General features: G+C 36.7%; 3 protein-coding genes and 1 pseudogene across 17 annotated transcripts; all 4 read left to right on the forward strand.

Moving 5' to 3' along the window:
* Positions 1-5,636: 5,636 nt before the first annotated feature.
* Positions 5,637-19,022, forward strand: LOC142547801 (phospholipase D zeta 1-like). Of its 8 annotated transcripts, XR_012820733.1 has the most exons (9): positions 5,637-7,146; positions 7,712-7,813; positions 10,745-10,863; positions 10,949-11,146; positions 11,746-11,844; positions 12,386-12,517; positions 12,652-12,704; positions 16,613-17,574; positions 18,782-19,022. XR_012820733.1 is itself a non-coding variant. In XM_075656260.1 (8 exons), the coding sequence occupies exons 1-7, from the start codon at positions 7,080-7,082 to the stop codon at positions 12,654-12,656; spliced, it is 753 nt and encodes a 250-aa protein (XP_075512375.1). In that variant the 5' UTR covers positions 5,637-7,079; the 3' UTR covers positions 12,657-12,704; positions 16,613-19,022. The 8 variants fall into 8 exon arrangements, 3 of the variants coding, with proteins under 3 accessions (XP_075512375.1, XP_075512374.1, XP_075512376.1); XR_012820737.1 differs by having other exon boundaries at positions 12,386-12,548; positions 12,652-13,116; positions 16,613-19,022; XR_012820736.1 differs by having other exon boundaries at positions 12,652-13,116; positions 16,613-19,022.
* Positions 19,023-22,994: 3,972 nt separating this feature from the next.
* On the forward strand, positions 22,995-26,630 carry LOC142547806 (fumarate hydratase 1, mitochondrial-like; annotated as a pseudogene).
* Positions 26,631-26,733: 103 nt separating this feature from the next.
* Positions 26,734-29,727, forward strand: LOC142547803 (uncharacterized). Of its 7 annotated transcripts, none has more exons than XM_075656265.1 (6): positions 26,738-26,893; positions 27,676-28,235; positions 28,794-28,894; positions 29,205-29,288; positions 29,366-29,476; positions 29,560-29,727. In XM_075656265.1, the coding sequence occupies exons 1-6, from the start codon at positions 26,805-26,807 to the stop codon at positions 29,599-29,601; spliced, it is 987 nt and encodes a 328-aa protein (XP_075512380.1). In that variant the 5' UTR covers positions 26,738-26,804; the 3' UTR covers positions 29,602-29,727. The 7 variants fall into 7 exon arrangements, with proteins under 7 accessions (XP_075512384.1, XP_075512380.1, XP_075512381.1 ...); XM_075656266.1 differs by having other exon boundaries at positions 29,590-29,727; XM_075656269.1 differs by having other exon boundaries at positions 26,734-26,893; positions 27,676-28,097; positions 29,366-29,727.
* Positions 29,728-30,076: 349 nt separating this feature from the next.
* LOC142547805 (uncharacterized) lies at positions 30,077-55,865 on the forward strand. 2 transcript variants are annotated; one of them, XM_075656272.1, is made up of 5 exons: positions 30,077-32,192; positions 33,076-33,160; positions 43,866-43,937; positions 52,942-53,383; positions 55,630-55,865. In XM_075656272.1, the coding sequence occupies exons 2-5, from the start codon at positions 33,132-33,134 to the stop codon at positions 55,804-55,806; spliced, it is 720 nt and encodes a 239-aa protein (XP_075512387.1). In that variant the 5' UTR covers positions 30,077-32,192; positions 33,076-33,131; the 3' UTR covers positions 55,807-55,865. The 2 variants fall into 2 exon arrangements, with proteins under 2 accessions (XP_075512387.1, XP_075512386.1); XM_075656271.1 differs by having other exon boundaries at positions 30,077-32,188; positions 33,074-33,160; positions 55,630-55,862.
* The last annotated feature ends 15,426 nt before the right edge of the window (positions 55,866-71,291 follow it).

Below are 71,291 nucleotides of genomic sequence, written 5' to 3' on the forward strand. Positions count from 1 at the left end.
AGTTCATAATCAATAATCTCATATTAATATAATCAAAATCTCGGGCATTACAGCAACCTTCCCTCCCAAAATCCTACAAATTTGAGGAACCCTACACCCGAAGCCAGGAATTGGTAGAGGGTCAAAAATGTTCCTCCAACACCCTCATTTCAGAGGAAAATTTAATAACTTATGGATTGAGTGCCCGGGTAGAGGACCCGATCGACCGGGTAATAGATGAAGTTGCTGGCTCGGGCGCTCAACCCGGTAACTTTCTCTTCCTTAACTTCCTTTTTTATTACTTGTCTTAATTTTGTAATTATCTTGACCATCTTTCCTTCTTTTTTGTGTAGATGCTTCAGAGATGCAGGAGGCCTTTGCAAGGAAGTGGGCGTCTGAGAAGGCAGCCCGGGAGTAAAAGCCCAGAGTTCCCTGGTTGTGGCTGAATAAAATAAGGAGCAACTGCAGGTTTCCTTCCTCCTCTCTCCTGAATTCAAGGCGGCCGTAGAAGATCGGGCATATCCCTTTTCAAGACCGGATTTAATAAATGCCAGGAACAACTTGAAGAGGCCGAGCTCCTGCCTAAGGATAGGGATTTTCCTGACTTCAGACGAGCCATAGCATCCCTCCCCAAATATGGAGAAGAAGAGAAAGAGGACCCTGCAGAGGAAGAGCAGCCTAGGGTCTGAACAAATAGATTTAGAATAGGCTTGTAATTTTTTCCTTCTTGCTTTTATTTTTGTAACCTTTAGCCTTCGGGCTTTATTAATGAACTTTTCTTCATTTTAACTTCTGTTCTTTTAATGATTACTTTACTAATTCATAAATGCTCGGCATCTAGAAGCAATCAAGAACTGCTTCTAAATCTGCTTGTAAATAATGAATCACGAAAATTTCCAAGTATTGTAAATTATCCGGGCACCTCAATGAGTAACCGGTATGTTGAACATTGACCTTGAATAAAAATCCTTAATAATCGCTCGAGGTGTAGACCCGTTAAGTCTAGGTACAGAGCCATGGATTGTTTCAATAACCAGATTGCGGAACCCTGGGCCGGGGATCATGTCCCGAGACTTGTGAATGGTCGAGATGTGGTGCCCCGAGCCAGGGTGTAGAGACATGGGCTTATTAATAACCAAGGTACGGAGCCTTGGGCCAGAGATCATGTCCCAGGACTTGTGAATGGTCAAGGTGTGGTGCCCCGAGCCAGGGTATAGAGCCCTAGGCTTATTATTAACCAAGGTACGTAGCCTTGGGCCAGGGATCATGTCTCGGGACTTGTGAATGGTCGAGGTGTGGTGCCCCAAGCCATGGTGTAGAGCCCTGAGCTTATTAATAACCAAGGTACGGAGCCCTGGGCCGGGGACCATGTCCCTGGACTTGTGAATGATTGAGGTGTGGTGCCCCGAGCCAGGGTATAGAGCTCTGGGCTTATAGATTAACCGAGGCTTTGTACTTCCCAGTTTTTAGATATAACATTCACATTCACACTTTCTGAGAAGAACAGAGCTTTCATTATCTTTTCAAACAAATAATTTACATCTTTCAAGCAAAATACTTCTTTAAATGAAATATATTCCATGATCACTTGAGAGAGCGTCCTAGAGCATCTTCTAGATAATAAGCTCTCGAGCTAACCTTCCGGGTTATTTTAAAAGGTCCTTCCCAACGAGCCTCCAATTTTCCAACATCTCCAGCTGGATTAACTTTCTTCACGACCAGATCTCCTACTTGAAAGTCTCGGATTCAGACTCCCTTGTTATATGATTTCATAACCCGCCTCGGTAAGCATCCATTCGAATCAGAGCCTGCTCTATCTTTCTCTTCCGAGCTTTGTTTCACTTCAAAAAGACTAAATGCAGTCTTTTTGTATTTCTTACTGCTACTAAAATGGTGCAAAAACACTTTCTGAAAGTCCTAAAAAAAGGATACTCTGAAGGACCAATCCCTCAAACCACCTCTGCGCCGAGTCAACCAGAGTGGTCAAAAACATTTTGCACTTGATTCTGTCAGCATAACAGTGCAACATGACCATATTCTTGAACCTGGCCAGTTGTTCCTCGGGGTCTGCATTGCCATCATAATTTTTAACTTTGGCATACTTAAAGTTCCCGGGAAGAGGTTCCCGAACAATAGCCTCAGAAAACGGGCATCCCTTAACGACTACCCGAGAATGACTTCTACCCTCCATCTGTCCCTCCAACACCCTCATCTTCTGTATCAACTCTTGCAACTCCTCTTGTAATGCCTGAAGTAAATATTACAAGTTGTTGATTTAGTAACGTGAGATTACTAAATAATTAATTAATTTTAAAGAGGGAAATATGACATATGTTGGTCATTGGAAGTTCAAATGATTTGAGATTTGGATATAACGTAGAAAACTCAAAAAGATGTAGAAGTTTCATGTTTTGAGTTTTGAAAAATTTGATCGTTTGACTGGTCCAAAGAGATATACCGGTGTTAAAATGTTAAATATTATATATTATATTATATTATTTAATTAATATAATATTTAAAAAATAAAAATAATAAAAAAAGAGAAAATTTGAAAACTTTTAACGGTGAATTGAAGAATCTCTCATTGACAGAGAGCAACGTAGATGTGAGAGAGAAGAAATAGAATAAGGTTTTCGATTTTTTTCTTTTCGATCTTGCGATTTATCGATTTATCCAATCGACGAACCGACTTCAGTTCTGAGATCGTTGACACGAGGTCTTCGATTTGAGGTATAAATTTTGTAGTTTTGGTGATGTTTGAAATTCGTCGATTTCTAGAATAAATCCGATAAATTGTTAAATCATACTGAAATTGAAGATTGTTGAATAGTGTATGATTTTAACGAAGTAGAGAAGATTATAGTGGTGTTATTTTGAATTATTCCTAATTTGTTTTAATTAGGGATTTTTAATCGTTGGACTGAGATTGGAGAGTTGTTTATCAGTTGTTATTAATTCTGATTATATATTCGGAGTCTACGAAGTATAGGCTACACGTTGATATAAAGTTTTCGTAAATTGACGGATGTTGTAAAATAGCCTATTATTTAAAGTTAATTAATTAGGGTGTATTTGATTGTAGTATTGTGAATTAAAAACACCATAATATTAAATTGTTGAACAATACGAATTTAAAATCGAGTTTTATATTTTGTTGAATTAATTGTTGTTGGGCTATTTGATGTTATATATTGAGGCTGTTATAACTGTGTTGATACGGTGACAATGATCTGAAATTGTCGTTGAATTATTTAGATACATCACAAGCCTCGGGATCAAAGAAATTGCCAGATTTTATATATACTCGATTATCAGGTACGTGTTGACGTACGAGCATATGTTGTTATTGTTTAGTATTGATGAATACTATTGCGTTGAACGATGATAAATCACCGGAATTGGGTGATTTGATATTATATTTGTTGTTGTTCATTATTGTTGATTTTGTTGACTATCGTTGTTGGGAGACGTCTCGTTGATGTTGTCACGTTGATGTTGTTCGTTCAACGATATTGCTGTCGTCGGAGTTGGGGTGCGACGTATCGTAGATGTTGTTATTCGTTCGACGATATTGATGTCGCCGGTGTTGGGGTGCGACGTATCGTCGATGTTGTTGTTCGTTCGACGATATTGCTGTCGCCGGTGTTGGGGTGCGACGTATCGTCGATGTTGTTGTTCGTTCGACGATATTGCTGTCGCCGGTGTTGGGGTGCGACGTATCGTCGATGTTGTTGCATTGTGATGTTGTTGAGATTGTTGTTGGCTGATTGTCCAGAAACGGCAAATGAGGTATTTCTGTTATGATTTCAGTTATATTTTATGTCGTTAATATAACTGTTATGTATTACGATGATAATTGTTGTATATGCTCACCCTTTGGGGGCTGTTTCTGTTGGGCAAGTTACAGGACTATGCGTGAAACAGGATAGTGGTGAAGGACTAGGTGTGTCTAGTCAAGCAGTCCTGTAGTTAATAGTAAATAGAAACAATATGGTTCATTGTCTTATTTGAGTTGTATGTGTGTATTTATTAAACTGTTTCTGCTACACTGACGTAGATAGTATGGTGATGTCATTATTTTGTCGTATATGCATTATATTATTACGTTGTCGAAAAAAAATTTTTATGCATATGACGTCACATGTTGTATGATTACGTGGCGAGGTTTGGGGCGCCACACCTCTACCACAGTCGGGGACTTGGACCCAGCACTTGATTCTCTCTTCCATCCTCGCTTCCTCCTCTCCTGCCTCCTGCTCTCTCTCCTGCTCCCCTCCTGCACGTGTAGCTTGATGAGAAAGTTCCCTCCGGGCTACAGATTTCTCCACCGCCTCGGATATAGTCATGCCACGGATCCCGACACAAACCCTTACACGAGGTCCATGTCCTTTTAAAAAATTAAATTTTTTTTAGGGATTGTTTTGGGGTTTTGATGTCATGATTTAGTACGATGATTAAACGAGGTCGAGTCCCGAGAGATTTAGAATGTCATAAGGAAATGTCATTTTTGGGTGTGAGCATGACTATACGTCTAAGTTGTGCAAGGTAGGTATTCGAACTCATGTTAGTATGTGCAGCAGTGGACCCAAGCGAGATCCAACTAGTCCCTCAACGCCATGTGAGTATGCTCGACGTGCAAAAGAAAATATTTTATGTTTTTGAGGTATGCTAAATGTCTTGTGACCAAATTATGAACGGGTTTGGAAGTCGGTGAACGTGTCCGAGGACCTCTCCACCCCGGTAAAGCATGACTGGGTTTAGATCAGGATTGGAAAGCGATAAAGCATGACCAGGGACCAATCCACCCGGTAAAGCATGACCGGGAATCTCATGTATGTGGCAGTGGATTTTCCCTGTCAGCCCAGTATTGTGGTTTAGTTTGATCAGGCGCATTTATGTATGGGTCACTTGCTTTGAAACACATCTCTACGCAAAATGATGAAGTTTATGTATGTTCAAGTTTGTATGAAGCAAGCATGTTTATGAAAAGTTTTATGATGATGGCATGTCTATGTTTATGCTATTACGTTCAAGTTTCAAGTATGTTTATGCTATTACGTTCAAGTTTCAAGTATGTTTATGCTATTACGTTCAAGTTTCAAGTATGTACGCTCTACTTTAAAGATGCACGTGGTTTTATTACGTATTACTTGTTATATCCAGTTTATGCATGTTGAGTCTTTAGACTCACTAGACTTGATCGATGCAGGTGATGATGAATTTGAGGAGACGAGGGATGGGGACCAATGAGCCGACTTGGACTGAGAAGGAGGCTAAACCCGAGGACCGCCCATGTTTTTAAGAAATTTTTCAATGTTTCAAATACTCTGATTTCACGTTATTGTTTACGATTATTTAAACAAGTGTTTTTAGCAAACTTTATTTGTGATTTTTTAGTTGCAAATATTTTGAATGATCAGTTTATTGTTATCGAAATTTGAAGATTTCTATTTAATTAAGAAAAAATTTTTTTTCCGCAAATTTTAAAGTAGTTTAAAAGTACGGTACGTTACAATGAAAGCCCGGGCTCTTGATTGCCAGGGGAGAAAATATCCCGAGCATCTCCTTACCCGGCTGCTGAAGAAAACACTCTGCATATTGACTCTGATTTAGATTGTCCATTTAATTTTCCGGGTCATATGAGTGTATCATTCAGGTAGCAATGTCTTCATTTCTTACAATTCCTCAATCACCAAGGCATTTTTCTTATTACATTACTGTAAATAAATATATGATAAGATGAAGATAAATATAAGATAATATTTAAGATAATATTTGTGGTGTTTAAACCATGTCCACCGAGTCGTCTTTGTCCAGCGATTCCACAACCGTCACAAATATCTGGGCGTCAACTCTCTGTCCGGAGGTGACATCTCTTCAATTCAGATCTCTAATCATCGTCTCAATGGTCGCAATTACCTCCAGTTAAATTAGGGTTCATCACTGGCGAGCTTTCTGCCCTAGCCAAAACTGACGCAACGTACAATACTTGGCTTACAGAAAATTCCATTGTCCTCGCATGGGTGGTGTACTCGATGGAACCTTCAATCAGTTGCCAATACTTGTGGTTCACAACGGCAAAATAGGTCTGGATGCGGCTCGGAAGATGAACTCTGATCTTGGCAATGCCTCTCATATGTTCGAAATTCGGTCAAAATTGAAAGACATGAAACAAGGCTCACATTCTGTCACTCAGTACTTCAGTGAGCTCCAGGATTTATGGCAAGTGCTGGACTTGTTCTTTCACATTTGGGAGTGATTCTTCTCTCTAAAGAAAGGTCGACCGAAGCTCAGATTAGGAACACCTCTCCTCGAACAGCTCTTATAAAGTGCCAAGGTCTCTCGAGCCTCCTGCCACTGTTCTACCATCTCGGCTTTTCAGTCAGGAATAGTGGAAAGGGAACCCGGTTGGGCGAGGCGCTTTATGTTAGACTATTAATATATAATATTAATGTTAGGCTTTTCCCTCTTTCTGGATGACCATCTTCCTACCGGACTGATCTTATTCCGTTCCACCATTTCCCACGTTATACATAACTCTTTTCTTATTCCTTAGATCGAGAAATCTACACGGAACAGCTACAAGGGTTCGATGGATTGAATCTGTAGCGGATTTACCCTTCCCCCACAAAATTGGAGTTCACTTATTTCTCCTTACCTGGAAGCGGCTAGGAGACTATCTAGCTTGGTTTGGAGATCACTTGTTTAACGTAAAGTAATGATTGTTGCCCGGGATCCCTTCCCATCCCCAGATGGTGCATTTGCAAAAGTCCGCCACGAAGATATGAGGTGCAAAGTGATGCTACAGCCTGAGTTTCCTATTACTATCTCAGCTCCTGAAACTTTTGCCTTGGCTTCGGGCAATCTATCCAGTCTGGGACAGCGGCTTGGCAAAAGGCCTTGGTGTGATCATTGCCATCGCCCACAGGCCATATGAAAGACAAATGCTGGAAAATTGTGGGTAAACCAATTTGCCAAGGGAGAAGCACGATGGTCGAAGTTTCCAGATGCAATCTATTCAAGAGCAGCCCATCAACTCTAGCATTTCGGCTCCCTTCACTAAGGACCAAATATAGAAGATTGAGCAATATTGCAAGCTTATGCGTGAAACAGCTCTCATTCCGTCTTCAAGTTCCCCAGTCCGGTCATTCTACTTGACCCAATCTGGTACACTTGATCATTCTTTAATTCTTGCATTACACCATCTTCGATTGTAGATTTTAGAGCTTCTGATCACATGACTGGGACTCCAAACTTTTCTGCTCTTATACTCAACGTCCTAACCAGATTTCTGTCAAGATTGCTGATGGTTCCCTCACTCGAGTTGCTGGATATGGCGATATTCAAGTTTACGGGAGAATTGTCTTAAAAATGCTTTTCATGTTTCATCCTTGCGCTGTAACCTAATCTCTATTAGTAAACTCACTCGTGACAGTGTGTTGCTAACTTCTTACCTGTTTCGTGTCAATTTGGACCCACTATCGGGGAGGATGATTGGATGTGCTAGGCTTCACGATGGCCTTTATTTTCTTGGGCATGCTTCGTCTTCAAGTCAACAGTCTCTAGTTTCTAGTGTTAAGTCTAGCCATGTTTCAAACTTTCAAGAAATTATGTTACAATACTTTAGATTAGGTCACCCCAGTTTTTCTTATTTAGCTTAGTTGTTTCCTTCATTATTTCAGAATATTAAAGATTTGAGTTTACTTCGATGTGAATTTTGTGAACTTTCCAGGCATACTCGTGTCACTTTTGCACCTAAGCAATATACAACATCTGCCCCATTTTCTCTCGTTCAGTGATATTTGGAGATCATCACAAATTCCCAATCGCACTGGTAAAAAATAGTTTCTCACTTTCATTGACGATCACATAAGAGTTACTTTTACCTACTCTAGCATAAATCTGATATAACAATTTTAAAAAGTTTTCACAACATGATTTAAGACTCAATTTCATACCCATATACATGCTCTTAAAACCGACAATGGTAAAGAATAATATTTCAATATTATTCTTGGTTCCTATCTACAGCACCAATTGATTGTTCACCAGAGTTCTTGTGTCAATACACCACAACAAAATGGAGTATCATGAAGAAAAATCATCACATCTTAGAAGTTGCTCGTGCTTTATTGTTCACAATGAGTGTACCTAAGTTCTTATGGGGGGATGCAGCTGTTACAGCTGCCTACTTAAATCAATCGTCTACCCAGTCGTCCATTAAATTTCTACACACGCATGTCCATCTTAACTTCCATCTTCCCTCACATTCGTCCTTCCATCAGCCTTTCGCTTAAGACCTTTGGGCGTACCGCTTTTGTGCAGATTCATGACCATCTTCGAGGCAAACTTGATCATATGGCAGTTAAATCAGTTTTTGTAGGATACTCTCCTACTCAGAAAGGGTACTGTTTCATTAAAAAAAAGGGTAATGTTGCTATTGTCCTCGTACAAAAAAATCATTTCTCCCATGACGTCACATTTTTTGAGAATATTTCGTATTTTCCCCATCTACGCTTTATGGACTGGAACAGTCTCCACGTCATAGTTTCATAGATTTTCCAGAGTCATCATGAAGTTTGGATACTATCAGGGACAAACAGACGACACATTGTTTATTAAACACTCCGAGAAAGGAAATATCATTGTTATCATTGTTTATGTGGGTGACATCATTTTAACTGGAAGTGAAAGTCAAGAATGGAAGAAGTTAAGCGTATGATGGCAAAAGAGTTCGAGATTAAAGACTTTGAAACTTTGAGATATTTCTTGGGACTGGAGATTGCTATGAGCAAAAAAATGCATTTCAGTTTCTCAAAGAAAATACACTTTGGACCTGTTAGAGAGGTAAGCATGTTGGGATGTAAACCAAGTAAGATATCAATCGAGTTGGGAAACAAACAAAAAGTGTTTGAGGGTAACCAGTGGATGTAGAAAGATATCAGCATCTCGTTGGGAAATTTATCTACCTCTCACATACTCGACCTGGCATTGCATTTGCGGTAAGCCTAGTGAGCCCATATATGCACTTATCATGTCAATGTCATCTGGACACAGTCTACAGAATCTTTTGATACTTGAGTCAAACTCCAAACAGAGGTTTGTTCTTGACAAAGAATGATGATCTGAGAGTGAGTACGTTTACAGATGTAGATTGTTCTGGTTCAATTTATGATAGAAAGCCAACATCAGGTTATTGTATAGTGGTATGGGGAACATAATGACATGGCGGAGAAAAAAACAGTCAGTTGTTGCAAGGAGCAGTGCAAAAGCCGAAGATAGAGCCATGGCACGTGGAGGCTGCGAGCTTGTCTGGATTAAGAGAGTATTGAAAGAACTTAAGGTAGAATGCAAAGATCCCATGCATCTCTATTTTGACACCAAGTACACTATCAGTATTGCTCACAACCTGGCTTATCACGATAGAACCAAACATGTGGAAGTTGATCGACACTTCATCAAAGACAAGCTAGATGAAAGGATTATTAACAGTGAATACCCACATCTAATCAACTTGCGGATCTACTTACGAATGGACTATCAGAACACAATCATGAATTTCTTGTCACCAAGCTTGGTATCATCAACATATAACATAAATTTTGAGGGGGAGTGTAGATAAATATGAAGATATATATTGGATAATATTTGTTGTGTTTCAATCTTTTAAATTAATTAAATTAATAGGATAATATTTTTTCTGATTTTTCGGAGGTAGTTGCATCAATTGTAATCTATACAACGTGAATTAGTCTTGAGAAATAAAACACTTGAGTTTTTCCTCTCAAATTTACAATTACTAAAATATCATACCATGAACAAATTTAGGCACTGACTTTTCACTACAAATGACAGGTTCAGTTCCGAGGTTCTGAACATAATATAAGTTGAATTGGCTCACTAAAGTCCTATTCATGTCAAGAAACTGTATTTATAGGAAAATGCACATTCTGATTGCTTCGACCATTTAATATGTTCTTGCAACAAGTTGTTTTATCTGTCACCTGTTTGTTATTTTACAGAAATGTTAATTGTTTTGTGCCTGTGCTATTCATTTTCAGACATCAAAACAATCATTGTGCTGACTATCTTGATACTTATCTAAGCCTTTGTGAATCGAGTGCTGGTATTGTTGTAGACAATCATCATGAGATGTATTTGTAAAGCCATGCCAGCCTCCTCGATCTGAATGAATTATCTATTTGTTAGAATTTTCCTGCATTTGAGTTGTATGCCTGTTTCTATGTATCCTATTTCAATTGCTACACCTTAAAAACCTGCTGGCACTAGAAAATGATGAATTTTTTATGTGATCTTGCATGCCTGAATTCTGTCCACTAACCCTCAAACTCTGCACTAGAAATTAGAAAACGCTGAATTTGTAATATTGGATGACCTGAATCCATTTACTTGCCTGTCAGTGGAGTGGGTTTTTGTATGTTGTTCTCTCTCTTAGATATCGTGAGTCATGAGATTGTCTTAAATATAGAGCAAAGTAGAGCCACATAGTTTTGTATAATCTCTACTTAGCTATGGTCTGACAAAAGATTGTGATGGATTAATACAGATATACGATGATATGGCTTTAATAAGTATATAGAATGTACTTTTCACTTTTTTGAAAATTGGAGCCAACTGCATGTAGTAGCTATTGGTGTACAATTTTTTGCTCTATTAGAAGTGCTAAAAACATCTAAATTCCTTTCTAACTTGCACCTGACTGGATTTTGTTTTCATAACCAATTCTTCATCTCTGGTTTATCAGGTGATGAAATTATTGTCAATCGCGTTTTAGAAGCATTATATAAACGGATAATGCGAGCACACAATGAGAAAAAATGTTTCAGGGTTATTATTGTTATACCTCTTCTACAAGGCTTTCAGGTAATGACAACAAAGTTTTCTGGTACATATCTACTTCCAATACTGAATAGTTCCGCAGAATTTGAAATGTGCTCTATTTGAAAAGGGTGGTGTTGATGATTCTGGTGCTGCATCTGTAAGAGCAATCATGCATTGGCAATATCGAACAATTTCCCGGGGAAATAATTCAATACTGCATAATCTGTATGATCTTGTTGGCCCTAGAATGCATGATTATATTTCTTTCTATGGTCTGAGAGCTTATGGAAGACTTTATGAAGGTGGTCCTCTCTCCTCCAGCCAGGTACACGTGTTTTTCCCTTCTGCACTGCAAATACATATATGATCTTTTGTTGATCATTTGACATCCAGTACCTGAGGCATAGACCTTCCAGTGCCTCTTTGGCAACTTTGATTTTGGATGAGTAAATTTAGTTGACCAAAACCATAAAAAAGATGGAGTATATAAGGGGGGAAAGAATTGTTCATTTCTGACCATCATTGGTGAATTATACTTCACGTATAATTAATGCTTCTAAATTTTCATTTTTTAATTGGATAGGAAAAATAAGCCGTATGTCAACCAAAAACATCAGTTGGTTTGAAGTTTTCTTTACAAACCTCGAAAATGTGCTTCATAAGTTTTTGATTGAGCTTAAAATATTGATTGCTTTTGACTGACATGCTAAGTGAAGGAAAAGAACTTGAAGTGCAGATGACCGCCATAATATTTCTCGTTTGCTTCTTCTGAAACCTTAAGTTTGGGATGGCTAGATGTAAACTCTGTTTATTCATCTTGTTATAAAGTGGTGGATAAGTTTATATTGTCATGAGTTAGTGGATGGCTTATAAGGTATATTACTTTTTCTAACAGGACTTATTAAAGTGCCTTTGTTTCATCAGGTTTATGTTCACAGCAAGATCATGATCATTGATGATCATACTACCTTAATTGGCTCTGCAAATACGGACAGAAGTTTGCTTGGATCTAGAGATTCTGAGGTATTACCAAAATTTGCTTAGTAAGTAACTCTTACCTTTGGTACTTTTGGAACTTTAGTGCGGAATGAGACCTGTTTGTTTCAGCGTCATTAGGATTAATTGACTTTCTGGTATAAAAAGATTCTTCTCGGAGCTGTGATGTAATGAATGGAACCAGTGTGTAACATAATCTTATGGCTTTATTTGCTCACTGTGACATGGCCATACTCCCGTCCCTCTTGCACAAGTTTTCAGATTCCATCTGCTCAAACTTACATCAGGCAGAAGCATTAGAAAATCACTACTCTAGCCTGCATTGTCGGCCTCTCAGAATACTGCATGCTCTGCGCTGATTCCATTGTGAACTGCTGCTACACTATTGTTCTATGTGGATATCACACGAACTTTCAGTTGGTTTTCATTCATAAAGTTCTAGTTCTATCTATCTAGATTTTCTCCTGCTTTGGTTTCAGGAGGTAGAAAGTGGATGTGGTGTTGAACTGGTGGAATAGATTACTGTTTTTTTTTTTTTTACTTTTAACTGTATATTGTACCATTTCAGATTGGTGTGCTGATCGAGGACAAAGAATTTGTTGATTTATGGATGGGAGGCAAGACTTGGAGAGGTGGAAAGTTTGCATCGAGTCTTCGCCTTACGCTGTGGTCCGAAAACCTAGGTCTTCTTGTTAGGGAGGTTGATTTCATTAATCATAGCTATATTTCCGGTGCATCTCTAAATTTTCAGATTGAGTTTGGATGAATATTAAATGGAATACTGAAATATTTAAAACATGAATTTTCTCATGCTTTAAAATTTAACTATTTCAGGTTAATCAAATAAGATACCCAGTGATAGAGATGTATGGATGGCCACTGCGAAGGTGAGGATGACAATATAAATTTTTGATATCAAAGCTTCTTCTCGCTTTGGCAAAAAACAGCTTGCACAAAACAGTTAATAAGGAAGATTTTAAATTGAAACATAAGCATTAGTGATCCCATGAGTATCTCTCGTTAAGTATTGGAATAGGCTATAACATCAGGTTCTATAACATCAGGCTCTTACCTGTTGCCCAGGTAAAATACCAAAAAAGTTGTAAAAAATGTAGATTTCTGTCTTGACATGTGAACTATAATATTTCCTTCTCTCAATCTTTGACCTCTTATTCTGTTTATCATTGCGAGATGTGGGAGCTGTCTGCATCTATCTCACTTGCATTCTCACAACCCTTATCTCCATTGCTTGGATGATTTATCTGTTTTATTCCAAGTTTAAATCTACTTCGTTAATAGGTAAGGGCATATTGAGCACCAAAAATGATTATGAAGTTTATTGTAATAAAGTTTTGCATTATGGTCATATTCCAGATTTTTAGATTTTAACCATGCAATTCTGTTGTTGACAGACAAATACTATGATCTACCAAGATGTATTTGTTGGAGATTTAATAATATTAAATCTATAAATCATGTAATCAAATCTATATATCACAACACGCCAGGAATTCATGTCGAATTATCAGAAAATATGAATAACAGTAAACACGTAACAGAATCCATTAATTGATCTAGCGTCAGAGTTATGGATCTTCCAAGGCAACAGAGAATCGACCACCTTATTCTTGCCTTTGATGGGAGAAGGAGAGAGATCTAGAATATGTGCGCCGTATATATTCTGTGTTGTATTCTCTGTGCCTTGGGGAACATAACCTTAGCAGTCTTCAATTCATTATAGAAGACCTAATTGGGCTGGATTTCTACACACAAGGTGGACCATATCAATTTATTTAATATTTTAGAAACCCATAATTAATTAGATCACTTTATTAGGTCTTTTATTAAATAGCTTGTCCATGTACAATTAATTAAATTATGTGAACCCACAAAATAATTCTAACAATCTCCCACTTGGACCACATAAGTTATCCGGATATTGTATATGCAAAAACTGGATTGAAGCTCTTGCTATCTAAACCAAAATATTACCTAACAATCTGGTCTATCAATTACACCAATATTGAACCAAAGCAGTCATCGCTGTATTTAAAATCACTGGACCCATCAATGATCACAATATTAGCATAATCAATAACATAGATCAAGTATGGATGTGTAGCATGGAAATACATAAATGTGATCCCAGAATAAAACCTATATTTCCAACTGGTCCTCCTAATTACTCAAAGAGTACAATAACATACTTTCAACCAAATGCTAAACCGCAATGAAAGTCATCACTTTATTTCAGAGTAATTCAAATAAACCTTAATCTGTACAGAAACTCAAATCATGTCAAATGAGTCAATGTTTAAACCGAATACAAACTCCCACTGTACATGCATATTAACTATATGGACAACACCAATGTGTGTCACATGTCCAAAAAATCTTGGGTGGCCAACCCATGACAAACACATCTGCAATTATAGAGTTTGCAATAACATGCTCAATTGACACACAACCACTCTGAATTATTTCCTTCCAACTAGAAGCTTCATGTCAATATAGTTTGATTTTGACAAGTTTCAGTTGTTCTTTAAATATAATATAGCGCCTTTATTATTACAATTAATCATCAATGGTTTCTTAGACCAATGATCATTACCGGTGATAAAATTCCGCAACTTTATTCGGATTCCAAATATCAAACTATTTTCAAATGTCAGATTTCCGATGTGTGGGCATAAAATCCTTTATTCACTTTATGTACCGCATAACCCGATTAATAATCCAATATCGGGTTTCTTAAATATCTGTCCAACATTCTAATGATATTCACAATATTTAAACAATGTTCTCTATAAATCCGAATGAGATTACCACCCGATAAAATTTATACAAAAACATATGTGAGACATAAACATCAATATATTCTTCTCAATGTTGACTTTTCAATTTACTCACTCCCACTAAAGTCAACATACGAAATTAATTTTCATTTAATTTCAAAATTTCATGCATGCATAATGTCAATGTCATTTAAAATATGGATGTTCAATTTATCAAGCTTATCAAACAAGGAACTCATACCAAATATATTTGAATTTCGAAAAATTGAAAATACCACATGGATAAAGGAAAAAACTTGATTTGTCTAAACATGAAACTAAAATCAAATTTCGTCTAAAAAAATGTGAAAAAAGTAATTTCCAAATTCAACCAGAAAATAAAAAATCTCAGTGCCTAAATAAAGCTTTTAAAAAGGCATCATCAATCTTATTGTCATTTTTCATAAGATGTATCTTTCATCATCAGTCGGCAACCGGCTCCTTAGGCAATCTTTTCTTTGCACGCCAATTGGCGTATTTGGGATAATCCTTCTTCACATGACCATCAGTCCTTTTGCAAAAGAAACAAGTGATCACTTTATCTTGTTTCTGTTGCTCCATATGCTGTGAAGTCCCAGAGTTTCCTTCCTTATTGCTCCTATTTCCTTTTTTTATTGATGCAATTACCTTGATAGTTAGATGCCAAGTGAGCACCTTCAATCACATCTTGTTTCAATCTCTCCTCCTCCTAAACGCACTGCGCAATAAGCTCATTCAAAGTCCACTTTTCCTTCTGGGTATTATAACTTATTTTGAATTGATTAAATTGCGCAGGTAGATAGATCAAGACTAAATGCACGACTATGTATTCCGACAATTCCAACTTGAATGCTTTTAGTCGAGTCACAAGATTTGACATTTCCATTATGTACTCCCTTATGTTCTCTTTCTCTTTGTACCGCATTGAGACAAGTTTATTCAGAATAGTACTTGTATCGACCTTTTCGTTTGTAGCGAAATGATCTGCTATTTGAGTTAGGAACTTTTTAGCATCATTTTCTTCAGGAATTGAACCCCTTATAGTATCTGGAATGGAATGTTTCATAATCATCAGACTCATGCGATTTGATCGCTCCCACTTTTCCAAAGAACCCTTTAGATCAGCAGTTCCTGAACTGATCAAAAGTGTGGAGCGATCTTCCCTTAGCGCATAGTCCAAATCCATGCAGCCGAGCACTATCATAACATGTTCTTTCCATTTCTTGAACTTTGAGCCATTAAGTACTGGAATGTTGTTTAGATTAGCAGATATAGAAGATGCTATAACAAAATAGAACAAAAAACTCACAATAAAATATAGTCCATGCATATATTTTAAATTAAATAAATCACAAAATTTAAGCATGCTGGTGGTGGGCCCATAATAAAAGATACCTAGCACAACATTGATATTTAGTCTTTGAAGAAAAATAACAATTTGTAAATAGTACACTCAACCATCATGGTTATTAAATATTGATAATAAATCCGACCAACAATATGTCTTTCTTTGGACCGACAATTGCATGCATGGATAAATCCGAAATTATCACATATTTAGTACCACATATTGTGTTAAAATTTGACCAGAAAATGACCTTTCTTTGGGCCGATCATTTTCTGCATAAATATAACACAATTTAATGTCATATAACGTGTCTTCAATCTCGCAAGAAAATAATCTTCCTTTGGGCCGATTAATTTATGCATAGTTTTGACACTCTTTAAGACCACATAATTATGTGCTTATAATCTGGTCAAAAAATAACCTTCCGCATAGATATAAATGCACTTGAAGGAGATATATTGTGTAGAGCCCAAAAATCAGTACACGTAAATCTCATGCATTTATTTAATGATTAAATCTTTTATTTAAGTTTAAAATGATTTTAATGGTCATGATTTATTTAAAATGCATTATTTTAAATTAATTATGTTTATGTGGTGCACGTTAAAATGCTTTCTTGAGTTTCATGTTTCAGGCGAATATTCGATGCGGGATCGAGGAGAAGAGACCAGTGACGATTTTTGGTAATTTTAAAACGTGGTAATTTATTTTAAGTTAGGATTGAGACATTTTTAAATGATTTATAAGTTTTTAGCATTTTTAAAGTCTAATTGAATTATTTAGTAATTTTAAGATTTTAAAACTTTTAAAGATTTAGTGCATGTGCATTTTTATTTTTAATTAATAGGCTTTTAGTCAAGTTAGTGGTTGATTAACATTTAATTAGTTGTTAAATTTTAATCTAAGCAATATTCTAATCCCTTAATTTAGTTAAACACACACACACCGAGTACACACACACGCATTTTATCACACACACAAACACTCTATTTTCAGATTTACTTATTTTTGAGAGAGCAAACCTTAGGGTTCTTGAGAGAAACAGCAGCCGCCCCATTCCCTTCAGCATTCAAGCAAATTCTCGTGAGTTTTATTGCAAGATTTTAGTGTCACAATCGTCCCGGATCAAGCCTCGCTCCGTCTCCGCTTCGGTATTGCCGTATCGTGAGTTTTTCATATCGAAAGGCATGTATAATCTGTCGTTTCTTCATCGATCTCGTTATATTACGTTTTGTGATGTTGATTATGTATGAAAACATGTGTATGTTATGTGGAAGTTTGAGCATAAACTTGTCGAATCAATTTTTGAACGTTTTTAGATCTGAAATTTCGTTTTTCACTATATTTTGAATTTCTGCTATTGTTCGGTCGCGATTTTGAGAAAACTTTCAACATGAAATCGTAGAAATTTTTTATACCTTCGATTTGATATAAGATTCGAAATATTTGGATAAAAATTGAGTGAGTTACGGTGTTTTTCGTAGGACTGCTCAAACTGCGTTTTTTGGAAAAATTTTGTATTGATGTATTCTTGAAGTTTTTGAGTTGCAGGCTTCATGGGGAACCGTTGGTGGATCGCTGGTGCGTTTGGATATTGTGAGTATGACATTGGGATGAATTTTGGTGCTTAGTCTTGTGTCGGTAGATACTTGGTTGCATTAGAAGTCGTAGGAAGTATTTTGTTGTCAAAATTCATGTTTACGGATTATGTTGCGTAGTTTTTGCGCGTCGTTGTTTTGGAGACATTGTTTGAGTTGAATCCTTGTCATAGTGTCCTAAGACGAGTCTCGTTGCATCGGTTCGAGTCGTTTAAGCGTGACTTTTAAAATTGCATCAAAATGTGTTATTTTGGGTTAGTTGTGTGTTGGATTAGCGCCGCAGTGCTCGCCAAGGAGGCCGCAGCGCCCATTCTGCGCAAGTCAGGCGCCGCGGCGCTGCCCTTGTGGCGCCGCAGCACAGCACTGTCCAGCGCCTAGGCGCTCATCCATGACTTTTTAAAACACTATTTTAGGCTCTTGTCTCTATGTTTTGGGAAATGTTCACATGTCATGTTAGGATTTGTTTCGGGAGTTGATGTCATGGCTTAGTACAATGATTGAAGGAAGTCTAGTCTCGAGCGATTTAAAACGCCATAAGAAAATTGCCATTTTGGGTGGTGAGCACTATAATTATGTCTAAGTATGGAAATTAAGTACTTGAACTCTGTTTAGTATGTTGCAGCAGCGCCCCCAAACGAGATCCAACGAATCCCTCAACGCCAAGTAAGTATGTGTGACGTGCAAAGAAAATATTTCAGTTTTTGAGGTATGCTAAATGTCTTGTGACCAATTTATGTATGTGATTGGAAAGCGGTAAAGCATGACCAGGGACCAATCCACCCCGTTAAATCATGAACGAGTTTAGATCAGGATTGAAAAGCGTTAAAGCATGAACGGGGACCAATCCACCCGTTAAAGCATGAACGGGGATCTCATGTATGTGGCAGTGGATTCGTCCCTGTCAGCCCAATACCGTGGTTTAGTCTGATCAGGCGAATTATGTTATGGGTCACTTGCTTTGAAACATGCCTCTACGCAAAATGATGAAGTTATGTATGATCAAGTATGCAAGCATGTTTAAGTAAGTTTTATGACAATGGCACGTCTATGTATGTATGTACGTATGTTCAAGCTTTTGATATGCAAGTTCAAGTTTCAGTATGTACTTCCTATTTTAAAGTTGCTTGTGATTTTATTACGTATTACTTGTTACTTCCAGTTTATACGTGTTGAGTCTTTAGACTCACTAGACTTGATCGATGCAGGTGAGGATGATTTCGAGGAGACTAGGGGTGGGGACCAAGGAGCTGGCTTGGATTGAGTAGGAGGCTAGACTCGAGGACCGCCCAAGTTTTTAGTTTTTATGAAAATGTTCAAATACTCTGATTTCAAGCTACCGATTATGAGATTTCAAACAAATACTTTTGTCAAACTTTATTTTTAGACCTTTTGTTGCAACTACTTTTGGGACGTACGATTTACGTTATCGAAATTGAAGTTTGATTACTCATTTAAGAAAATTTTTAATTTTTCCGCAAATTTTAAGAGGTAAAAAGTATGGTACGTTACATATTGAATCTAAAATCTGGCCAGAAAATAATCTTCCTTTGGGCCGGTTATTTTCCGCATAGATCTAGATGCACTTTAAAATCATCTATTGTGTTTGGAATTTAACCAAAAAATAGTCTTCCTTTGGGCCGACTATTTTTCAAATAAATTGAACCACAATTTATTTTGAACTTGAACAATATCTATATATCTCAAAAAATCAATTTATTAACATGTAATTTAAATTTAACCAAATTTGAGAAACAAGATATCAACTTAACTTAAAATTTTCACAAGAAAATTTAATTTACCCTAATTGGGCCAAATAAAGCATAGAGACCAAATATTCAAGAAATAAAATATTTGTACCTCAAAATTATTCATCCACAAATATTTTATCGAAATAAACAAAGACGATAAAATAATGAATAATTTCATATTAATTTTATTTCATGCAATTAAATTTTGAAATGGTCGAATTTAATTTCACAAATCAGAATTGCGGAAAACAAAATTTAATAAATGGTCAAAATTCTGGATTACAAAAGCTGGTTCAAAATTAGAAATCAAACAAGGTCTTAAATCACCAAAAAAAAACCCAAATTCGAAACCCTAACCTTCAAACCCGCCGCAGCCACCACCTCCGGCCAAACCAGTCGGCAGCGACCATGACCAGCCGTCGCCTTACCACGGCCGACCATCTCCATACCATTTCCAATGAACAATCACACATAAATCGATCGAAATCAGCAAAAAAAAAAAAAAAAAACAAACGGAATTCGCGCGACCAGATTTACCAGGATTAGTCGCGAAATTCGAATCTATATATCACAACACGCCAGGAATTCATGTCGAATTATCAGAAAATATGAACAACAGTAAACACGTACCAGAATCCATTGATTGATCTAGCGTCAGAGTTATGGATCTTCCAAGGTAACAGAGAATCGACCACCTTATTCTTGCCTTTGATGGGAGAAGGAGAGAGATCTAGAATATGTGCGCCATATATATTCTGTGTTGTATTCTCTGTGCCTTGGGGACCATAACTTTATATAACCTTAGCAGTCTTCAGGGTTTCTACACATAAGGTGGACCATACCAATTTATTTAATACTTTGAAAACCCATAATTAATTAGATTACTTTATTGGGTGGTTTGAATGATAATTTATTGATCATTGTTAAATGCTAACATTGACTTAATTAAATAATTGAGAGTCGTATATATGTATTTGGATAATTTTTTCTCCTTAGCTAGTTTTTGCGTTGAATTCAAATATTAATATTAACATCATATGATAAACAGATTCTAAGTTCAAGATTCATCTTTTATTATTGGATTGTTTTGTAGACTTCTTTATCTCCACGCATATTATGTTCTTCCAGCACACTAATCTCAATCGACGTGAAGTTTATATTACTGAGGTGACAACAATTCATTGAATTCCTCAATTTTATTTTTCATAAACAATCTACAATCCCAAAAAAGCTAGAAAGAGAGAAAATATTTCATAATAGGACGAATTACACAAGTTGTCAAAGAATTTAAATAAAATAAGATAATGATATCATTTATGTAATATAAGACTAATGTAACAAATATATTTATATAGATTCTTACCATAATTATAGTGTAAGATTTTGTTATTATGCAATGTGACTTTATATTGATTTTATAAAAAAATTATTGATAAATAAACTTGTTACATAAATTTTTTATATTATAAAAATTATTGTATAAATCTCATTGCACGTAACTTCGTTCGTATTATATAAAATGTGGTTTACAGTACTGGCTACTGCCCTTTAATGGCTGCGGGCCATTCTGAAAGCCCATTAGTCCATAGGCCACGCTGATCAGACTACATTCTTCTTCTTCTTCTTCTTCCAGATTGCAAACTTCCGATTAATCCTGCCTGATTTTCATTTGTTCAAGAACCACCATGTTCGCAGCTTGCCGGAGATTGTCAGGTGCATCATGTCTGGCGGATTCGCTCCGTTATTCAAATTCAAGCGTCAGACTGTATTCGTATTCCACTTCCTTTAGAGAAGAAAGAGACACTTTTGGCCTCATTCAAGTTCCCTCCGACAAGTACGTACCATAATTCTCGTTTTTCTCGCTCTCTCTCTCTCTCTCTTTGCTCTTCGATTACTTCTCACGGCTCAGCTGATGATCTTTATTTTCTTTGCATTTTTATGATTTGTTCAAAGCTTATTGGACGCGGAGCTAAAATGCGCTTTGTAGTTTTGTTCACGGCTGTTCGCCACCTTTTTTCCTTGATTTTGAATTTCTGTACACTCGTCTATTGGGATTCATCCACTCTTATGAGGGATCACATCCCATGATTCAACTGAATTCTCGGCAATTAGTACATATGCCTCTTAAACTGCATCTAAAGTTCCAGCATTTTCAACTTGTCATTGTTCTATGTGGGCAATTGTTTGTTTACCGACAAATTCGAAGTTGAGCGGGTGTTACTATCAATGAGACAATGACGGCAGCTCGTTCTTTGTTTTTGGGTTTTTTGACGATATATATAATTAAATTGATCAGATTACTTGATGCACAGGCTCAAAGATCGTTGCAGAACTTTGACATTGGTGGCCAGCGTGAAAGAATGCCTGAATCAATTATACGTGCATTTGGGATTCTTAAAAAATGTGCTGCTAAGATGAACTGCTTGTCATTAGTTTAGTTTTTCCCAACGAACATGGACCAGAGCCAGTTTCATTTTGTTTGTTTATATTGAGATTTTTTAGAGCATATTGTACTTTCATGATTGCTATCTACTGTAATGGCACTTTAATATTTGGTATGTTTATTCCCTTGACTTGGTATGTTTATTCCCTTGACTTGGTATGTTTATTCCTTCAACTCAATCTTCTTTTCACACATGTTGATCAGTTTGTGGAATCATGATTGTATTAATGTATTTATTCATGAATATTTCAATATCCAAATTGTTGCGCCCACCATTGCTTTATTATTTGTAATATTATGGTTCTTAAATTTCTTAGGTGACGTGTACAAAATAGACCATAGTATTGATTACTGAATGAGTTATTGAAGTGTTTGAATTTCAAGATTTATGAACACTATGTTTTTTAACTAATTGATAACATCAAATATCTAACCGGGATGACTCGAGGGTACCATTTTTTCTGTAGGTAAACATGGAACTATGGACTGGATCCATCCACAGGGAATGCAATTTTGCAAGCTGCTCAAGAAGTGGCCGAGGGAAAATTGAGCGATCATTTCCCATTGGTAGTCTGGCGAACTGGAAGTGGTACCCAGAGTAACATGAATGCCAATGAGGTACTTGGTTTTGAATTTTTTGCTTCTAGTCTATGTGGTTTGTTTCTTTAGGCATCTACATTTGACACGACCTTTTCAATTTCTTACTTGATTGGGTCACTATTTTATCTTGATATATGCTACTATTATTATTTTGTTAACATTTAATTGGGGCAAAGAAACTGGCATTGTCCAAAAGGTCTGAAGGAAGGGGAGATTTGATCCGAGCACTTGAAGGTCAAGTTTTGGATTTTGATTGGTGACAATGAATCAGTGATATGTTGGTCATTCTTTAGTGTCTCCTTGAGCAAGTTGCATCCTTGACAAACTGCATTATCATTGTTTTATTTAACACACACTGAGATCAATTGTGTGAAATGGTTTCCTGTGCAACATAGAGTTATAAATAATGTATTTCTATTTAGATCCAATGTTATTATCATGTATGAGGCTGAAATTCTTGGCCACGAGCTGGGTGAAAGTTTGTGCATCCAAATGACCATGTGAACAGATCATAGTCTTCTAATGACACCTTTCCAACTGTAAGCCCCATGCTCTGTGATTGCCAGTCACATGTTATTTGAATTATTGGGCAGCTGGTTGAATTTCCTTGGGTTATCTTATACATAGGTAATGCACATTGCGGCCGCAATGGAAACCAATAATGGACTAGTACCGAAATTGAAACAATTGCACACAACACTGCATTCAAAGGTCAGATAATTGCCCTCAGTCTTATTTGGGATGATATTTATCATTTCTAAAGTCATCCAGCATTCTGTTCATCAATCTATTGACAGCGATCTTCCTCTGGTGGCTTTTGGTTTGGGTCCGTATGATGATCATTCTGACTTCAGATTTATTTATGCCTTTTTCCAAGGGAATGGGATTATAATGATATTTGGATTGTGCTCAACCCTGCCATTTTCTTTTATTTATGCACACACTTCTGTTTTATTAGATATTATCTTAGCGCTTGACCATTACTGTTAATCCCCTAATTTGTACAAATGAATTGCTATATTTGTAGACACTAAGATTACCATACTATGTTGATCACACCCACGTTAAGTGACGGAATCTGCTCTGTATTTAATTTTAGACTGTCGATCTCAAAGACATTGTTAAAATTGGTCGGACGCACACACAAGATGCGACTCCTCTGACACTGGGACAAGAGTTTAGTGGATATACCACTCAAGTATGACTTTTATCCATTACCTTTAGCAATATTTCCTAGTTTTAGTTTAACTTATAAGGTTTATAACATACTTATTAAAACTCTAAAGATTTTCTCTCTGGTTGCAGGTAAAATATGGAATCGATCGGGTATTATGCACCCTCACTCGCATGTATCAGGTTTGTTTATGTCCTCACTATCGTTCTATTCTTTAATTTCAACTTTGTCTGCTTCCTCCCAATCTGTTCCTAAAGTTTTGGAATGCATATGCAGCTTGCACAGGGTGACACTGCTGTAGGAACTGGTTTGAACACCAAGAAAGGGTAAGCAGATGTTTGCTGCATGTTCCTAGTTACTTGATCTGTGCTATTTTTTGTATCTTTGTGATAGTGACATAATGAAGTGATAATTTATATGTTTCACGAAATCAACTGTATGTTATCAGGTTTGATGTAAAGATTGCTGCGGCAGTCGCCAAGGAAACTAATTTGCCATTTGTTACTGCCGAAAATAAACTTGAAGCTCTTAATTCTCTATTTTAAGTTTTCTACTGTGAATTTGAAGCACTGCTAATTCTCTATTTCTTAAGTTTTCTTCTGCGTTAACAACTCTAAAGTTTATATCTTTATTGGGCTTTTGGTTGTAGTCACTACAAGATTTATTATTTCAAATATAACTTTGATTAGTTTGACTTCATGTATCCGCAAAGTTATTTTAAGAATTTATCATCCAGAAATTTTCCTTTGTGATTGTCACTCGAATAGGCTGCACATGGTAGTTTTGTTGAGACAAGTGGTGTCTTAAATACAATTGCTGTTTCTTTAATGAAGATAGCCAATGATATTCGTTTTTTGGGAAGGTATGTGAAATATAGCCATATCTTTTAATGCCTGTATTACTTCAATTCAATGGGGTTGTTCACATCTTCTCATATACCAGCGGTCCACGTTGTGGCCTAGGAGAACTCATACTTCCTGAAAATGAAACGGGCAGCAGTATAATACCGGTAATGTTGTTTTTCAATTGATTTATTTTGAATTTTAACCTATCTACTGTTATGATGATTATTCATTGTCCATAACGCAAATAATCTTTCACATTACAGGGGAAGGTGAACCCCACACAGTGTGAAGCTCTGACAATGGTGTACGCTCAAGTAATTATAAGCTATAATCATGATTAAATTATGCAAAATGTTGCTCGATAGTTTCATTCTTTTTTCCTCTTTTATATCCAGCAATTTCTTAATAATTTTCATATGGTCCACAGGTTATGGGCAATCATGTTTCAGTTTCAGTGGGTGGATCAAATGGTCATTTTGAACTGAATGTTTTTAAGCCTGTAATTGCGAGCAATGTCTTACATGTATGGCCCTCTATTTATTATATCAGTATTAATATCTCTGTCTTTATGCTATTTGTATTAGAAGTCAAGTTACTCTTAATTAGGTACCTTTGTGAAACATTGGGGGGTGGGGGGTCGGCTAATAATATGTAGGCAACTAGGTGAATCTGGTAAAAAAAATTGAACAGAGGCATGATATGGATATCATACAACCCAGTTTGGAAACTACAGAATTTTATTGTATGGATGGAAGTTAGCTTGTGGTACTTTTGTCTGTCTGCACCATCTGACTGCAGTTTTGTAGGTGAGGCAGATATTACTAATCTTTCCACTAAGTAGTAGATCAGCTCCTTTATTTTCATGTTTTTGTCTCTCTCTCTGTCCTTTATTTTCATGTGCTTGTCCCTCTCTCTATATTGATAAACATGTGTGTGTCTGTGTCAATCATTGCGTATAGAAAATGATTTTTAATATTTGTATATTTGTTGGTTAGTCGTTGAGATTGCTTGGGGATGCCTCTGTTTCCTTCGAGAAGAATTGTGTGAGGGGAATTCAAGCCAATGAAGAAAGAATTTCTAAGTTGTTACATGAGGAAAGTCGCTATATGGCACGATTTCTTGAAATTTCATTTATTTAGCCGATGCAACACCCTTTGTCTAATGGAAAATCGATCCCTTCTTAACCTTGCAGTCCCTCATGCTTGTCACATCATTGAACCCTGTAAGTTTCCATATGCGCGTTAATTTTTTTATTCTATTTCATTTACATGTGTGTGTATATATCAATATTTATAAATGGAAAGCATTTTGTACACGCGCAGGCACACATACATATTTGAACTGTTGAATGATACAATTTTTTATTATAGAAAATTGGCTATGATATTAATGCTGCCACAGTTGCCAAGAAAGCTCACAAGGAGGGATTATCCTTGAAGGTTTGTTCTTCACCCTGAATAATTCATTATTAGCTGTCCAAATCTCATTACACTGATCTCATCAATTTTATGCCGGAGAATCTAATTGTTTTCAAGTGCATTAGCAGTGCAAAATTTCGTTCTACTCGATAACAGAACGAGATGTTGATGGTGTAGGAAGCTGCCTTGAAACTTGGGGTTCTCAAATTTGAAGATTTGATAGTCTAGTTGTACCAGAAAAGATGATTGGCTCCTCTGACTAATTACTAGTTGCGAGAATCAACGCCTATTCTTGATGATGCAATTTTTTGGTTTTCTGCATGGTTTAGGGAAGATTGCCACCATTTTTGCAAGAAAAACAATAATCGATCCATGAATAAGATTTATAAAATAATTCATACACCGGCATTTTGGATTTGTGCTACTGAAGACTGAAGTTTGTTATTATTGCCGATGGCCTATTGATGATTTACGATATATCTAAATAAAGAGATTCGGGCAAACCCACCTAACAATCAAAACTAAATGGTCTCCTTTCATCCAAGTTACTTTCTCTACGCAAAAAGGGAAGTGTTTAATTCGAATTCACAGTACTGTATTCTCCAATTGAAAGCAAAGAAACCTGAATTGGAACCATCAGCTCCTGCTTCTCTCCACAAAACACGGTCTCGGACTCTAAAGCAATGGCTTTACTTTTTCTTTTTTTTAACATGTTGTGATGGCCTTCATGCTATCAAACATCACAAATCACAATCCTTTGCTTGTTAATTCAATAGGTCTCCGTTTATAGTCATTTCTCCGAAACACCCAACGCAATCATAAACCTTTTTTTAGAAAAAAAAAAAAAGAGGAATAAAGTTAGGAATTTGGTTGGGTTCTGATATAAATTAAGGCTCAAACGAACACAAAATGTGGTATAGGTTGATAATGTATCCCCCCAAAAAAAAAAAGAGATAGAAGAAAGTAATAAAGAATAATAAATTAAATACAATAATAATAAATGATGAGTGTTAAGAGTGGCGATTCCGGTGAAGTATCTCCTATAAGTTGCGAACCATATACCTTAGTTCCGCCGTCGAAGAGAAAAAGGTGCGTGCTTCTCTCTCTTCTCTCGTCTGGGATCCCGAAATCTAGGGTTTCATTCCCGAACGTGAACATTTACTTCAAATCATTTTTTACTTGTTGGTCTTTCAAATTCTTTCATGCTTGCATTGTTTAATTTCGTATCCTCACTTTTGAATTGAATGAAATACACTGGAAAGCTTCACTTGCAGCTGCACAAGTCAGCTCTGAGTAATATTTTCCCCCTATTGCCTCTTGAACCCAAATATTTTGCTGAAGTTGCATGTATTTACTGGAAAACAAAAAAAAAAAAAAATTTGTTTAGGAGATTTTATATTATTCCCAAATAAAATGCGATGAAGGTTTTGTAAGGTAGCTGATCTTCTGTCATCTGCCTGAGGAAGAATAATTGAGGGTCGGTTTAGTCGCTTTCTGATAGCATATGTTCCCTTATACCTGGGTATATTCTATTTTATCCTCGCCAAACATGACGGAAAATGTAAAATTGTTTCGTACATGATTCCTCAGGTTTGCGTTCCAGAAAGTAAAAATGTTTTCATTCTCAAGTAACATTTTTATTGTCCTAGTTGATTCCGTTAATGATTATGGTAAGGTGGCACTATTTTTGGAGGAAAATTGATAAAGGAATTAAATTTATTTTTCATTTTTCAGATTATACGCAACCTGGAAATTCCATGTTTACTCTTTTTTATCCCTGTGGTTTTATACGATTGTTTGGGTGGTTATTCTTTTTTATGTTATCTTGTTATCTTTATGTTCATTTGATTTCTAGGGTTTGCATTGTGCAGCATGGAGAAAGTTCATAGCTTTTGGCAGTTGGGGGATGAGCTACGAGGGCAGTCAAAAGTTTCAGAGGACCATGCCTGGTTTATGGCTGCTTCAAAATTGGCTGAGCATACACGGTCTAAGGCTGAACGAAGAATTAACATATATCTCTCAAAAGGCCCTGCTGAAGTGAGGCACAGGGGCAATTTTGGGTTTCAAGAAGATAACAAGTTTGAAAGTTTTAATTTCAACATGTTAAACCTGGAGCCTAAGTTCAGTGAGAATGTAAGCAAAAGCTCCCTGACTAATGGCATCCACAATATGGATGCTGTGTTTCAGAATACCATAGCCAACTCTATAAGGACTGGATCAGGAAGTAAATATGACAATATCAACAATCACAAGGATCCATATAGCAGCAACAATAACAAGGATGATAGTGCAGGTATTTACAATTCTACTGACAAAAGGTTTAAGACTTTACCGGCTGCGGAAATACTTCCCAGGAACAAGGTTTTGGGTGGATATATCTTTGTCTGCAATAATGATACAATGCAGGAAGATTTGAAGCGACAACTCTTTGGTAATTTTTTAAATAATTTTTTTGGTATTGCGAAGACCATTGGTTTATCGAGACGACTTTGGCCCATGCTTTTGCATCATCCATGCGTGGATAAAAGTTGCTGAGGACTGAGTTCTTTTACTGGAGATGTGATTTATTTGTTTTTTCTTGATAACATCGGAGTGGGTGATGGTGGCTGCAAATGGTTAAATTTTAGTTCTTGTTGTAGGTGATTTTCTTTGTTTCAATGTGTAATGCGTATTTTGAAACAATGGTACAGGACAGTTACTTCTATGGTAGTCATATGATGATTAAATCTTGCAGGTACTTTCACAGTTCTGTAACAAACTTTACCATTTGCTTTGAGATTCTAACATGTTTTTAGTGAATAAACTTAGCAAGGCTTAATCGACATCGCCACTCTAATTCCTTGTTTCTGCCTTGAAGATCTTTTGTGTTTATTTATGTTCATTTACAGTATTCCCTATCCATGTGAATATGAAAATTTATGGCTTTTGCTGATAATTATTTCATGGCATATGATACCTACTTTTTGTGTAATTGTACAATCTTTTGTAGGCCTTCCACCAAGATACCGAGATTCTGTGAGAGCAATAACTCCTGGCTTACCACTATTCCTCTACAATTATACCACTCATCAGTTGCATGGCATTTTTGAGGCATGTTCCAAACTTCTGTTAATCGTGTACAATTACTTTCATCAAACTTGAGTCCACACATGGATTGCGATTGTGGTGAATGTATCTTAATGCGTCTGTTGACAGTTTTGCGTGGTTGTGCCGGTGATTATATCTTAATACAAAATAATAAACACATGTAAAGATTCTAGGATTCTCACATTTTAATGTGCCGACTCTAGAACTTACATTTTGCATTCTTCAAGCTATTAAATGCTTTGGTCTTTGAATATTATGATGAACCATTTTAATGAAAACTTCCTAATTGTTTCTCATTCTCATTTTTTCACAGGCAACGACTTTTGGGGGTTCTAACATTGATCCGACTGCATGGGAAGATAAAAAATGCAAAGGCGAGTCGAGGTTTCCTGCACAGGTAAATTTCATCTCGTAAAATACAATGTTTGGCTGTTTTTGACTTGGATTTTTGACTGGTTGGTTGTTTTCGACTAGGTAAGAATTCGTATGAGGAAACTCTGCAAGCCTTTGGATGAAGATGCTTTTAGGCCAGTCCTCCATCATTATGATGGTCCTAAGTTTCGTCTTGAGCTGTCTGTACCTGAGGTAAGATTTGAACAGTTGTTTCTGGAAAATCAGTTAGTTTCAACAAGGAAATTGCTAGTCTTAAATTATCGCTGGTACTCCAGACCTTGGATTTGTTAGATCTCTGTGAGCAGGGCGATGCATAAAATGTGATTGCTGGCCGGGCAGTGTAAACAACTTGTGCCGACTTTATGGGTATGCTGCTGTAGGTTTTGTGGAGCATGGTGTGTGCCTCTCAGATTTTTCCATAGAGCGCAAGCTTGGAAGCCAAATCTGATCTGTGAGATACTGCTCTGTTATTGAGGGTAGGATTGGCTTGTTCTTGTCTGAATAATTTGTGTATCTGTGTATTAGCTATAGTAATTTAATAAACATCTCAACAACTAGTGTGTAATGTTGAATTTGTGTCATGATCATGTATGTTGTTCCATCCTAACAGTTGCATACAAGTATAAGCTTCAAGGGACCTTGTTGCCTTATAATGCTAGATTTCGAGCTAGATTAAATGCTAGATTTCTTCTTCCATGCTCAAACTTCACATCTGATTCTTCTACTCGCTCGATTTTCCTTCACATGTGGTCTCCATCCCGGTCCTCAGAGGTAACTCCTAAATCTTTTACAAGAAGCCTCCGAATTTTTTTTTTTAATTACTGCACTTTTACATGGTTTTATAATCATTCAGAAACAAAGAAACAATTGTTTTTTTCTTTTCTATTTCTTTACCCAGATATGAGATTGTGAAACGTCATAATTTTTTTTTTTAAAAAAATGAGTTGGTGTGGAAAAATCTTCGTACGAAAAATATTATACAACATTGTGGTGTGGCATTACCATAGTTTTCTAGCATATTGTTTGATAGTAAATTGGTTTCTAATCGGTTCTTTGTTGTTGCCTCTTTACTGAAAATAATTTTAAATATGTTAAATATTCTAACAGCATGAGAATAAATTAGCAGTCATGACAAGATTAAGTTTAGCAACAAAAAAACTGCGGAGGAAAAAAAATAAAAATATTAACATTTTGGTTGAGCATTATGCAAGTCGTAAATTGGTTTTAGATCATTGTTCTTAAATTTATAGAAAAATAGAAAATCATAATATGCCTACTTTTGTTCGTTTATGCTCTAGACTCTGGAATTCTATCAAACGAAAATATGTTAGTGGATGAACAAGTTACTATGATGTTGCATATTTTGGCTCATCACGTAAAACAAAGATTGTAAATGTCAATTTTGAAGGTTATGGAGAAACAATTAGAGGTATTCAAAAAAGTGTTAAATGCAATTCTTAGTATTCAAGGAGAATTACTTAAGAAACCTGAGGCAGTATCTAATGAATCTATGGATGAGATATGAAAATGGTTTACGGTATGTAATTTGATTAATATCTAAGTTAGTTTATATATATATTTTAATAGACTTACATTAATTTTATGATGATAGAGGTGTTTAGAGGTTCTAGATGATACTCATATCAAAGCTCGTGTGTTTTCAGAGGACAAATATAAATATTGAACATGTAAGAATGAAATTGTTACCAACATATTAGGAGTATGCTCTCAAGATATGCAATTTATCTATGTGTTGATCGGATGGGAAAGATCAGCTGCTGATGGTATATGAGAAATTATTTGGTGGCAAGATTCAAATAATGTAAAACGTGAAATAGTGAAAACTCACGGATTGTTGTGTAATTTTTAAAGTTGTTATATCGTGGATGTTGGATATGCCAACTGTGATGGATTTCTTGCACCATTTCGAGGCCAAAGATACCATCTGAATGATTGAAGTGAATGACACCAACCCACCACTGCTGAAGAACTATTTAATATGAAGCATTCTTCTGCAATAAATGTAATAGAGAGATTGATAGGCTTGTTAAAAAATCGTAGGGAATCCTTAAAAATCCTTCATACTATCCAATCAAAATTCAAAATGGCGTCATTATGACATGTTGCGTACTTCATAAATTTAGAGAGCAAGAAATGTATGACTATCAAGGCGACGAAGGAGAGGGGAGGGAACACCTAAACAATAATGAAGTTGATGTAGATGAAAAACTTGTTAATGTGATTGAGCCTTCTGATTAATGGACCCAAAAAAAAAAAAAATCAATCTTGCAGTAAATATGTTCAACACTTGGGAGTAGTAAAAAAAAATCCTATAAAGTTTGATGTCTTCTATATCAAACATAATGCATCGTATTTAGTGGTGATGAATTATTTGTTGAATGATCTTAGCTTTTTAAATTGGATTCGATTTAGTTATTTTTACGTCTTTAATTTTTATATTGATAGTTTCATAGTGGGGGAATTTGGTGATAAATCTATAATCAAAACAATAAGTTATGTTCAGTTCCCAAGTCGTAAAATCTAATTCTACACTACTTGATACAAAGAATTTTTTTTTTCCACTCCCCAACTCACATATTTACTCATTTTTCTTTTATTTTATTTTCATCAATATTTAACTCTAATTGCTTTCCTATCCATAAATTTTAAATGAGTTTTAAGTCAATAGTAGGGCCCATTAATTATTTCTCATCTTCCTCCCGATTTCTATCCTCTCATCTCTAAAACCTAAATCCCTACCCACCAAAATCGACGCCGCCAAAAAGTCACCGACCGATTTAGTCACCTATCGGAGAAACCCACCGCCCGAAAGAACCTACTGACACTGATGGAGAATGATTTTAAGGCGAACGAGGAAACAAGTCGAAGAAAGTGACGAAAACAGTGAGTTTCTCCAAATTTTTATATTTATGTTTGATTTTCGATAATTTTTATGATTTTTGTGCTGGTTTTGGAGATTTTTCCATGGTTTCTTGTCTGTTTATTCTAGTTTATAAATTAATTCAATTTCAGAAGCATATAATGCGTGTTTCATGGAGAAGTTCTGCTTTTCTTCGTTGTTTTGTATTCCAGCTACATATTTTTCTTCAGCAGCATATGCATATGCATTGTTTCTAGCACAACAAATTTGTCTTCGTGTGTTAGGATTAGTAATTCATACCCACGAATAAATAATTCGAGGATATGCGTTGAATCACATTATATTAGTGAATCTAAAAAGTGGAGAAAGATCTTTTACATGGGATAGAGATTCTGGACCTCAAAATAAGTGAAAATTTAAAGGTCAAAACAAAACTTATAAATGAATGCTTCAAGAAATAGGCTGATTTTTGGTATTGTTTTGCATGGCCTAGTTGGTTCTCTCGAGTCAGATAACAAAAGGGATGTAAATCATAGCTCGCAAATCTTGGACTTTGGCAAAGAGAATTCATTTTTTTTCCATGTATTTGGTATTTGTTGTCATTTGCTTAGTGGAAAAAATGTATGGTCATATACGGAATTAGGATTTCAATTCCAAAATTAACTTTGATTGTATTTTCAGAATCAATGATTTCAATCGGTTGTCATGTACAACCATTTGCTTGTTTTTTTTCTTTGTAATGACAAGCAAGTGTTCGAAGTTAATTTTAGTATACTTTGCATTGTTTTTGTTTATCGTGTTTTTTTATGTTACTAATTTTGATGGTACGCGGTGTTTTGACTAATTTTAGAAGTTTATGTTGTTTTTAAGTGGTTATATTTATAATTTTTATTTGTTTCCTTTTACAGAGCTAGAGAAGATTTTTGTGGTCGCAAAGAAGTCACGGACAAGAAGCGCAATGCCATAATGAATTATCTTACAAAGAAAAAATTAAGGTACAGCTCTTACCATTTCTCAAATTTAGTTCTTGTTTTTATTTCATTTGAGTTAACCTTATTCTTGTTCTTGTAGTGGTACTATGTGGGAAGGAGAAATATTCAAAAATTTTGGTATTGAATTATGTGATTTGTTATTTGTGAATGCGCTGAAAGAAAACATAATCAATTGTTATAACAAAATTGTGAGTGGGTATAGTGGGAAACATGGCTGTGAAATGTTTTGCATGTATAAAACAGTCCAGATTTGTATATTTTCATTCAGGATGGCTACCATTTCTGCTTGATGTTCTTCAGAGAAGATCTCTAAATTTGGCAATGATTGAGATGTGGTAGCATCCGATTCTTCTAAATGGTGTTCTATTGGGAGAACTACTGGTTGGACTAATTCAACAGCCTGAGCGGCTTCTGATGCAGTAGAGACAGTAACAGCGATAGATTGAATGACTTTATCCAATGTAGCCAATTCACGAACAGAGAGGAGAGAAGAAGACTGAGTAGGCTGCTTCGAAGATGCAGGAGTACTAGAGACTTTAGCTTCTGGTAGAGCTGTAGTCCTTTCCTCAATTGGCTTTGTCTGAGCGGAGTCTGGAACGAAGCCTACTGAATATGATTCAGGTTCTCCAAAAGTCTGTTCTTGAGCAAAAAGTTGCTCATCCAATATTCTCAAACGGTTTGATAGAATGTGGATCACATTCTGATCTTGAGCAGCAGTTGGAATCATAGCATCAAAATTAGACTGAAGAGTCTTCAAAACTGATTCCAGCTTTTGTCGTTTTATCTGCTCAAGAATGAAACCTCGGCGTTTCATGGCTTCAATTACATTGTCAGTCTTGGCAAATGCAAACACCTTTTCTTCATTCTTTACCATTTTGCTGAATGCACCTCGTGTTTTGAAGAAGGTAAGAGGATGGAAAACTCGAGCCTTATGCCAATCATCAAAGAAGGTCATCCCTTCATTGACAGATCTTTCAATCTCTTCCATACGAAGATCAACACCAGTTAAAAGGAATGATTTGGTGCCATGAAGTTGTGGTTCTGCAATGAGTTTTCCTTTGCCTTTGTCTGAAAAAGAGGCAGGCAGCACGGGTCGAAAAGCAGAAGACCCTGCAGTTGATTCAAGAATAACAACTCCAGACGAGGGTCTGAAAGTTGGAGCAGCAGAAGAGGTGGTAGCAGAATTGTCTGTTGGTTTAGTGACAGGGGCAGAAACGAAAAAAGAAGACGTGGCTTCTGGTGGCAAGGACAGATGCTTGAGCAGGAGCAGCAGACTCCTCAGAAACTGTTTTATCAGAATCAGTGGAGATAACCACTCTTTTTCTTTTGATCTTCTTCTGAGGTCCTTGTACCTCAGTCTGAGCATTTTCAATCTCTCTTTTTAGAGCAACAAATTCTTCCACAGTTGGCTTTGGCCTCAGAGCGAGCACATTATCAGCATGGGCCATTGTCACAAACGAAGCCGTCCTGACCAGTAGTTAAAGGAAAACCCGCATCCTTAAGCATTTTGCTGATTTGAACAAGCAAACCCAGAACTCTTCCTTAGAACCATATCCTTCAGGATGCGAAACAGGAAAGTACTCTAATCTACTTTAAATTCAGAAGTGATAGCCAGCATCACTTGGACTTTCTCCTTGATCAATTTGTCAAAAGTACCGGCTTTTACCAACAGTGCTTTTGAAACAATATCAGCAAGCACCTAGTATTCCATCTTGAGTAGATTCTTGAAGCAAGAAGAAGAGAGTTTCTCTCTAGAAGCCGAGAAAGTAACGAGGGCAGCTGACATCTCCTCCTTAGACGTATTAGAAAAATCTGAGATCCCTGAGTATCGGAGGAAGAAGGTCGATCCCAGAAGAGTAGCATCAATTGAAATAGATACATCTCCTTGGGAATAGACGATTTTCCCTTCGACAACCTTAGTTTTCGCATAGAATTCCAGAAGAGCAGTTTTGTAGATAACTGCTGGTGCTTCCAGAAACCGTCTAAGTCCAGATTTCTCGATGGCTTTGAACATGTTGACTAGATTTTCGTCCTTGATTGTCAACACTGAAGCAAAATTAACTTGATAAGCATTGAGTGTGTATGCTCCAGCCATTTTTCTGCAAGTAGAAATAAGTTCGAAGTAGATTTTGCAGTAGAATGAGAATACGAGAGAAAACAGTAGTTAGTATGCAAAAGATCTGAAAGCGTAAAGGTAAAAAGATTGAGAAGACTCGGTTAAAGTTTAGAATGTACAGCCGTTACAGTTGAATTTGAAAAATTGAGCAGAGAGTGTCAGATACACCAAAATTTTAAAAAGTAAAATAAAAGACGGGCTGTCCAAAGCGGTTACTAAAAAATCAGAAGAGAGTTTGTCGTCTTATGATAATATCTACTGGAAGTTATGGAGTGCTGAAATATTTTCAGCATCTGAATAAAAACCAATAGACACATTGTTTTATCGAAAAGACAAAACTTCTTCTGCTTCTGATAAAGCACGGAAAAGGAAAAGACATAATAAACTAATATTCCCCCTCAATTAATGGAACTAATAAATGCAAAAGATACGATATCTGAGAGAATGATATATGACTCTTGATATTCGTGCAAGATGTGACCGGTCTCTTTAGCTTTCCAACAATCTATATAAGTACCTGCAATCTCACAAGTTAAAATAAGTACTCAAATAATAACAAAACACAAATGGATGATGCAAGTATGCTCTCGGAGTCTTCTCCAGAGACTGATTCAGCAGAGGAGTTCCAAGGACCATTTCCAGCTTCTCGTAATATGATGTCTGAAGACATTCTTTTTTAAGATATGAAGTCTTGGAAGAAATTCCTTGGCCTGTAATATGAACAATCAGTTAGATTGTTTCTTTTTATTAGGGTTAAGCTGCGGAATCATCCCGTTCAGCAACCATGATCATGCCAAGAGAGGGGGTTCCAGCAGAGCTTAGTTATGTTCCTGCTGAAGTACTTTGCAGTACTTCAAGCTGCTGATATCAATACAATGTAATAGATAGGACAATGTAATGCATCTGGTTTTATGAATGAAATATTACATTTTGTCATATTTGTGTTTATCTACTGCTTTTACTTAATGTAAATAAGTGAATAAACAAGTAACAAAATAAACAGAAGAAAGGAAGAGAAAAACTTAGTCTGGATAATTTAACGCTCGATGACTCTTGGTCTTCCTCAAATCTTATCTATAAAAAGAGACGACTTCTGCTTGTAGTAGCATTTGGATTCCAATGGATTGTGAAAGCAGCACTCATGTTCCTCATCCTTCATGGACACCTCAACTTTTGCAAGAATTAAAACAAGGTGCAGAAGACTTCATCTTTGCGGAGGTTATGTCCATTTGGACTACTGCTCATGACCTCCAATTAATCAATACTGGAGAGTTTCCTTCTTCTGCTAAACAGAGGTCACTTGCAAGAAGATTCAAGAGGCTTGCTCGAGTTGATCGCATATCCAATCTGGTCAAAGATAATGTGATGAACTATATGCTGCTGTCAAGAGAGTGAGAGTTGCTGGATATAATTGCTAATTCCAGCAACTTACGTAGTATTAGAAGTCATGATTTGAACAACTGGTTTAGAATGTGGCAAGATGCTGTAGAAAGAAATTTGAATCAAGTTGTAAGACGTTGATTCTATTCTTAATAAAATATCAGTAGTTGCCACAAATTGTCTCCTTTTTCTTATAAACGAATTGATATGAGTTAAATAATCAGACAACTAAAAATATCAATAATCTCAAGTTAAATCAATTAGACCAAGAACATTGCGAAAATAAGAAAACTTATTCTCAGGCAGAGGCTTTGTGAAGATATCTGCTGCTTGTTGATCAGTAGAAACGTATTCCAGACAAATGTCCTTCTTCTGCACATGATCTCTAATGAAATGATGTCTGATATCAATGTGCTTTGTTCTGGAATGAAGTACTGGATTTTGTGTGATTGCTATAGCACTGGTATTGTCACAGAAGATGGGTGATTCAGAAGCTTGAACTTCGTAGTCTTTAAGTTGTTGTATCCAAAGAATCTGAGAGCAGCAGCTTCCAGCAGCATGGTACTCTGCTTCTGCAATAGACGTAGCTATGGAAGTCTGCTTTTTACTAAACCAAGAGATCAGCCTATCACCAAGAAATTGACAAAACCACTTGTGCTTTTTCTGTCTAATTTGTAACCTGCATAATCAGCATCTGAATATCCAATAAGATTGAAAGATGAATCATTGGGATACCATAAACCGACATTTTGAGTACCTTTCAAATATTTCAGTATGCGCTTAGCAGCAATGTAATGTGACTGCTTAGGGTTAGATTGAAATCTTGCACAAATACAGACAGCAAACATAATATCAGGTCTACTGGCAGTAAGATATAACAGTGAACCAATAAGACCACGATGCTGATTTATCTCTACTGAAATTCCACTTTCATTCTTGTCAAATTTAGTCGATGAGCTCATAGGAGTAGAAGCAGCAGAGCATGTTTCCATGCCAAACTTTTTTAGTAGTTCCTTAGTATACTTAGCTTGATTTAAGAAGATTTCAGTATCAAGTTGCTTGATCTGTAGTCTTAGGAAGATTGTTAATTCCCCCATCATGCTCATTTCAAATTGTTCTTGCATCAATTTGGAGAACTTTGCACATAATTTGGGGTTAGTTGACCCAAAGATAATGTCATCAACATAAATCTGTACTAACAGAATGTGCTTATTCTTAACTAAAGTGAACCGAGTTTTATCTACTGTGCCGATAGTAAAATCATGATTAATAAGAAATTGTGAAAGTGTGTCATACCAAGCTCGAGGCGCCTGTTTTAAACCATACAGGGCTTTGTGTAATTTAAATACATGATTTGGTAAGAAATGATCGATAAAACCTGGAGGTTGTTCAACGTAGACCTCTTCTTGCAGTAGACCATTTAGGAAGGCGTTTTTCACGTCCATTTGATATACTTTGATATTTTTGAAAGCAGAAAAGGTTAAAAATATTCTGATCGTTTCAAGCATTGCTACTGGTGCATAAGTTTCATCATAGTCTATTCCTTCTTCTTGTCTGAAACCTTGAGCGACTAGTCTTGCTTTATTTCTGACCACAGTGCCTTCTTCAATAAGTTTTTTTCTAAATACCCATCGTGTTCCAATGACAGCTTGATGAGATGGTCTGGGTACAAGAAATCAAACTTCATTTCTTTTAAATTGATTCAGCTCTTCTTGCATAGCTACAATCCAACTGGGATCCAGAAGAGCTTCTTCAATATTCTTTGGTTCATCCTGAGAGATAAAGGCAGCATGCATATATTCATTAATCATTTGCCTTCTGGTTCTTAATGGAGCTGCAGGATTACCAATAACCAAAGATGAAGGATAAGATTTCCTCTAGACAAAAAGATTTAAAGAAATTTCTTCCTGGTTTGATAGATTGAAATCAGGCTCAGCTAGAGCAGTAGTAAGTTCTGGAATATTCACTTCTGGTTCTGGTAAAACCTGTGTCTGAGCAATTGGTTCTATCAGAGGAATGTCTGGTTCTGGATTTTGAACATCTTTAACAATAGGTTCTGCATTATCTTCACTATCCAATTCCAGATGAATCCTGTCTAACCTGTTACTTAAATTTGACACGTTAGAAATTCCAGGAGCGCTGCTATCCTCATCAAAGACAACATGAATAGATTCTTCAACATTAAGAGTTCTATTGTTGAAAATTCTAAAAGCTTTGCTTACTGCTGAATAACCAAGAGATAGTCCAGCATCTGATTTTGAATCAAATGCAGACAAATAATTTTTACCATTATTGTGAATAAAATATCTGCAACCAAATACATGAAAATAAAATACGTTAGGCTTACTCCCTTTCCATATCTCATACGGAGTCTGATTGAGTCTTTTGTTGATCATTGTTCTGTTCTGTGTGTAGCATGCTGTGTTGATTGCTTCTGCCCAGAAGCGCTAAGAGATATCTGCATCTGCTAGCATTGTTTTAGCGGCTTCTTTAAGAATTATATTTCTCCTCTCAGCTACTCCATTATGTTGAGACGTTCTAGCAGCTGAATATTCATGATTAATTCCTTGTTCATCCAAGTATAACTCAAGAACCTTGCTAGTAAACTCAGTTCCCCGATCACTTCTGATTTTAATGACAGAAATAGATTTTTCATTTTGAATCTTTTTCAGAAGCTTGATCAGGAGACTACTGGTTTGATCTTTTCCAGCAAAAAATATTATCCAAGTAAATCTGAAAAAGTCATCAACAACAACAAGTGTATATTTCATTCCCCCTAAGCTCATGATAGGGATTGGACCAAACAAGTCCATATGCAATAATTCCAAACACCTTGAAGTTGATTTACTACCTTTATTCTTGAAGCTAGATCTGACTTGCTTCCCAAGTTGGCATGCAGAACAAACATGATTCTTAATCAAGTTTATATCAGGCAAACCATCAAATATGTTCTGCTTCTTGAGATTATTGATTGACTTGAAATTCAGATGATTCAATCTCTTATGCCATAGCCAATGTTTATCACTAAGAGAGGCAACTAAACACGTAGGAACATTAACATGATCTATATTCCATGAAACTTTGTATGTGTTGCCTTCTCTTTTTTCAGTTAATACAGTAGATTCATCAGCATTTTTAACTGTGCATGTGTACTTCTGAAAAGCCACAGAATAACCATTATCATACAGTTGACTGATGCTAATTAAATTGTAACAAAGATTTTCAACTAATAGTACATCATTGATAGTAATGTTACCATGGATAATCTTACCCTTACCCACGATTTTACCTTTTGAGTTATCCTCAAATGTTATTTTTGGTCTAGTACAACTCATTACTTCTGATAATAGATTTTTCTGTCCAGTCATGTGTCTGGAGCATCCACTGTCCAGATACCATGTGGAGCTGCTGATTTTGGCTTTCCTCTCCTGTTCCTGCAAACATAAATTTTAGTATTTGGTACCCAATCTATTTGGGTCCAATCCTTATCAGTTCTTTAGGAACCCACATTTGTACAATTCTAGGTGACCTTGTACTTCGGGTATCCAAAGCGGTGTGTGCAACAGAAGGTCTGTTATTTCTAACAGAATGCATCTTAGAATGTTGTTCTTACCTTCTGTTTTTGTTGTCTGGTCTGTATCTCTTCTGAACAAGTCTAGAATTATAGGCTGGTAGTTTTTAACCTTCATAGGGGGTTATCCTCCTAAGTTGAATCCTCTGCTGGATCCAGAACTCTGGTGAACTCTTCCCTTAGGTTCAACATAACCCAGACCATAATGCTTCCTTCTGTTCGTCTGATTTACAGTCCTTTCAACTCGAACAGTTGGTACTTCGGGTTCATATACCACACTGAATTTGACAAAGTTAATGAATTTCTCTTTGTCTTTATCCAGCTTTGGCTTAGTACTTGTTTCAGAAATGCTTTCATTATTGCTGAATCCGAGACCACTTCTGTCACCGGATTGCTTATGCAATTCTTGCATCTTCTCTAAGGAAATAGAAGACTTGTTCCATGCATTTACTAAAACAGATAGCTTCTGGTTTTCAGACCTCATTGTTTGGTAATCTGCATTTACTCTTTCATTCTCAGTTCTTAACTTACTCATCTCAACTTTTAAATCATTGCAGCTGCTCTCTTGCAAGCAACTGAACTTACTGACTTGATCTTTTAAGTCTTGATTTTCAATCTTAACTTCCTTGAATGATTGAGAAAGTCTTGAGTACTCTTCCACCATGTCATGTAGTGCTTTAATTAAATCAGTTTGTGTAAATTCGTCAGAGTCAAAGTCAAATACCTCTCCAGATGTCGAGGTTGGTTCAATATCTGCCATGAGACATTTGATCTCTTCTGCATCACTTTCGCTGGAATGACTTTCTGAGTCAGAAGACTCACAGCTAGAGTCCGTCCATTTTGATTTGCTTTTCCTCAGCAATCATTGCTTTGCAGTCTCTTTTGAATTTCTTGTCATTCCTCTTGTATTCCTTTTTCTTCTGGTCATCCTTCTTGGGCTTTGGACAAATCAGCAATAAAGTGACCGATCTTTCTACAGTTAAAGCACGCCATGTCACCAGGTGGTGAATCCTTCTTGAAGTTCCGGTTAGGGCTTTGGTAGGCACGGTGATTCTTCTTCATGAATCTGGAGAATTTCTTCACAAAGAGAGACATAGCATCATTGCTGATCTTTTCAGCAGTCTTTTCAAAAGTGCTCTCAATGATGGTAGTAGGTAATGTTTGCGGAACAACTACAGCAGCAGCAGCAGCAACAGAAGTAGTAGCAGCAGCAGTAGCAGTAGCAGTAGCAGCAAGAGCCTTGCTTGGTAGATTTGTTGAGGGCTCTTCTCCGCTTCTCACTTCCGGTTCGAACTCATAGGCTTTTAAGTCAGCAAACAAGTTATGTAGCTCCAACTTGTTTAGATCTTTAGAGACTCTCATAGCCATTGTTTTAACGTCCCATTACCTTGAGTGTTATTTCTCTGTTGCCATATTCTTTACCAAGAGCTGCTAGTTCATTAACCAGGCTGCTGAACCGACATCAAACTCATTCAGAGTTTCTCCAGCTTTCATTTTTAGATTCTCGAATTTCTGCATTGCTACAGACAGTTTATTCTCCTTCGTCTGCTCATTTCCTTCACAGCTTTCCCAAATCTCTTTAGCAGTAGAACACATTTTGATCTTGCTGAAGGTATTTTTGTCGAGGGTTTTGTAAAGAATGTCATTCGCAATATTATCTAGATTGGCTTTCTTCTTATCTTCGTCAGTCCATTCACTTCTGTGCTTTTCAACCATTTGAGGCGCTCCCTCAGTAACAGCAACAACAGTGTTAGATTTTAAGATCTTCAAAGTACCATCTGTGATGACATACTACATGTCATCGTCTTGGGCTGCAAGATGAGCTTGCATCCGGATCTTCTAGTCATCAAAGTTTTCTTTTGAGAACATAGGAACCTTGCTGAAATGTGCCACAACTGTTGTAAATATGGAACAAGAAAAATCTGCTCTGATACCACTTGTTGGGGATCTAAATAGAGTTTAAAGGGGGGTGAATAAACTCTTTCCTTTGACGGTCGTTTTTGCAAAGGGTGCTAGAATCCTGTTAGAGATTATAACTATTCTTGTTTGAAAGTAAATCCAGCATATCACAATAAATAGTGCGGAAACGATCCAATGGAGTACGGTGAGATATAATAAAACATTAGGTAGTAGACAATGATTTGTTTATGGAAGTTCAAAGATAAAATCTTCTACGTCTCCACTTCTTCTGTTTCCTGAAGGTATCACTAAAAGACTTTGATTTTTACAGTACAACACTTGTACACACCCACTTCAGCAGGACTTATCCTTCGCCTACTGAAACTCTTGGTTTCTTAACACGATAATACGAATACAACAAGGTTTTAGAAAAGACTATTTTTCATATTACAAACTCTTCTCAAAGATATAATAACTTGAATATGATTGGAATAGTAAGAAACAGTCAGCACAATATGATCTCAAAAGATCATATAACTTAAGTGAAGCGTGTGCTGCTTTTCTGTATATTGAGCTTGAAGATAATAAGAAGTTCTGAGTGCTCAAATCGACGTTCGTATATGAAAGAATGTAAACGTTGTTTCGCTATCGGTAGCCTATAAACGTCGTTGATCTTGTGTATTTATAGAAGTCTTGAATCCAACGTCTATAAACAAAACGATTTCTTTGACTTCTGATAAGATCAGCTTTATTACCTAAAAAAGTTCCTGCAAAAAGTTTCAGAACAATCAGTCTTGTTTCGTACCACATTTGGTAAAACGTATTAAATGACTTTGTTCAGCATTAATGATGCATTTAATACTTTGTACTTGGTAAAGTAACGGTAACATTTAATACAAGATCGTTAGGTTCTTATTCAGTAGAAGTCAAGTTCTGCTTCTGTTTTTTTAAACTGATAAGTATTTGAAGAGTACTGCTTTGTTAAGGCGACACAAGAACTTCTTCTTTTATACTATCTTCTGGTTTACTAACGTGATCTACTGGTTTTGACTATCATCACCACAATTAAATTAAGTATAACAATTTCTGCTTTTCTTCGTTGTTTTGTATTCCAGCTACATATTTTTCTTCAGCAACATATGCATATGCATTGTTTCTAGCATAACAAATTTGTCTTCGTGTGTTAGGATTAGTAATTCATTCCCACGAATAAATAATTCGAGGATATGCGTTGAATCACATTATATTAGTGAATCTAAAAAGTGGAGAAAGAGCTTTTACATGGGATAGAGCTTCTGGACCTCAAAATAAGTGAAAATTTAAAGGTCAAAACAACACGTATAAATGACTGCTTCAAGAAATATGCTGATTTTTGGTATTGTTTTGCATGGCCTAGTTGGTTCTCTCGAGTCAGATAACAAAAGGGATGTAAATCATGCTTAGTGGAAAAAATGTATGGTCATATACGGAATTAGGATTTCAATTCCAAAATTAACTTTGATTATATTTTCAGAATCAATGATTTCAATCGGTTCTCGTGTACAACCATTTGCTTGTTTTTTTCTTCTTTGTAATGACAAGCAAGTGTTCGACGTTAATTTTAGTATACTTTGCATTGTTTTTGTTTATCGTGTTTTTTTATGTTACTAATTTTGACGGTACGCGGTGTTTTGACTAATTTTAGAAGTTTATTTTGTTTTTAAGTGGTTATATTTATAATTTTTATTTGTTTCCTTTTACAGAGCTAGAGAAGATTTTTGTGGTTGCAAGGAGCGCAATACCATAATGAATTATCTTACAAAGAAAAAATTAAGGTACAACTCTTACCATTTCTCAAATTTAGCTCTTGTTTTTATTTCATTTGAGTTAACCTCATTCTTGTTCTTGTAGTGGTACTATGTGGGAAGGAGAAATATTCAAAAAATTTGGTATTGAATTATGTGATTTGTTATTTGTGAATGTATTGAAAGAAAATATAATCAATTGTTATAACAAAATTGTGAGTGGGTAGTGGGAAACATGGCTGTGAAATGTTTTGCATGTATGAAACAGTCCATATTTGTATTTTTTCAAAAAATTTGAATGATTGGTTTGTATATATGAAAAATAAATATAATAATATGCTATTTTTCATGCTTAAGATAAGGTATTGAGTGCATTACATAGGTTGAACAAAAAGCGAAAGTTGAAAGATGATGGATACCATGATTTTTTTTTATCACATTTGACAAATGATTCGAGGGGGAAATTAGAAAAATTAAATGGAAATTTGATGGATCATTGTAGATTTTTGTTCTCAATTCACACCGGATGTCATTTATTCTTTCTTGTACACAAAAATGAGAAAATAAATTTCGAATTTAGAAACTCGATATACACATCTCTGTCACTTGGAATCGCAAGAGCTTATGTAAGATAATATTAACTGAGTGTTTGTTGTCATTTTTTCAAGCTACTTTCTTAGTTGGGTATATGTGAACCGAGCTTTCTGTCGACAACAATGTGTTGATATGAATTGCGGTATTTACACATGTTTGTGGGCGGATCGGTATGCTCGTGATAACGATGAAGCTTGGACCTATGAAAGAGATTGGACAATGAACAACGCTATAGGATGTATCGTCGCAACCATTTTTTCTGACAATAATGGTTTCTTCAGTAAAGAGTCGTGATGGTTGAAAACATTTGTAAGATGGATAATTGACCGACGATTTCGGTTGGGAATAAATCTAGCAAACGGACTAGGTCAAGTAATAGTATTTGGAGATGAGTCCAGATATCGTACCCACAAAGATCGATGTTTAAATGCTAGAATATGAATTATTTTTCCTAATTTAGGCTAATAAAATTCAAATGATGGGAGATAAATTAATTAAAACTAAATAAAACAATTTAAATAAATTAACTAAAGCAAAAATAATCCAAACTATTAATTTAGACGAAAATTCAAATTATTTAGAAATGACTAAGACACACAATGGTATCGAGACAACTTATAATCTACGTGTTCAAATTCATATTCATTAAATTAATTATTTAATTCACGACGTTATTTTCAAAATTATTTATTAAACGATTTCTCGAATTAATAAACCTAATTAAATCTAACAGTCCAATTATTCCTAACTGAATTTAATTAGATTCAGCCGCATTAGATCGCTGTGAAATTTCAGTTTTTCAACGTAAAGTCGCACACTGAAATCGAATACTATTTCTAGTCCATTTAACCATGTGTTGATTGATATGTGAAGCAAAATATTAATCTATCGCCTTCCGGTTTTAGATTAACCAACAAATATTCAATTTAATTGGTCAGATTAAAAGAACACATGATAAACGACATCAATCAATGAATAAAAATAAATAATAAAATTGAATCAAACTCAAAACATCAAAAATAATTTGTCTCGGCCATGATCATAAGTTTAAAATAAAAGTGCAAATCCCTGTTTAAATTCAATGTAGAAAACATAATTAAGAAAGAATGAAAAGAATTCTCAATGATTTGTAGCGTGTGTGCGGAATTCCTCCTGCTTCTGCCTTCACTCTTCCTCCCTTGTGTTCTTCTACCGCGCTGGTACTATTTCACAGTAGCCTTCTTTCATGCACTTCCATCTCTTTCTTCTGCTCCTGTACGTCTTCTCTCACCCTCTTTTATTCTTCTCTTAATGGGTTTCCTTCTTTCTGTCCTTCTAAGCTCATGTCAAGTAAAGAAAGTGTAGATAAGATATTTATTAAGATTTACATAGATTTTTTAAGATTTCAATATCATCAAGGAATAAAAATATTTTATTTCCTTTCTTTTGATATTTTGTTTTCTTTGAAATCTAGTAAATTTATTTTATCTCTCAATTTAAACATTTTTCACTTTTATTCAAATCTAAAATTATTAATTCAAATAATCACATAATTAGGGATAAAAATTCTAGATAAGTGCAAATATTATTAAATCAAAGCTCTAAAATCTTTGTAAGATTAAGCCTTATCAATCCCCTCACACTTAGTCTTTGTTCGTACTCGAGCAAATCAGAGAATAAAAATATTATGAAGGAATATTCAATGATTCACCACAAAAAATGACACAATCAACAATTTTCAATCTGCAAAATTCCGTCACACTCAATCAAAAGATCACACTTCGAAAATCATAAAATTCACTTTCATTGCAACTTTAAAACTCAAGCATTCACCAGAAAAGATCAAGATAATGAGATGTGTGTAGTGTGGAAGTCAAAACTCATATTCCTCAAATGTGTTTTAGTTCAAGGAATGCTCATAGCTTCTAAATTTATATATATATATATATATATATATATATATGAAGAAACTCTCCATAAGCTTATCTTTCATATCTTTTTCCACTAAATGTTGGAGAAATATGACCCGGTCAATAGGTCTTTTCAAGCTTATAATGTTATGCCACGGCTCACGGCTACAATAAAGTTAGGGAGATTCAAAATGAGAGAAAATAAACAATTTAATGATAAAGAGCACTCTTTCATCTCTTATATTCCCCCTTATTGATATTCATCATCCTCTTTCTTCCTTCACCTTTTATTCATCTTCCCCCATTATTTTTCTCTTTTCTTTCTGTCTTTTTTTATTTCAATCCTTAACAACATTCTTTTTTAGGTTTTTCAATCACCACATCAATATTCCTCCCTCCTCTCTTTTTTATTATGTATATATATTTTTTCATCAATCCCCTTCACATTCTTAATGATTTTACTCATCCAATTTTTCTTATCAATTATCAACACATAGGAGTTATTGAAAATTTAAAGCGCTAAAGAGGTTTATTTCTCTCAAAATTAAGGTAGAGGAATAGTGTATGAGCTAAAATTGGGTAGTTGATGTGGGATTTCGAAGAAATACGAATGGGGGCTAATTGTACGTCTTTGACACACTTCATTCGATTTATTAGGCTCAAAAGGGGGGATACTAGGGATATGAATGATGCATAAGGTAGGCTCGAAAGTCTCAAACGGTCCAAGGATCGCCTAAATCATCCCCAAGTCATTTTCCTCTGTATTTTCACCTCGAAAGATAATCAGATAAGTTTTGGATTGTTTCTTTTCTCTTTTTTTTTTTGCGTGAGCACACCTCTTGCCAATTCACCCAATTCACAATGAGTTCATATAAGTATGAGTTGAAGTGCATAGATGATGTCTCAACATATGATACAAAACTAGTTTGTGCTCAAATCCTTTAGCTACAACTATAGCTCATCTCAATCAGTTCTAGGTGTGATGTAATTTCTTGAGTGTTCAAAAATCTAGAAAGTCAATTAGTGTATCATGTAATCAATAGTGCGGTTTCTCAAAGAATAACCAGCAAAAAAAAAAATTTCATGCCCGAGGATTAAACATTGAATCGCATGTTAAGTGTTGTTTAGTAATTCCCCCCATACTTTAGATTTACACCATCCTCAGTGTCATGCCATTCGAAAAGAATATAAAACTTTGATGTAGAATAGCAAGAGAGAACTTCCCTGACATTGTTGCTTTGAGATCCATGAAGTGCTCTATGGGGCTGGTAGAATTCCTCAATGCTTGTAATATTTTATTTCAACAGTTTAAGCTTTCCAGAATCAAAACATCTTTCTTCTGTCCAAAATTCTCTACACACACCAAAATCACCGAGGATTAACCTAACAAAATGAAAAAAAAACTAATAATATGAAACTAAATAAAATAAATCACTGGGTTGCCTACCTGCAAGCGCTAAATTTATTGTCTATAGCTAGACAACTCCCTTTAGAAATTAGTTTGGTTCATGCAAAAAAGTACTCGGCTCCTCTTGCTCCACAATTTCTTCATGAAAAATTTTCAGTCGATGTCCATTCACCTTAAATGGATTTCCAGAATCTCCACGGATTTCTACAACACCAAATGGAAAAACTTCAGTAACAGTAAAAGGCCTAGACCATTTGGAACGAAGTTTACCTGGCATGAGTTTGAAACGAGAATTATAAAGAAGCACTTTTTGTCCAGCTCAAATTTCCTGTGCACAATCCTTGCATCATGCCACTTTTTTGTCTTTTCCTTGTAGATTTTTGCATTCTCATATGCATCAAGACGAAATTCCTCCAAATCATTGAGTTGTAAAAGACGCCGATCACCTGTAGCTTGCACATCAAAGTTCAAAAATTTAGTAACCCATAATGCCCTATGCTCTAGTTCAACAGGAAGGTGAAAAGTTTTTCCATAGACTAAATGAAAAGGGAAAGTTCCTATAGGGGTTTTGAATGCTGTTCTATGTGCCCACAATACATCATTCAATTTACTGGCCCATTTCTTCCTCTAAGATCCAACGGTCTTCTCAAGAATTTTCTTAATCTCCCTATTTGACACTGCTACTTTACCACTAGTTTGAGGATGATAAGGTGTTGCCACCTTGTGCGTGACCCCATATTTAGCCAAAAGAGATTCAAAATGGCGATTACAAAAATGTGTTCCCCCATCGGTAATAATGGCTCTAAGTGTGCCAAATCTTGCAAAAATATTTTTCTTTAAAAATTGGATCACAACCTTAGAGTCATTGGTTCTACAAGCACTTTCTTCCACCCACTTGGATACGTAATCCACAGCCACCAAAATATATTTATTTCCTAAGGAATCTGGAAAAGGCCCCATGAAATCAATTCCCCACACATCAAACAATTCACAGACTAAAATATTATTCAATGGCATTTCATGTCTTCTTGAAATATTATCAACACATTGGCATTCATTGCAAGTCAAAACATAAGTGTGTGCATCCTTGAACAGTGTAGGCCAGTAGAATCCAGCTTGAAGGATTTTTGTGGCCGTTTTACTTGCCCCAAAATGTCCTTCAGTTAGACCACTATGACAATGAGAAAGTATAGAACTTATCTCTTTCGCTGGAATACACCTACGAATAATGCCATCTGCACAAATTCTAAACAAAAGAGGATATTCCCAAAGATAATATTTTAAATCTGAAAAGAACTTCTTTTTTTGCTGATATGTAAGATGAGAAGGAATAAATTTGCATGACAAATAATTCACAAAATCTGCATACCATGGTAAATTAGAGATGACATAAAGTTTCTCGTCAGGAATTTCATCTCTAATTACATACTTACCTTCATCGGGCTTCTCCAATCTCGATAGATGATCAGCAACTTGATTTTCAGTCCCCTTTCGATCCACGATCTCTATGTCAAATTCTTGTAGTAGAAGGATCCATCTTATCAATCTTGGCTTGACATCCTTCTTGTTTAAGAGATACTTTAAAGCTGAATGATCCGTGTGGACTATCACTTTACACCCTACAAGGTATGAACGAAACTTGTCCAAATTATACACAACAACCAACAATTCTCTTTCTGTAGTAGCATAGTATAATTGAGCTCCTGAAAGTGTCATGATTGCATAGTAGATTACATGCAAGAATTTGTCCCTCTTTTGCCCCAAAACAGCCCCTAAAGTAATATCACTTGCGTCACACATGAGTTCAAAAGGTAGATTCCAATCAGGTGCGACAATGATCGACGTGGTGGTCAACTTTTGCTTTAATACCTGAAAAGCTTGTAAACAATCCTCAGAAAAAACAAAAGGAACATCTTTCATTAGCAAATTAGTTAAAGGCTTAGTAATACTCGAGAAATCCTTGATAAATCGCCTATAAAAACCTGCATGCCCAATAAAGCTACAAATTCCTTTGACATTAATAGGAGGAGGAAGCTTTTCTATGATCTCTACCTTAGCTCTATCCACTTAAATACCTTTTTCAGAAATTTTGTGACCAAGGACAATTCCTTCCCTTACCATGAAATGACATTTCTTCCAGTTAAGTTCAAGATTTGTTTCTTCACATCTCTTTAGCACTTTTGACAAATTAACCAAACATGAGTCGAAAGAAGAACCAAAAACAGAAAAGTCATCCATGAAGACCTCAATATACTTTTCAACCATATCATGAAAAATCGACATCATACAACGATGAAAAGTAGCAGGAGCATTACATAAACCAAATGGCATTCTTTTATAAGAAAATGTACCGTAGGGACAAGTAAAAGTTGTCTTATGTTGATCTTCGGGGTCTATTGGGATTTGCATATATCCAGAATAACCATCTAGAAAACAATAAAAAGCATGACCTGCCAAACACTCTAACATTTGATCAACAAAAGGTAAGGGGAAGTGATCCTTTCTTGTGACATCATTCAATTTGCGATAATCAATACAAACACGCCACCCAGTCACAGTTCTAGTAGGGATTAATTCGCTATTTTCATTTTCAACGACAGTGATTCCCCCTTTCTTATGAACAACATGCACAGGACTTACCCACTTGCTATCGGATATAGGAAAGATCATACCTGCATTAATGAGTTTGATTACCTCCTTTTTGACGACCTCTTGCATAGCTGGATTCAATCTCCTTTGAGGTTGAGTAGTGGGAGAGTGCTCCTCCATTAAAATTTTGTGCATGCACATGGATGGACTTGTAGAACCCGCTTACGTATAAGCCATGCATAATGCCTACTATTTAAATTAAAAGCGATTTTAATTATTTATGGAGTGTTTAATTCATTTTAAAATTTGTTAAATCATGATCAGCTATTTTATGTCGCAGAAGTTTAGTTTTATCTTTTTAGTTAAATATGCGAGGCCGGACCGGAGTTTGGAGATTGGAAAAAAAAAAATTTAATAATAAGAGCATATTCCTAAATTTAATTTAAGCCAAGAAATAACTTACTTTAATGATAAAAAATGTTTTAGAATTTTATTTAATTAATTAGACTTAAGTTATTAACTAATTTTTTTATGTTTAATAATTAATTAAAAGCCTAAATTAAAATGGGTAACCAATTGAGATAAATTAATCTAGGCCTATTTTATTTAAGAAATTAGAACCTAACATTTTAGTAATTCATTTTAAGATCAACTATACCTTGCATGAAAACTTCATCCTAATTTAATGTATTAAGTCACTAAAATATATATTGGATGTTAAAAACCCTAGACCTTTAAAATCAATGAATTTATCAACAAATTTCCTTGGAATTCCTAGCAAGTTCGGCCACCCCATAAATCAACCTATTTATGATTAGCAATACTCCATCCTAGTCACCCTTGATTGGCCCTTCATGGAATAAATAATTTCCTCTCATTTAACCCATCAATTAGTGATAATTTAAGCACCGTTATGCTCCTAGTTAGCCATGGTCTGAGCCACTCCTTAGAATGTTGGGAAGAGGCTCTGGTCGGTGGTTCAAGCCCCAATGGTCAAAAGTCTCGCAAACGAAGCCCCGGAAGCGCAGCAGCCGCTGCTGTAATTTTCTGGATAACAACTTTAACTTCGGTTCAGATGTGTGTTTCGAGTTCTTGGTTGGCTTTTAACCTATGGCCTTGGATTGGACAGTACCTCATCGAGTTAGGAGGGCCATGTTTTTGACTGTTTGTGATTCGGTTAAGTTTAGAGGTCGTACGAGAATTTACGGTGCAATGTGCCAAAGTGACTCTCGAAAGAGCGTTTCATATTTTTGGCCTCCATTCACTAAAATTCGAAGTACTGAAATTTTAGGAGCATTATTTCATCGATTAAACGATGGTTTGGTGTTGGTTCGGGTTGGTACGGAGTCATGATTAAATACTAAGTCATTGGGTGTAATTGTCTCGTTTTTGGATTCAATTACAAAGTTTGATCAAATAAATCATTTGCATATTTTTCATGTTAGATTTAAGTCGCAGCGAGCCTGGGAACGATCCAACCCAGCTGGTAAAATTTATACAGGATATTTAATTATGTTATTTAATTATATTACGTACATAAAATGTAAAATATTCATTTTTGAGATTTATGCAATATTGCTTGTGGCCACTGTACTTCATGGGATAGCAGATTATTATGGGATTATTACTTCACCCGCTCGTCAGTTACCGGTCATATTCATTTATTGGTACGGATATCCAGTCCAAGGGCTGTGATGATCTCTACCGCCCAGTATACTGTGGTTTAGTCTGATCAAGCGATTCAGTTCAGTTCAGTTCAGTTCATGGGCCACTTGCGTAGAACATAATCTCAACAAAATTATGGCATGTTATCTTATTTCAGGGCTCTATCGAGCAAACAGATCACTTATGATTTTCAGTTCAGTTATGCACGTATTATAATTATCCATGACACGATATTTTAGTTATGCCTCACGACATGATATTTTCACTTTGCATGCGATTTTATTATTTATTTACTTGTTACGTACGATATATGCATGCTGAGTCTTTAAACTCACTAGACTTGATTGTTGTAGGTACTGATGAGGTCGGGACCGAGGGCGAGGACCAGTGAGCTAGCTTGGGTCGGTAGTAGTGGAACCCGAGGAGCTCATTTTAATCATTTAGCGTTTTTATGATCAAACATTTTTATCGTTGTTGGATTAATTCAAATTGTTATTTTGAAAACAATAATTTCTTCCGCTGCTATTTTGAACATTAAACTTGATTTATCAATTTAGTTTATGAATGCGGCATTTTCATTATTTTAAAAAGAAAATTTTAAATTTTTTTCGCAAATTTTAAAACACGAATTTTCGGGCCATTATAGCTGGTATCAGAGAAATGATTCTGTATAGGGTTGTACTACTACTGACCCCAAGAAGCTCATGGAGTCACGTCTTCGGTCTGTAAGTTTTACATTTATGCATTTTATTTAAAGCATGAATTATTTTAACAAGCATGATTTCATGAAATATTTTACGTTCAGATTTCAATTATTCAATCTTTGTTTAAATTTAAATAAATTATGGAATTATGCATGTTAGTTACGTATTGGTTATATGTGGAACAGTATGCCTCCTAGACGTCATGTTGTACGCCCGAGAGGTGGTGGTGAGCACCGTCATGAGGACGGTAAGGATCAGAGGCGAGAGGAGAACGGACCCCCACCCCCTCCTCCAGATATGAATGCCCAGATGCTAGCTGGGATGAATCGGTTCTTCGCACAGTTTGCGGGGAACAATGCCGCGGTGGCAGCTAGGCCGACAGGGCCCGAGGCTACCTACGAGAGATTCATGAAGACGCGATCTAAGGAGTTTTCAGGGACGACAGACCCCATGATTGCCGAGGGCTGGATCAAGTCCCTCGAGGTTATCTTCGAGTTTATAGAGCTTGGAGATGCAGACAGAGTGCGCTGTGCCACCTATTTATTCGGAGGAGATGCCCGCTTATGGTGGGAAGGAGCGTCAGTAGCCCTGAACTTGGTTACGCTGAGCTGGACACGCTTCACGGAGGTATTTTACTCCAAATATTTTACTGATGAGGTGCGTTCTCGATTGACCAGGGAGTTCATGACCCTGAGGCAGGGAGAGCTGACTGTTGAGCACCCAGTCTGTCTGTATAACCCAAAATCAGTACACGTAAAACACGTGCATTTATTTAAATTTTAAAAAAAATATATTTATTTAAGTTTAAAAAGAATTTTTAAATTATGGATTATTTTATTCTATGACAATTAATATTTTATTTTCCCTTAATTGTGGTGCAACTTTTGTAAATTTAGGAATATTTTATGTATTTGTTTTCAAGCCTCGAGTATTCTAAATTTTATTTGGACTACACCATATATTGATTAATTAGTTTAAACCTAATCAATATATTTAAATTATTTCTAAATTACCTTCAATCAATTCCATTTGCCTCCAATTGCAAGACTTTGTCCAAGTCTTCTCCGGAAGAAATTTCATTCCCATCAATTCTCCTCCATTTCCCCTCATTTATTTCCCTTCTCTCCTCAAGTGTTCTTGAGCTCCGGATCGTCGAGATTTGCGAGATTTCCTACGTTTCAAGACCAAAGGCATGTATAATATTTCCTTTTATGCATCGATCTCGTCATAGTAGATATTTTGATGTATGTTATGCGTAAAAGTTTAATTATTATGAGAAAAGTTTGAGCGATTATGCATTGAATCGATTTCTGAAGTATTTTAGATCTCAAAAAGACGTTTTGCTGTCATTTCGGTTCCTGTGTAATTTCGGTTCGTTTTCTGAAAATATTGTCAACATATAAAACGTAGAACTTTTTGATACCTTCGATTTGATATAATATTCGTAATTTTCGGACAAGAAACGAGTGAGTTATGGTTATTTTCGTATGACTGCTCAAACCTTTGATCTTATGAAAATGATGTTCATCATGTTCTTGAAGTTATTTGTTGCAGGCTTTGTTGGGTACCGCCGGGCTTGTGCTACTACATTTAGATATGTTGTGAGATGTGTTTAGGTGTTATTTGGTGGTTCGTTTGGGTCGGGATTGGCTTGGGATGTAATAGAAGTCGTAGGAAGCGAAACGATGTCGAATTACGGGTTATTGTGTATTGAAGTTGTTTGACGATGCTTGGGGATGTTTGGGGTGTTTAAACGGGTTCGAATCAACGTAATAGCATCCTAGGATGAGTTTTGAGGTGTTGGTTCATGGTCCTTAGGCTTGGGTTGGAAGAATGAATCATTAAGTTAGTGAATTTCCACGTCCAGAGGCTACACGGACCCCTTTCCGAACCCCGACAAGGAGTCCGTGTCCGTTTTTCTTCAAAAACACGAAATTTTCGTGCCTACCCGAACCCCTACCCGGACCCCTACACGGGGTCCGTGTACCCCCATCTTTAAAAAAAAAAATTTATTTTTTTAATAATTTGCTTCGGGGTTCTATATCATGGTTTAGTACGATGGTTAAAATTTATTTATGTAAAAATATAGGATTTGTTTTGGGGTTCTATATAATGGCTTAGTACGATTATTAAACGAGGTCAAGTTCCGAGAGATTTAGAATGTCATAAGCCATTTATTTACTTCGGTGGTGAGAACGAGTACCTACGTCTAAACTATGAAAGATAAGTGTTTGAACTCATGTTAGTATGTTGCAGCAGCGGCCCCAAGCGAGATCCAACGAATCCCTCAACGCCAAGTAAGTATGTTCAACGTGCAAAAGAAAATATTTTAAGTTTTTGAGGTATGCTAAATGTCTCGTGACCAAATTTTGAATGGATTTGGAAGTCGGTGAACGTGGCCGAGGACCTCTCCACCCCGTTAAAGCATGAACGGGTTTAGATCAGGATTGAGAAGCGTTAAAGCATGAACGGGGTTCAATTCACCCGTTAAAGCATGAACGAGGATCTCATGTATGTGACAGTGGATCTTCCCTGTCAGCCCAATACTGTGGTTTAGTCTGATCAGGCGTATTTATGTATGGGTCACTTGCTTTAAAACATGCCTCTACGCAAAATGATGAAGTTTATGAATGTTCAAGTATGTACAAGTATGCAAGCATGTTTAAGAAAAGTCTTATGATGATGACACTTCTATGTTTATGTATGTATGCACAAGTTTCAAGTATGTTACGTTCAGGCTTTTAAGTATGCAAGTTCAAGTTTCAAGTACGTACGCTCTATTTTAAAGTTGCATGTGATTTTATTACGTATTACTCGTTACTCCCAGTTTACACATGTTGAGTCTTTAGACTCACTAGACTTGATCGATGCAGGTGAGGATGCATTCGAGGAGACGAGGGGTGAGGATCAGTGAGCTGGCTTGGACTGAGCGGGAGGCTAAATCCGAGGACCGCTCATGTTTTAAGATTTTATGCATGTTCAATTATTATGATTTTAAGGAGTGGTGTTTTCAATGTTTTAAACGTTTACTTATCGCAACTTGTTGGTAGTTGTTTTATTATAAATATTTTAGACGAGCAATTATTTATTAACGAAGTTTGATAATTTCTACTTATTTAAGAAAATTTTTATTTTTCCGCAAATTTAAAGTAGTTAAATAGTACGGTTCGTTTCACTATCCCAAGTGCTCACGCCGCCATCCTGGAGCTTGTATGTATGGCTCAGGGAAGTGTTATAAGTGTGGTAGCTCAGACCACATGCTGCAGCAGTGCCCACGGAAGAATCTGCCTACCCAAGGCAGAGTTTTTGCCCTGCATGCGACAGAGACGGATTCGGAGACCATGCTCATGACAGGTACCTTTAAGCTTTAAGTTAATATTTGAATTTCAATGTTTAGGGAATCGGGATTAAGATATTGGAACTTAGAAATTGTGATAGGATTGCATGCTCTACTCATTATTATTTTGGGAATTTAAGTTAGAAGAACTTTGGCCTCTGCATGTCTATAAGATAGTTTTAGTAATTATTGGGTTCAACTTGACATTCCGACTTTCAGGGAGAATTTTTATAGCGGGGTCAGCTACGAAAGCCCTGATAGATTCAGGGGCTACTCATTCCTTTATTTCGGAGACCTTTGCTAATTTTCTCAAGGTCAAGACCATTGGGCTAGATGTAGCCTATTTAGTAGTATTGCCTTCGGGCGAGGAGATGACAGCGACCAATGTGATCCGAGATATAGATCTTGAGCTGCATGGAAATCTTGTTTATGCGGATCTTATTGTATTGCCGATGCCAGAGTTTGACATCATTCTGGGGATGGACTGGCTATTAAGGAAAAGAGTTTTGATTGACTTCCAGCGGCGATCTGTTCTTGTCCGACCGCCAGGGATGGAGCAATTCTTATTCGAACCGGACAGGTACTTTCCTTTACCGCACATTATACCTTGTGTCCAGGCTTGGAAGCTCATGCATAGAGGGTGTCGGGCATTTTTAGCGACCTTTATATCTGTCCCCGAGACACCTAGTCAGTCAGCCGCAGATGTCCCTATTGTCAGAGATTTTCTAGACGTTTTTCCTGAAGACGTCTCTGGTATGCCACCCGAGCGAGAGGTGGAGTTTTCTATCGAGCTTATGCCAGGTACAGTTCCGATCTCAAAAGCACCGTACCGACTAGCACCGACAGAGATGGCAGAGCTTAAGAAACAGATTCAGGAACTTCTTGACAAGGAGTTCATTCGCCCGAGTTTTTCTCCATGGAGCGCGCCAGTCTTGTTTGTGAAGAAGAAGGACGGTTCCATGAGGCTTTGTATTGATTACCGAGAGTTGAATAGGGTTACACTGAAGAACAAGTACCCACTTCCGAGGATTGAGGATTTATTTGACCAGTTGCAGGGAGCTTCGGTATTTTCCAAGATTGATCTGCGTTCTGGTTATCATCTGTTGAGGGTGAAGGACGCCGATGTTTCCAAGACTGCTTTCAGGACTCGTTATGGCCACTACGAGTTCCTTGTGATGCCGTTCGGTCTGACGAACGCGCCAGCGATCTTCATGGATCTCATGAATCGCGTATTTCAGCCATATCTTGATCTGTTTGTGATAGTATTCATAGACGACATTCTCGTCTACTCCAGAAATCAAGAGGATTACAGGAGACATCTGACCACCGTGTTGCAGACCTTGCAGAAGCATAAGTTATTCGCAAAGTTTAGTAAGTGCGAATTCTGGTTAGAGAAGGTGGCATTCTTAGGCCATATTGTTTCTAGCAGCGGTATTGAGGTAGACCCAGCGAAGGTTGCAGCAGTCAGAGATTGGGTTGTGCCGCAGAATGCATCAGAGATCCGCAGTTTTCTTGGGCTAGCAGGATATTATCGGAAGTTCATTAAGGGATTCTCCTCTATTGCCGTTCCACTCACATCATTGACCAAGAAGAATGTGAAATTTGTGTGGAGCAATGAGTGTCAGAAGAGCTTCGATACTTTGAAGCGAGCTCTTATCTCAGCACCAGTTTTGGTCATGCCGTCAAGGTCCGGCGAGTTTGTTCTGTATACCGATGCTTCGAAACTCGGTCATGGCGCAGTATTGATGCAGCATGGGAAGGTGATAACGTATGCTTCTAGACAGTTCAAAACTCATGAGAAGAACTACCCTACCCATGATCTAGAGTTGGCCGCCGTAATTTTTGCCTTGAAGATTTGGAGGCATTATTTGTATGGGGAGAAGTGCTAGATCTTCACAGATCACAAGAGCCTCAAGTACTTACGCAGAAAGAGCTGAACATGCGCCAGAGGCGGTGGTTGGAGCTTGTGAAGGATTACGACTGTGACATTAGCTATCACCCGGGTAAAGCTAATGTAGTTGCGGATGCATTGAGCAGGAAAGTCGCAGTGATGGCACATCTAGCGATTTCGAGACCTCTTCAGTCTGAGATGCAGAGGTTTGAGCTAGAGACTTATCCTCGAGGTAGAGTTCCCCGTCTATCTACCTTGACTATTCAGTCTTCCCTTCTGGACCGTATTCGCAGTGGGCAGTTAGCCGATGAGCAGATGGCCAAGTGGAAGCAGAGAGACGAGGCCAGGGGCAGTGTGTTGTATTCAGTCAGAGACGGTATTGTGAGATACCGAGACAGGATGTGGGTTCCTAGCAGTGATACTCTTCGAGCAGATATATTATCAGAGGCCCACATGTCGCCGTACTCTATTCACCCTGGGAGTACGAAGATGTACAAAGATCTGCAGCTATTGTATTGGTGGCCGGGAATGAAGAAGGACATCAGACGGTTTGTATCCGAGTGTCTGACCTGTCAGCTTGTGAAAGCAGAGCATCAGAGACCAGCAGGTATGCTCAAGCCTCTTCCTATTTCCGAGTGGAAATGGGAGAATGTTACCATGAACTTTGTGACCGGATTGCCGAAATCAGTCAGAGGATCAAATGATATATGGGTGATTGTTGATCGTCTTACCAAGTCAGCGCACTTCTTGCCTACTAAGACGACTTTCACCATGGTTCAGTATGCAGAGTTGTATATCCGGGAGATAGTCCGACTTCATGGTATTCCAGTTTCTATCGTATCTGACAGAGATCCCAGATTTACTTCCTCATTTTGGAAGAGTTTGCATTCGACTATGGGGACGAAGTTGTTGTTTAGCACTGCTTTCCATCCTCAGACAGATGGGCAGTCAGAGCGAGTTATTCAGATTTTAGAGGATCTTCTCCGTGCTTGCGTGATTGATTTCTCAGGGAGTTGGGAGTCGAAGCTGCCATTGGTAGAGTTCACTTATAACAACAGTTTCCAGTCGTCTATAGGTATGGCTCCGTATGAAGCACTGTATGGCCGTAAGTGTAGATCTCCTGTTCATTGGGATGAAGTAGGAGAGAGAGCAGAGTTGGGCCCAGAGATTATTCAGCAGGCTGCCGAGGTAGTAGTCAAGATCCGTGATAGGATGAGGACTGCTCAGAGTAGACATAAGAGTTATGCAGATCAGCGGAGGAGAGATCTAGAGTTTGCAGTCGGCGACCATGTTTTTGTGAAGGTGGCACCTATGAAGGGTGTCATGCGATTCGGGAAGAAAGGGAAGCTCAGTCCGAGATTCATTGGACCATTTGAGATCCTTGACAGAGTTGGGACGCTAGCTTATCGCGTTGCTCTTTCGCCGAATCTGGCCGGAGTACACAACGTGTTCCACGTCTCTATGCTGAGGAAGTATATGGTAAATCCTTCACATGTCCTGAATTTTGAACCGTTGCAGCTCACTCCGAACCTGTCATATGAAGAGAGACCAGTGCAGATCTTAGACAGACATGAAAAGAAGCTTCGGAACAAAATGGTGCAGCTAGTGAAAGTCAAATGGCTCAATCATTCGGAAGAGGAGGCTACGTGGGAGTCTGAGCCAAAGATGAGGAGTCGCTACCCCGAGTTATTCGGTGAGTTTTAATTTCGAGAACGAAATTTCTTTTAAGGGAGGGAGAGTTGTAGAACCCGCTTACGTATAAGCCATGCATAATGCCTACTATTTAAATTAAAAGCGATTTTAATTATTTATGGATTGTTTAATTCATTTTAAAATTTGTTAAATCATGATCAGCTATTTTATGTCGCAGAAGTTTAGTTTTATCTTTTCAGTTGAATACGCGAGGCCGGACCAGAGTTTGGAGATTGGAAAAAAAAATTTAATAATAAGAGCATATTCCTAAATTTAATTTAAGCCAAGAAATAAGTTACTTTAATGATAAAGAATGTTTTAGGATTTTATTTAATTAATTAGACTTAAGTTATTAACTAATTCTTTTATGTTTAATATTTAATTAAAAGCCTAAATTAAAATGGGTAACCAATTGAGATAAATTAATCTAGGCCTATTTTATTTAAAAAATTAGAACCTAACATTTTAGTAATTCATTTTAAGACCAACTATGCCTTGCATGAAAACTTTATCCTAATTTAATGTATTAAGTCACTAAAATATATAGTGGATGTTGAAAACCCTAAACCTTTAAAATCCATGAATTTATCAACAAATTTCCTTGGAATTCACAGCAAGTTCGGCCACCCCATAAATCAAACCATTTATGATTAGCAATACTCCATCCTAGTCACCCTTGATTGGCCCTTCATGGAATAAATAATTTCCTCTCATTTAACCCATCAATTAGTGATAATTTAAGCACCGTTATGCTCCTAATCAAACCACCATCCTAGCCTATCCATCCATAGTTCACGTACAGCAAGAAGGAAGGGGCATTTGAATTGCCAATCAATCCCAAGACTTGCACCTTCCATCTTATTACATAGCATTACCCCTTTTATTTTTCCTAGTAGACTCCCCTTCATTTCTGAGTATCTTTTCCCCTCCTCTCATTCGAAATCTTAGAACAAAACAGCAGCAAGAACCGTGTGTAAACCAGCAGCCAAATCGTGAAACAGCAAGAGAATTATGTGAGAAAGAAAAACTCCGCCGCGCCGCGCCGTGCCGTCGTATAGTTTGCATTCTTCCTTAAACGAATTTCCAAGGCATGTTTATATTATTCATTGCTCTTCAATCAAGTCCTATAAGTATTTTTAAACATCTCATGTTCATGATTTTAACAGCAAAACCGAAATATGACAGCAACATCTTACAAAAATTCTGCACAGCTTTTCCTCCATTTTTATGCTTCACGGTTTGCATGATTTTGATGATTTCAGGGTGTGGTTCGATTCCAGGCTCCCAAGGTTGCTTATGGTCATGTTCTAGGGTGTGTTAGGGTCAAGTTTGATCAAGGGTTCAAGCCCCAAAACCGTGAGTTAGATGCTCCAAACAACAAGCAAGAAACAAGTGTCATAGTTGGGTTTCATTTACTGTCATTGGCTAGTTTGGGGTAGAGTTCGAGTCATGGCTAGCCTAGGGCCAGTAGCCATGGCTAGGACCCTTCTCTAGCAAGCATAGGACGTGGTCAAGTCGGCCCTAAGTGGCTTGAGCCATGTTCCAAGTCGTTTGGACAGAAACAACACAAGTGTCCCTCGGTTTCATTTTTCTGTTTTCCTTCGCGTGAGTTGGTTTCGGTTTTTATGAGGTTGGGTGGATCTTGGTTGGCTCTGAGCCCTTAGCCATGATTCATACAAGACCTCATCATGTCTAGATCAAGCCATGGTCAATCACATGGCCACTGGAATGAAATAAGACAGCAAGTTCAGTCATACTCCCCACGCGCGCAGCATGGTTCCTTGGGTGGGAGTTACTGGTTGTCCTACGGTTTTGCTGGGGTTGTGGCTGGCTTTTTCCCTTAGCCATGGTCTGAGCCACTCCTTAGAATGTTGGGAAGAGGCTCTGGTCGGTGGTTCAAGCATCAATGGCCAAAAGTCTCGCAAACGAAGCCCCGGAAGCGCAGCAGCCGCTGCTGTAATTTTCTGGACATCAACTTTAACTTCGGTTCAGAGGTGTGTTTCGAGTTCTTGGTTGCCTTTTAGCCTATGGCCTTGGACTGGACAGTACCTCATCGAGTTAGAAAGGCCATGTTTTTGACCGTTCGTGATTCGGTTAAGTTTAGAGGTCGTACGAGAATTTACGGTGCAATGTGCCAAAGTGACTCTCGAAAGAGCGTTTCATATTTTTGGCCTCCATTTACTAAAATTCGAAGTACTGAAATTTTAGGAGCATTATTTCATCATTTTAGGTGTATTTTAATCATGACTAAACGATGGTTCGGTGTTGGTTCGGGTTGGTACGTAGTCATGATTAAATACTAAGTCATTGGGTGTAATTGTCTCGTTTTTTGATTCAATTACAAAGTTTGGTCAAATAAATCATTTGCATATTTTTCATGTTAGATTTAAGTCGCAGCGAGCCTGGGAACGATCCAACCCAGTTGGTAAACTTTATACAGGATATTTAATTATGTTATTTAATTATATTACGTGCATAAAATGTAAAATATTCATTTTTGAGATTTATTCAATATTGCTTGTGGCCACTGTACTTCATGGGATAGCAGCTTATTATGGGATTATAACTTCACCCGGTCGTCAGTTACCGGTCATGTTCATTTATTGGTACGGATATCCAGTCCAAGGGCTGTGATGATCTCTACCGCCCAGTATACTGTGGTTTAGTCTGATCAAGCGATTCAGTTCAGTTCATGGGCCACTTGCGTAGAACATAATCTCAACAAAATTATGGCATGTTATCTTATTTCAGGGCTCTATCGAGCAAACAGATCACTTATGATTTTCAGTTCAGTTATGCACGTATTATAATTATCCATGACACGATATTTTAGTTATGCCTCACGACATGATATTTTCACTTTGCATGCGATTTTATTATTTATTTACTTGTTACGTACGATATATGCATGATGAGTCTTTAAACTCACTAGACTTGATTGTTGTAGGTACTGATGAGGTCGGGACCGAGGGCGGGGACCAGTGAGCTAGCTTGGGTCGGTAGTAGTGGAACCCGAGGAGCTCATTTTAATCATTTAGCGTTTTTATGATCAAACATTTTTATCGTTGTTGGATTATTTCAAATTGTTATTTTGAAAACAATAATTTCTTCCGCTGCTATTTTGAACATTAAACTTGATTTATCAATTTAGTTTATGAATGCGGCATTTTCATTATTTTAAAAAGAAAATTTTAAATTTTTTTCGCAAATTTTAAAACACGAATTTTCGGGTCATTATAGGACTAATCCACTTGATGTCAGCTATGCTCCATCCAATGGCACATATGTGATCCTTCAGCACTCTCAAGAGCTTATCTTCCTCATCACCTGTCAAGGAAGAAGAAACAATTACTGACAGTTTATCTTCTTCCTTCAAAAATAAATATTTTAAATGAGGAGGAAGTGGTTTGAGTTCGAGGAATGAGGGTTCTTCTATGGAAGGTTTAAGTTATTTTGGAATATGTCCAAGCTCCCCAATCTTCGAATTCACCGATCTTGGCAAAGGCTTTGATCCCTCCAAGTAGTTCATACATTCATCCATCTCTTCTCTGCTGGATTCCGTGGACTTTGGGCTAACCAAAAGCTTTTCCAGTGGATCTTCAATCAAAGTATCGTGCACACTACACTCAACTATATCATAAATATAATCAATTCTATAACAATCAGAAGATCCAACAGGATATTTCATACTGCGAAAAACATTAAAAGTTACCTTCTCATCGTTCAACCTCAAAACTCAATCACCTTTTTGCACATCTATGAGAGCTCTTCCAGTAGCTAAGAAAGGACGACCTAAAATTAGGGGGATCTCACGATCCTCCTCCATGTCTAGCACAACAAAGTCAACTGAAAATATAAATTTATCAACTTTAACCAAAACATCATCTATTACCCCTCTAGGATATTTAATAGATCTATCAGCCAGTTGAAGGGAAATAGTGGTTGGTTTAACTTCTCCAATCCACAATTTCTCAAAACAAGAATAAGGCATAAGATTTATGCTAGCACCAAGATCACACAATGCCTTGTTAAAATTATAATTTCCTATAGTGCAAGGAATGGAGAAACTACCTGGATCCTTAAGCTTTGGAGGTATTTTATTTTGCAAAATATATGAACACTACTCAGAAAGCGTAATAGTTTCAAAATCAACAAGTTTCCTCTTTTTAGTCAAAATATCTTTAAAAAATTTAGCATAAGAAGGCATTTGAGCTAAAGCCTCTGCAAAAGGAATATTTATGTTTAATTTCTTAAAAACTTCAAGAAATTTTGAAAATTGATGATCCAATTGTAATTGCCTTGCTCTTTGAGGAAAAGGAAGTGTATTAATATCAATATTATCATTAGAATCAAATTCCTTACCTGTCTTCCGTGTAGTGGTGGTGTGAGTGTTCAGTTCCTTAGCATCTTCCATTTTTGATTTCATTCCTCCATCATTCTTTGCCTCCATATCTGTAGAATTCTGCCTCTTTGGTTCCTTTTCCTCGGCCTTGATCACTGTACTAACTGCATTCACTCCTTTCGGATTCTTCTCAGTATCACTTGGTAGTATTCCAAGGGGTCGATTTGCTAATTGATTGGCTATTTGACCCATTTGAGCATCCAACCTTCGTAAGATAGCATCATGATTCTGCAGTCTCGTCTACATTCCCACAACATGTTTTATCATAAAATCCTCATAAATTGGTCTTTGATATTCTTGCTTGAATCCTGGAGGTGCTGCAGGTACCAATAATCCTTGTTGTCTCACTTGTTGAGGAATGGGCAGTGGACGAATATGTGTTGGATTAAGGGAATTTTCCGTATTCTTCCAAGACAAATTAGGGTGATTCTTCCATCCTGGATTTTATGTGGAACTGTATGTATGGATTGGATTGCTGTCTCCATTGATTCCCCACAAAATTCACTGCTTCTTCATCAAAAATGGGTTGTTCCTCGATTATTATTCCTTGGACTTGATTTGCTTGAATTGATTGCAGCTGAGAAAATTTATGGGCTAACCCATCAATCTTAGCAGTAAGTGCATTCAACACATCCATTTCAAGAACTCCAGCCTTCTTTTCTCGTTTAATATCTGGCCAACCCGCACTATTTTCAGCCATATTTGAAATTATTTCAAGTGCAACTCATGGAGTCTTCCTGTATAAGCTACCATTGGCTGCCGCATCTAGCATGGAACGCACGGAAGGATCAACTCCATTATAGAAAATTTGAACTTGTTCATATGAAGAGAAACCATGTTGAGGACACCTCCTCAACATCTTTCTAAATCTTCCCCAAGCTGTATGTAATGTCTTCCCATCCTTCTGGCGAAAAGATGAAATATCCATATGCAGTTGTGCTAGCTTGGTGGGTGGAAAATATTGATTCATGAACATTTCCACCAAACCATTCCATGTAGTAATAGAACCAGCTGGTAGATCTCTAAGCCATTCTACTGCTTCACCATGCAAAGAGAAAGGGAATAGTCTCAATCTCAAGGCATCCGTGCTCACTCCATTGAATTTGATTGTGTCACAGACAGATAGAAATCCCTCCAGATGTGCATTAGGATCCTCGGTCTGCGATCCTCCAAATCTCACTGGATATTGTATCATTTGAATGATGGATGGCTTCAACTCAAAATTATTTGCTTCCACAATAGGACGAGTAATTCTTGAACCATAACCTCCAGTAGTTTGTCTAGTAAGATCATAGACAGTGCGATCATCATCCTCGTTCTCCATTGCTTCAATCCCTGCTATTTCAACCTTTTCCTCTGATTTGAATTCTTCTTCCACGTCAGAATCTGAGGATTTCTCCCTTTGTGCTCTACGTCTCCGTCGAAAAGTATTCTCAATCTCGGGATCAAATGGCTCTAATTCTGTGTCTCCTCTAGTACGGCTCAAGCACTGCTAGATAAATCCTGAAGATAAGAAACAAACTTCAAACGTACGAATATGCGTAGAATCAAAAAAATTAAATAAAAACCTAATCTCAAGAAAATAATAAATCACAATATTAAACAATTCTATCACCGGCAACGGCACCAAAAACTTGACCGACGATTTCGGTTGGGAATAAATCTAGCAAACAGACTAGGTCAAGTAATAGTATTTGGAGATGAGTCCAGATATCGTACCCACAGATATCGATGTTTAAATACTAGAATATGAATTATTTTTCTTAATTTAGGCTAATAAAATTCAAATGATGGGAGGTAAATTAATTAAAACTAAATAAAACAATTTAAATAAATTAACTAAAGCAAAAATAATCCAAACTATTAATTTAGACGAAAATTCAAATTATTTAGAAACGACTAAGGCGCACAACGGTATCGAGACAACTTATAATCTACGTGTCAAATTCATATTCATTAAATTAATTATTTAATTCACGACAGTATTTCCAAAATTATTTATTAAACGATTTCTCGAATTAATAAACCTAATTAAATCTAACAATCCAATTATTCATAACGGAATTTAATTATATTCAGCCGCATTAGATCGCTGTGAAATTCCAGTTTTTCAACCTAAAGTCGCACACTGAAATCGAATACTATTTCTAGTCAATTTAACCATGTGTTGATTGATGTGTGAAACAAATATTAATCTATCGCTTTCTGGTTTTAGATTAACCAACAAATATTCAATTTAATTGGCCAGATTAAAAGAACACATGATAAACGACATCAATCAATGAATAAAAATAAATAATAAAATTGAATCAAACTCAAAACATCAAAAATAATTTGTCTCGGTCCTATCATGGCCTTAGTCTATAAAAATCTACTCCATAAATTTAAAATAAAAGTGCAAATTCCTGTTTAAATTCAATGTAGAAAACATAATTAAGAAAGAATGAAAAGAATTCTCAATGATTTGTAGCGTGTGTGCGGAATTCCTTCTGCTTCTGCCTTCACTCTTCCTCCCTTATGTTCTTCTTCCGCGCTGATACTATTTCACAGTAGCCTTCTTTCATGCACTTCCGTCTCTTTCTTCTGCTCCTGTACGTCTTCTCTCACCCTCTTTTATTCTTCTCTTAATGGGCCTCCTTCTTTCTTTCCTTCTAAGCCCATGTCAAGTAAAGAAAGTGTAGATAAGATATTTATCAAGATTTACATAGATTTTTCAAGATTTCAATATCATCAAGGAATAAAAATATTTTATTTCCTTTCTTTTGATATTTTGCTTCCTTTGAAATCTAGTAAATTTATTTTATCTATCAATTTAAACACTTTTCACTTTTATTCAAATCTAAAATTATTAATTCAACTAATCACATAATTACGGATAAAAATTCTAGATAAGGACAAATATTATTAAATCAAATCTCTAAAATCTTTGCAAGATTTGGCCTTATCAATAATCTACGTTGGCATTTTGTATGATAATATTACCTAGTAGTTTTTTCAGCTTTAGCTTGACGAACATATTTTAATTTGGATATTAGAAGATGTAGTTACACTGAAGCTATTTTGTTAAGTTCTTGCACTGCTAAGTTCTTGAAAACCTGAATTCTTGATTCTGTTGGTACACTAGTCTGATAAAATAACATACCTTATTTCTATGGAATTATGCTGTATATTTTTCTGGTTTAGAAAACATTAACCTTTTTGGTAGGCCTTAGCGAAATACTACTACGTTTATATGAATAAACGTTGGCAAACCAACTTCGTAATTATTATGATTATGAGTAAACTCAACTCAATAATAACATAATTTTGGACATAAAATAGGTTAACTTCAGCATACAACCAAAACATTTTCAATATATTACGTATTCTATTCGGTACTGTTGTGGCTAAAAAATAATCCTAGAAGCCCACAAAAACTTGGAAGCCCATAAGCAAAAGTCCAACGGATGAAAGCCCAAGAGAATTGCAGTTGGCCCAAGAAGAACGATGCGACCAGTTAAGGCCACTACCCAACATGGAAGATCGTGGAGAGATTGTGGAATGCAACCTAAACTAACATGCGGAGTTGAACAAAAACAGGAAAACAAAAAACACATCCAATAAAATCTACAGCAAAGATCTGCAGAATTCTCTCAATTATGTCTGTTTATTTCAATTTTCAGCAGTCAAGTATTTGAATTCTTTACATTTTCCTTCAATTTTCTTGTAAAAACATTGATCAGATCAAGGTCATAGCAACATAATTAGATTTGATGTTGTTAATGGATTCCTCATGTAATTTTGTCATATTCCTCATTTTGTGTTTTCGCTTTTGAGTCATTTCGAAGGAGTTATCACTTATGACCGATCGAGACATACAACGTTTGGTTAAAGAAGTCAGATCATTCACATTTGGCACGAGCACGTGCTTGGCATGCCTCACAATTTTCTTGAGAAACAAATTGGCACGCCCGGTGGGACCAAATGCCTCCAAAGCGTACTGAGAAAAATGAATGAATTTCTCAATCGCAGGGGAAAGGCCATCGCTCACAGGAAGAAGAAACCGATGCAGATGAAAGAACAGTTGAAAGACTAGTACACCAGTTCGAAGAAGAGGCTATGAAGGAAGGAGTTGTCATTTTTGGTGGCGATGAGGCTTCAAAAAACTTAGTGTTGAGCATGGAGAGAAATATCCGCAGTGATCTCAAATAAATAACCAAAGCTTTTGCTACTGTCATGATGGAATTTGTGGCAGAAGTAAAGTAATGGAGAAAGTATGCAAAAGGCGATATTATTACACCAGAAAATGATAAACTTCAAGAAGCTGACACTAAACTATTTAAAAATCAAAGCCATGAATCGGGGTTTTCTCAATCAGGTGAAAATCGCCGCTTTGGAGAAGCACCTGTTCCTGAATCTGCCAAGGAAGGAAGATATACAACTCCACACAAAAGGGACGATGATTTGAGGTTGAAATAGCAAAATTGCAGTAACAATAAACAAGTGGCTGGTAATATATTTTCTGTGACGTCTCTTAACTTGCATCCAGGGATGTATGGCGATGGGGGAATGCGCGGGTATGCAGTACCAAATTCGAGGAATAACACTCGGGGGGAAATCCCAACACCAGTTACGACAAACACCAGTGGTGGATTTTGAGACGGTACGTGATGTTATTCAAGAGTTGTATGGCCTAGGAGTGAGGCCAATCAACCGACTGGAGTTTCACAAACCGTATCCATACATTGTTGATCGTGACAATCCTTATCCACGAGGATACTGCATTCCTGACTTCACTTTATACTCTGGGGAAGATGGTCAATCTAGTGTGGAACATGTGGCAATGTTTACAATCCAATATGGGGAGTTAGAAAATCAAGAGAATTTTTCTAATTACAAGCTATGATTGTTCCCCAATTCTTTAACTAGCACTGCTTTCACATGGTATGCGAAGCTGCCTCAAAATTCTATTATGACTTGGCATGATATGGAACGCCAATTCCATACACAATTCTTCGGAACAATACCTGAGATTAGTATAGCGGAATTGTCAAGGGTGGTCCAAAAACTGAGGGAATCCGCTAATGATTTCATTTGTAAATTCAAGAAAGTGAGAAGTAGATGCCAAGTGTTCCTTCCTGAATCGGAGTATGTGAAGATGGAACAGTGGGGGCATTATTTTGAACTTAGAAATAAGTTCCATGGGATGGTATTCCATGATTTTTATGAGCTTGCTGCTAAAGTATCAGAATATGAAGAATTACTGAGGGAGAAGAGTCATAAGAGGAAATCTACAGTAGGCTCCTACTTCCAAGAAGTTGAGGAAATTGCTTTGGCAGAAGTGGCAAATTCTGGATCACGCACCGTCCCTTTCTTGAGACGCAAGAACGAAGAACTTTCCAAGAAAAACATTCCTCCAGTGCAAACACCATATACTTTCGATGCGTCAAAGACAGAAGAAATATTTGATCACTTGGTGAAGGAAAAGTTTATAACGTTCCCACAGATCATAAACTACCCACCAGGGGGGAGATGAAAGGAATAGATTACTGTAAGTATCATAATTCATTCAACCATAGTACTAATGATTGTTGGGCTTTCAAAAATGTCTTTCAGGAAAGAATCAACAAGGGAGTCCTAAAATTTCTCGAGAAAAAAGAAATATGATAGTGGATGAAGATCCTTTTCCCTAGTAGCCAATGTGAATGTGAGCAGTACTGACTTGTGTTTCCTAATCAATGAAAGAAAGAGTGGAGGTGAGGATAGGTCCATTAAGCCGGGATTTACTTTAAAGAAGTGTTGGGTGCCTCGGAAAATGATATTTGAGGTAAAGGAGAAGAAAACGGAAATTTTTCATGAAAAAGACCGCTATTACAGTGGGATTGGTGTGCATTATGGTGGAAGGAATATGAGGTATGATAGAGAATCTATGGCCAAAAGGCAAGAGAACCATTACCTCAGAAGGAGCTCGTTTCCTGGGTTGGAAAATGGCGAGAGAAGAAGTGATCCACAGGTATTCCAGAGATAATACAGAGGCCAGCACCTCTAGGCTCTGATAGAAAATATGAAAGGAAACCCCGTTTTGTTGTCCCTCCCAGAGTAATCTCCGACGGCGTATGGAAGCGGGTAGAACATTCAAAGTTCCCAAAACCTCTTTCTCGGACCCAAAAACGACGTTCGTCGAGGGAAAAAGCTGCGGAGCGCAGGTTAAAGATGGAAGAATCATTCAAAGAGAAGAAAAAGTTTGGGAGGAAGGCTACTGAAGATAATGAGGTAGAAAGTGACGGCTTGTTATTAGAGGAAGACAATGAACTATCAAAAAGGCTACTTTCAAGGTGGGATAGATTCGCGTTTCATTTGAGTGTGCCACTAGCTCGTTAATGTTTCCAGAGGAGTTTAAATGCAAAAGGATGTTTGAATCCGATGTCACCACTGGAAACCAAAGTGTTACAGAATCCATTCAAACCAATATTTTGAAGGATTGTGTTGGTGTTCTTGTTGATGAAGAGAAAAGAGTGTTGATGAAGAGATTTACCAATGAGATGACTAAACATATCAAACCACTTTATATCACGGGGCATGTTGATAGAAAGTCGGTGTCTAGGGTACTGATAGATAATGGTTCTGCTGTCAATATTTTACTATACAGAATCCTTCAAACTTTGGGGAAGAATGTGGAAGACTTGATTCCTATCGAAGTCTCTATGGCGGCTTTTATTGGGGAATCTACAAAAACTTTGGGAGTATTGCTAGCAAATATTACTGAAGGGTCTTGATCCTCGATGTCACTTTTTTCGTGGTCAATTCTAGTGCTAGCTTCCATGCTTTGTTAGGGAGGGATTGAATTCACACCAATCATTGTGTACCATCCTCCTTTCACCAGTTACTGTTAATGTGGAAAGAAAATGAGGTGGAAGTGGTACATGTTGATTCGCAGCCGTATCAATCTAATTCTAATGCCTTGGAAGCAAGATATTATGATGGAGCTTTTGGTCCAATTAAGTTTCGTAACTACAAAATGCATGGGAAACCAGGAGCAATGTACATAGAGACTGAAAAAGTTAAAGAAGCAGTTGAGAAAGTCCTCAAGCCTACTACCATGGTCTTTCTTAGACCCATGGTCCGAACTATTATTGAGGAGGTCGATGACTTAGTTCACTAGAGAAGAGGTGGAAGTTGCTGCAACTTCCGAGTAGAAAGCCACACTGCAGCATCTGGTGAACGAAGTAAAGTC

The sequence above is a fragment of the Primulina tabacum genome, chromosome 5, assembly GCF_025594145.1.
Source record: "Primulina tabacum isolate GXHZ01 chromosome 5, ASM2559414v2, whole genome shotgun sequence".
NCBI lineage: Eukaryota > Viridiplantae > Streptophyta > Magnoliopsida > Lamiales > Gesneriaceae > Primulina > Primulina tabacum.

What these genes read in the sequence shown, in the direction of transcription:
- LOC142547801 (XM_075656259.1), top strand. Translation starts at nt 7,080, where the DNA reads ATGCGTGAAACAGCTCTCATTCCGTCTTCAAGTTCCCCAGTCCGGTCA. An exon ending in ATTCTACTTGACCCAATCTG is followed by an intron (nt 7,147 to 7,711) that starts GTACACTTGATC and finishes TGAACTTTCCAG; the next exon opens with GCATACTCGTGTCACTTTTG. An exon ending in GTCCTCTCTCCTCCAGCCAG is followed by an intron (nt 11,147 to 11,745) that starts GTACACGTGTTT and finishes TTGTTTCATCAG; the next exon opens with GTTTATGTTCACAGCAAGAT.
- LOC142547803 (XM_075656263.1), top strand. Translation starts at nt 26,805, where the DNA reads ATGATGAGTGTTAAGAGTGGCGATTCCGGTGAAGTATCTCCTATAAGT. An exon ending in AGTTGCATGGCATTTTTGAG is followed by an intron (nt 28,895 to 29,204) that starts GCATGTTCCAAA and finishes ATTTTTTCACAG; the next exon opens with GCAACGACTTTTGGGGGTTC. An exon ending in AGTCGAGGTTTCCTGCACAG is followed by an intron (nt 29,289 to 29,365) that starts GTAAATTTCATC and finishes GTTTTCGACTAG; the next exon opens with GTAAGAATTCGTATGAGGAA.
- LOC142547805 (XM_075656272.1), top strand. Translation starts at nt 33,132, where the DNA reads ATGAATTATCTTACAAAGAAAAAATTAAG. An exon ending in CTTACAAAGAAAAAATTAAG is followed by an intron (nt 33,161 to 43,865) that starts GTACAGCTCTTA and finishes TTCCTTTTACAG; the next exon opens with AGCTAGAGAAGATTTTTGTG. An exon ending in GCTGGACACGCTTCACGGAG is followed by an intron (nt 53,384 to 55,629) that starts GTATTTTACTCC and finishes TGATCGATGCAG; the next exon opens with GTGAGGATGCATTCGAGGAG.